The sequence below is a fragment of the Arachis stenosperma genome, chromosome 5, assembly GCF_014773155.1.
Source record: "Arachis stenosperma cultivar V10309 chromosome 5, arast.V10309.gnm1.PFL2, whole genome shotgun sequence".
NCBI lineage: Eukaryota > Viridiplantae > Streptophyta > Magnoliopsida > Fabales > Fabaceae > Arachis > Arachis stenosperma.
In genome coordinates this window covers 31,604,048-31,676,136 of record NC_080381.1, presented here as the reverse complement: position 1 = coordinate 31,676,136, position 72,089 = coordinate 31,604,048, and the positions used below count along the sequence as shown (strand labels likewise).

Here is a 72,089-nt window from a genome sequence, read left to right as displayed (position 1 = left end):
GATAAAGAATCCAAGAAAAAGGAAGATCGCTCCAGGGAGAAAATAAAAAATATCGCAACTACACCCCTCTTAGGGTATCCTTGGTAGATGTTTACAAAGAAGTCTGCCATACGGAGAAAATACCCCCAGCTCGGCCACTTAAAGGCAAAAGATGAGGGGGAAATCGGAATGAATACTGTGAATATCTCCGACTTCGAGGACATTCCACCAACGAATGCTTCGACTTGAAAAACGTCATAGAAAAATTAGTAAGAGAAGGAAAACTAGATCGGTTTCTGGCCAATCGAGATGAAGAACCGAGAAAAAGAAGAAGGGATGAGGATGTTGGACGATCTGAACGATCACCTCGCACACCGGAAAGGCACGTCCACATGATACACGGCGGATTTGCTGGAGGAGGAATCTCCAAATCATCCCGCAAGCGACACCTTAAAGAAGTATACCATGTCGAAGGAAGGAAGGAGGCGCCAGACATCCCAGCAATCACGTTTACCAAAGAAAATGCATCCGGAATCATCTCAGGACACGATGACCCCATGGTCATCACAATCATATTAGCAAATGCCAACCTCCACCATACATTAATTGACCAAGGCAGCTCTACCGACATCTTATTCAAAACTGCCTTCGACAAGCTCGGCTTAGAAGAAAAAGAGCTAAGAGCATACCCGAACAGCCTGTTCGGACTTGGGGATACCCCAGTTCAACCGTTGGGATACGTATCGCTACATACAACCTTCGAAAAGGGGAACCAATCCAGAACACTCAAGATAGACTACATCGTGGTCGACGTAAGCTCAGCCTACAATGCCTTAATAGGTCGGACAATGTTAAATCAACTCGGCGCAATAGTTTCAACTCCACATCTATGTATGAATTTTCCAACTGCGGAAGGGATAGCTACAATAAAAGCAGATCAAAAGATGGCGCGTCGCTGTTATAACGAAACTCTAAACCTCCGAGGCGAAAGAGGAGAGTTCCACACAATCGAGCTCGGTGGAGTTCAGAGGCGAGAAGAACTCCGACCACGACCCGAAGGAGAAGTAGAAAGAGTCCAAATCGGAGACACCTTGGATAAAATAACTAATATTGGCACAATCCTGAAAGGGGACACAAAGGAATCACTAATACGGTTCCTACGAGATAATGTTGATCTCTTTGCATGGAAAGCTGCCGACATGCCAAGCATTGATCCCGAACTAATGAGCCACAAATTGGCAGTCTACCCGGGATCCCGGCCGGTACAACAAAGACGAAGAAAACTCGGACCAGAACAATCTCAAGCTGTAGAAGAACAAGTACAAGCGCTACTAAAGGCAGGGTTCATAAGGGAAGTTAAATACCCACTATGGCTAGCAAACGTCGTCTGAGTGAAAAAGTCAAATGGGAAGTGGCGAATGTGCACCGACTACGCTGACCTCAACAAAGCCTGCCCAAAAGGCCCTTACCCACTCCCAAGCATCGACGCTCTAGTAGATGCTTCATCAGGATATAAGTATCTCTCATTCATGGACGCATACTCGGGGTACAACCAGATCCCAATGTATCCGCCAGATCAAGAAAAAACCTCGTTTCTCACACCTAAGGCAAATTATTGCTACATCGTGATACCTTTCGGCCTTAAAAACGCAGGAGCCACTTATCAAAGGCTAATGAATAAAGTCTTCTCAGACCACATCGGAAAAATCATGGAGGTCTACGTGGATGACATGTTGATAAAGACACAAAGCGAAGAGACATTACTAACCGACTTGATTCAAGTATTCGACACCATAAGGAAGCACGTCATGCGACTCAACCCGGCTAAATGCACCTTCGCAGTGGAAGCAGGTAAATTCTTGGGCTTTATGCTCACACAAAGAGGAATCGAGGCAAATCCAGATAAATGCCAGGCCATACTCAACATGAAGAGCCCAACCTGCGTCAAAGAGGTACAACAACTCAATGGGAGATTGGCAGCCTTGTCCAGATTCCTAGCAGGGTCAGCAATAAGATCCCTCCCTTTCTACGCCACCTTAAAGAAGGGAAAGAACTTCGAATGGACAAGGAGTGTGAACAAGCCTTCCGAGACTTCAAAGAGTTCTTGGGACGACCACCTATCCTATCTCGACCACAAGAGGGAGAACCACTCATACTATACCTCGCAGTAGGAAGTCGGGCGATAGCTTCAGCACTAATTAGAGAAGACGAAGAAGGACAACAACCCGTCTACTTCATCAGTAAAGCACTACAGGGGTCAGAGCTAAACTACCAGAAAATAGAAAAATTTGCCTACGCTCTGATACTCACATCCCGACGACTTCGCCCATACTTCGAAGCGCATACCATTAAAGTTCAGACCAACCAACCCATAAAAGGGATATTGCAGAAAACAGATCTAGCAGGAAGAATCCTACAATGGGCAATCGAGTTGTCCGAGTTTGACCTCCAATACGAGGCGCGGACAGCCATCAAATCACAACACCTGGCCAACGACTTCATCGCAGAATTCACAGACATCCCGAAAATCCCCATAGAGTGGAACATATACGTGGACGGATCCTCGAATAAAACAGGAAGCGTTGCGGGTATGATAATCGAAAGCAACCAAGGAACTCAACTTGAGCTCTCCCTTAAATTCGGATTCCCGGCCTCAAATAACCAGGCGGAATACGAAGCACTATTAGCTGGTTTGAAGCTGGCTAGGGAGGTTGGAGCTCGGAAACTCAACATCTACAGTGACTCACAAGTCATTACCTCACAAATAACAGGAAGCTACCAAGCCAAAGATCCGACCATGAAAAAATATTTGGATAAAACCAAAGAACAGCTCAGACAACTCGGAGAATATAGGATCTGCCACATACCCCGTGAGCAAAATGCCCGAGCTGATGCACTTTCAAAATTAGCCAGCACCAAACTAGGGGACAACAACAGAAGCCTCATCCAGGAGATACTGCAGAATCCGTCAATATCGGAAGAAGAAAAAGTCCTAGCCATAATAGGTCGGGATCAAGGATGGATGACCCCCATAATTAACTACCTCAAAACAGAAGCACTCCCTACAGATGAAAAGGAGGCAAAGAGGCTGAAAAGGGAGGCACAGTACTACACTATCATAAACAACATACTATACAAAAAAGGGATCTCAACACCTTTGTTAAAATGCGTACCGACTTCTAATACAAAGGAAGTCTTGGAGGAAGTGCACAGCGGCATTTGTGGTAATCATCTCGGAGCGCAAGCTCTCACCAAAAAAGTACTTCGGGCGGGATTCTATTGGCCAACTCTACAAAAGGAAGCCACAGAATTGTGAGGACATGCCCACCATGCCAGAAGCATGCCAACTTTCATATCGCCCCACCAGAAAAGCTCATCAGCGTGACCTCACCCTGGCCATTTACGAAATGGGGACTCGACCTTCTCAGACCATTTCCACAGGGATCGGGACAAGTAAAATTCCTCATAGTAGGAGTAGACTATTTCACAAAATGGATCAAGGCAGAACCCCTAGCCAACGCCACTGCTCAAAGAAGTCGAAAATTCCTATACAGGAACATTATTACGAGGTTCGGGGTACCATACTCCATCACCACAGACAACGGTACCCAATTTACAGATGCAGGCTTCAGAAAACTGGTGGCCGACTTGAACATAAAATACCAGTTCACCTCCGTCGAGCATCCCCAAGCCAATGGACAAGTCGAAGCGGCCAACAAAGTCATATTGGCCAGACTAAAGCGGAGACTACAAGAAGCAAAGGGGGCTTGGGCCGAGGAACTTCCACAGGTCCTATGGGCATATCGAACAACCCCCCATTCTACTACAAACGAATCACCATTCCGACTAGCATACGGAGTGGAGGCAATGATTCCAATAGAAGTCGAGGAAGGATCTCCCCGAGTAGTCCACTACAATGAACAAGCCAATTCTCAACTCCAAAGAGAAGAGCTCAACCTACTCCCAGAAATCTAGGAAAGAGCCCAGATCAGAGAAGAAGCACTAAAGTGACGAATGGCTTCCAGATATAATCAAAAGGAAGTGCCGAGAGATTTCGCGGAGAACGACCTCGTCTTAATCCGAAATGATATTGGAACAACTCGACCCGGAGAAAGAAAATTGGCAGCTAACTGGAAAGGACCCTACCGAGTCACAGAAGTACTTGGGAAGGGCTACTACAGACTGTCCGAACTCGAGGGACGAGAACTCCCCAGATCATGGCACGCCTGTAACCTAAGAAGGTACTATAGCTAGGAAAGGTAAAAGATCTCAAGATGCACTCTTTTTCCTGAAAAGGTTTTTTAATGAGGCATCAAGATTGAGACTTAAGGATACAAAACTCCTGCCTATATTTATATATATTTGCACTTCCTTTAAATAAAATACATCCCAAATATTCTACAAATTCCCAAGACGCATTAATCTGAAGCTTTCATCGTCCAATTATAAAGCAACAAATCGACAGAAAGTGAAGAACAAATTCACTGTACGATCTCAATAGGAATGATCGACTGACAAAGGTGAAAACGCGATTCACCTAAAGATCGATCAAACCAGGATAGAAACCACCATCTACAAATCGGCAAAGATGAACACAGAATAATGTAAGAAGTTATCGAAAGTGATCCCAAAAAGAACCTGACGAGGTCTTATGGATTGCTATATAATAACTTAAAAAGACTGGCCGACACCAAAAAATCGGACCAAGTCAACCCAAGTTATCAGCAAATCCCTGGAAAGAGGTCTGGCCAACCTTATTAAAGAGGAATTGCTATAACTTAGAAGAGATTGACCTAACGAAGTCGGTCTCCTACAAAACAAGTTGTAAAAGTAATCCCTGAAAGAGACCTAACAAAGGTCCAAGAAAGAGGATTACAAAAACAACTTAGAAGAGATCGACCTAACGAAGTCGGTCTCCTACAAAACAAGTTGCAAAAGTAATCCCTGAAAGAGACCTAACAAAGGTCCAAGAAAGAGGATTATAAAAACAACTTAGAAGAGATCGACCTAATGAAGTCGGTCTCCTACAAAACAAGTTGCAAAAGTAATCCCTGAAAGAGACCTAACAAAGGTCCAAGAAAGAGGATTACAAAAACAACTTAGAAGAGATCAACCTAACGAAGTCGGTCTCCTACAAAACAAGTTGCAAAAGTAATCCCTGAAAGAGACCTAACAAAGGTCCAAGAAAGAGGATTACAAAAACAACTTAGAAGAGATCAACCTAACGAAGTCGGTCTCCTACAAAACAAGTTGTAAAAGTAATCCCTGAAAGAGACCTAACAAAGGTCCAAGAAAGAGGATTACAAAACCAACTTAGAAGAGATCGACCTAACGAAGTCGGTCTCCTACAAAACAAGTTGTAAAAGTAATCCCTGAAAGAGACCTAACAAAGGTCCAAGAAAGAGGATTACAAAAACAACTCAGAAAAGATCGACCTAACGAAGTCGGCCTCCCACAAAGATAAGTTATAAAAGTAATCCCTTAAAAGAAACCTGACAAAAGGTCCGGGAACGAGGATTACAAAAATAACTTAAAAGGGGACCAACATAAAGAAATCGGTTACGAGGCGCTAAAAATGCAAACGAGAGCGAAGAAACCGAGAAACAAGCCGGACCCCCTACAATCAAGGCCTCAAAAGGATCCAAGCTGCAAACGACAAGCACGAAAGCAATCTAAAGAGGCCAAACAGTAAAATTTCAACAAATACCATGTCAAAGCACAGTGAAAGCATAGTATGATAACGCTTCAAGAGGCCACCAAAATCAACCTCAGAAAGCTACTTTTGTTTTTCAAAATAAAGTTGCCAGGCGGGCAACTAAAAAGTGTCAACAGTTAAACAAAGCAATAAACAAGTTCAAAAGCCCACAAACCGGGCTATTTACACAAACACCTAGAAAGAAAGATCAACTAAGATCGGGAGCCTTCCCGGCAGCATCAGCACGGGGAGAAGAAGGGCAAGTCTGAATAGGCACAGCATCTACAGTTCCATCATCCCGGTTCAAAATCTGGAAATCTGGATCGGGCGTAGCGGAAGGAGCTGAGGAAGTTGACACTTTAGTGGAAGGCACTGGGGGAGGGTCAGCATCATCATCATCTTGGTCATCAGGGACAATCTTACCATCCCTCACGACATTGTCCAGACTGATGAGAGTCAAGTCGGCATCAGGAGCGACAATCCGGAATTGCTCCATCAGGTTCTCGGAGGCGGCAGTCACGCTGCCCACAAAATGACCCTGAAGCTCACCATAATTAACCCGAGCAGTCTCCAAATCATCCCGGAGACGCATCAACTCCCTATAAGCTGAGACATAGCTATCTTTGTGCTTCAGTGCCATGTCCTCAGCCAACTTCAAAGAAGCAGCCAAGGCAATAGAGCTGGCCTTCTCACCTTCCAGCTCCTTCTCCACCTTCACCAACTTCACCTCCAACTCTTCCTTCAGACCCTTAATTCGATCAAATTCGGACTTGACCTCCTCCATGAAGGACTTAGTGGCATGAATCGGGATTGCCTGAACTGATCGAAAAATAGCCGCCCCCATATGAGCCATCTTCACGCTACTTTTGGTGATAAAATCTAGATGTTGAAGAAGAGACACGTCGTCCATAGAAAGCCCACCATAGGGGGCAATTTGTTGGTCAACAAACTCGATAGCATCAAAGTCCAGGGAATCCAGGTTAAAAGGCTCGGATGTCTTCTGCTTCTTACTAGGAGGAGCGCCGGAAGCAACGGCCAAAGTCTGCGGAGGATCGACATGACAAAACCGAGGAATAGGAATTGCTTTCCTCGGCCCAGGAGAAATCGGTATAGGAGGCTTCACGGGGGCCTGAGAAGACCCCTCTCCGACCACCTGGCCGAAATGTTCAGAGCAGCAGTCGCCTTCTTTGCCTTTTTAAAGGCCTTCATGGGGTCACTATTCTTCGACATCTCTGCAAACACAAAATCAGCCACAAAGAGTTACAAATCCGATAAGAGGAAGAAAAAGGAAACAGGTATAGAAACAAGTCAGACAAATAGTCAGGCAAATACCCAAAGCAGTCCGAACCAAGGACAGATCATTCAAAAATCTTTTTGTATCAAGATGGGGTAGTTTCCCCCAGGGATCCTCAAGAACAACTACAAAAGCACGCTCGACATCATCAAGCATCTCCCAAGTGTTGCGAGACACCCTCACATCTCTTTGCCACTCCAAAGGAAAAGAAGGCTCATCATTCTCATCAAGGAAAAAGGGGCGGGCCCCCTCGACAGCTCGAACTTTAAAGAAGTAGTTCTTGAAGTCCTTAAAGGACTCATCATACATCGCAAAAATTTTATGGCCCTGAGCGGACCGGAAAAAAAATCCAAGAAGCTTTCTTTTTTGAAGAACCGCCAGGCTTGGCGGAAACAAACAAGTAAAGGAAAAGAGTCTGGGAAGGTGTTACATCTAATTCACGACAGAGGAGTTGAAAAATTTTAATAAAACCCCAGAAATTAGGGTAAAGCTGGGACGGAGCAATATTACACGACCACAACAGGTCGGTCTCAAAAGCAGTAAAAGGAAAAGTAACATTCAACTGGCTGAAAAAGTATTCATAGGCATAGAAGAAGGGACGCTCCCTCTCAATGGAAGTCGGAAAGCAAACCCTCTCATCAGAATCAGGAGCAACAAGCTCGTAATCCCCCTCACGAGCATTGTTACCACAAATCCTATGACGCTTCCTCAGCTCTGTGCAAAATTCAGCATCCACAACGGAAACACACAACAAAACAAGGGAGTCCAGCCAATCGGACATCCCCTCGGGAACTCTGGAAGACATCTCTACAATGTTATTGTCAGAAGACATGAGGCCAACTAAATCCTACAAGTAAGAAAAGAAGATAGGGGTTACAACAAATATCTCGGATAGGGAGAAAATAACTCGGTCAATACTTCTCAGATGAGGAAACCACGAAAAGGAAAACCCCAAGACTCAAACCAAAAGTCCTGGAGCATCCTTTGGAGGCAGTAACAACGTAATATTTCCAGAAATACTCTATAGATTATATCCCAGCATTTCTCAAAAAGGATTCAAAACAACAAGTGCTTTTCATCAAAGAAAAACACAGCAAATCATTACAAGCCTACCAAGCAAAAAACATTCCCAAGCATCAAGCATGAGACCATTAAAGATGCAACCTTTTTTCAAAGATCAGACAGGAAGAAATCTCCAAAAGTGAGAAACAGATGCAGATTTTCTACTAGTATCAAAAGCAACCAAAAGCAACAGTAAAACCCCAGAAAGCCTCAACAGAAATTCCAAGAAAAACCACAAGAAGGAAGATAGGAAAAGCATATCACAGCAACAAGTAAATATAAGATCGCAAAAAGATCCAAACTTTCAAACATGCAAAACCAGAACTTCACCAAAATTAAAGACGAAGCTACGAAAAAAGCAAGAAAAGCTAGTCCCAACCAGGAAAGAGTAGCGAGCTTCAACAAAAACAAAGAGGGAAGACGAAATCTGGGAATGCCTTCTCACAAAGAATGCGAACAAGAGTAATGTCGCAGGAAGAAATGTGATGAGCGGATAATTTATACGCTTTTTGGCATTGTTTTTAGTATGTTTTTAGTATGTTTTAGTTAGTTTTTATTATATTTTTATTAGTTTTTAGTTAAAATTCACTTTTCTGAACTTTACTATGAGTTTGTGTGTTTTTCTGTGATTTCAGGTATTTTCTGGCTGAAATTGAGGGACCTGAGCAAAAATCTGATTCAGGGACTGAAAAGGACTGCAGATGCTGTTGGATTCTGACCTCCCTGCACTCGAAGTGAATTTTCTGGAGCTACAGAAGCCCAATTAGCGCGCTCTCAACGGCGTTGGAAATTAGACATCCTGGGCTTTTCAGCAATATATGATAGTCCATACTTTGCCCAAGATTTGATGGCCCAAACTGGCGTTCAAAGTCACCCTCAGAATTCCCAGCGTTAAACGCTGGAACTGGCACCAAAGTGGGAGTTAAACGCCCAAACTGGCACAAAAGCTGGCGTTTAACTCCAAGAGAAGTCTCTACACGAAAATGCTTCAATGCTCAGCCCAAGCACACACCAAGTGGGCCCGGAAGTGGATTTTTATGTCATTTACTCACCTTTGTAATTCTTAAGCTATTAGTTCCCTATAAATAGGACCTTTTGCTGTTGTATTTATCTATCTTGGTAGCTATCTTTGAGTAGTTTTATGCTATCTTAGATCATTGGGGGCTGGCCTCACGGCCATGCCTAGACCTTGTTCTTATGTATTTTCAACGGTGGAGTTTCTACACACCATAGATTAAGGTGTGGAGCTCTGCTGTACCTCGAGTATTAATGCAATTACTATTGTTCTTCTATTTAATTCAGCTTGTTCTTATTCCAAGATATCACTTGTTCTTCAACTTGATGAATGTGATGATCCGTGACACTCATCATCATTCTCACCTATGAACGTGTGCCTGACAACCACCTCCGTTCTACCTTAGATTGGGTGGATATCTCTTGGATTTCTGATACATGACGCATGGTTGCTGCTCGTCTGACAACCGAGCGCTCGCCTGACAACCGAGCCAGCCATTCCATGAGACCAGAGTCTTCGTGGTATAAGCTAGAATTGATGGCGGCATTCAAGAGAATCCGGAAGGTCTAAACCTTGTCTGTGGTATTCTGAGTAGGATTCAATGATTGAATGACTGTGACGAGCTTCAAACTCGCGATTGTGGGGCGTTAGTGACAGGCGCAAAAGAATCACTGGATTCTATTCCAACATGATCGAGAACCGACAGCTGGATAGCCGTGCCGTGACAGGGTGCATTGAACATTTCCACTGAGAGGACGGGACTGTAGCCATTGACAACGGTGATGCCCAACATACAGCTTGCCATGGAAAGGAGTAAGAAGGATTGGATGAAGACAGTAGGAAAGCAGAGAGATGAAAGGGACAAAGCATCTCCATTCGCTTATCTGAAGTTCTCACCAACAAAATACATAAGTATCTCTATCTTTTTTTTTATGTTTTATTCATATATCACCCATACCCATTTGAGTCTGCCTGACTAAGATTTACAAGGTGACCATAGCTTGCTTCATACCAACAATCTCCGTGGGATCGACCCTTACTCGCGTAAGGTTTATTACTTGGACGACCCAGTGCACTTGCTAGTTAGTTGTGCGAAGTTGTGTTTATGCCATGGTATTGAACACCAAGTTTTTGGATTCATTACCGGGGATTATTTGAGTTGTGAAAAGTAGTGATCACAATTTTGTGCACCAAGTTTTTGGCGCCGTTGCCGGGGATTGTTTCGAGTATGGACAACTGACGGTTCATCTTGTTGCTTAGATTAGGTATTTTTCAGAGTTCTTAAGAATGAATTCTAGTGTTTCAGGGTGATGATCTTATCATCACCAAAGCTGATTGATTCTCATCAATTTAGCTCTTGAATGCAATGTCCTGCTGAAGTTTGGCTATCCATGTCTAATTCCTTTAGACTGAAGCTTTAGACTAACATTGCATGATTCCTGGAATTCTCATTAAGAATTTTGATACCTTTATTTTCTCTTCCACTTAATTTTCGAAAAAAACAAAAAAAAATTACAAAATCATAAAAACCAAAAATATTTTATGTTTCTTGTTGAGTCTAGTGTCCCATTTTAAGTTTGGTGTCTTGCATGCATTGTTTATTGGATCTTGGTTATGTCTTCAAGTCAATAATACAGGGAACTGAAGATTCAGTACATGCAGCAGAGGAATTATACAGAAAAAGCTAGGCGTTCAAAACGCCCAGTGAAGAAGGAAAAAACTGGCGTTTAAACGCCAGCCAGGGTGCCTGGCTGGGCGTTTAACACCCAAAAGGGTAGAGCTTTGGGCGTTAAACGCCAGAATGTGCACCATTCTGGGCGTTTAACGCCAGGATGGCACAAGAGGGAAGATTCTGTTTTTAATTCAAATTTTTTCAGGTTTTCAAAATTTTTCAAAATCAAATCTTTTTCAAATCATATCTTTTCAATCAAATCTTTTTCAAAATCAATTTCTTTCCTTTTTCAAAGATACTTGCTAACAATTAATGATTTGATTGAACATTTCAAGTATGTTGCCTTTTCTGTTGAGAAAGGTTTAATGTTTGAATCATATCTTTTCTTGTTAGGCAAGTCATTAATTTTTAAAATCAAATCTTTTTAAATTATTTTTCAAATCATATCTTCTCAATCACATCTTTTTCAAAAACGTTTTCAATCATATCTTCTTCAAAATCTTTTTCAAAATGATTTTAAAATCTTTTACTTAATTTTCGAAAATTTCTTCCCCTCTTCTCACATCCTTCTATTTATGGAGTACCACTCCTCCTCAATGCACAATTCGAACTCTATCTCACTAAGTTCGAATTCTTCTACCTCTTCCTTCTATTTTTCTTTTCCTCTGACACCTCAAGGGATCTCTATACTGTGACATAGAGGATTCCATATTTTCTTGTTCTCTTCTCTTTCATATGAGCAGGAGCAAAGACAAAAGCATTCTTGTTGAGGCTGACCCTGAACCTGAAAGGACCTTGAAGCGAAAGCTAAGAGAAGCTAAGGCATAACTCTCTGTAGAGGACCTAACAGAAATCTTCAAAGAAGAAGAATCCATGGCAGCCGAAAATAACAACAATGCCAACAATGCAAGGAAGGTGCTGGGTGACTTTACTGCACCTACTCCCGACTTCTATGGGAGAAGCATCTCTATCCCTGCCATTGGAGCAAACAACTTTGAGCTTAAGCCTCAATTAGTTTCTCTAATGCAACAGAATTGCAAATTCCATGGACTTCCACTGGAAGATCCTCATCAGTTTTTAGCTGAATTCTTGCAAATCTGTGACACTGTCAAGACTAATGGGATTGACCCTGAGGTCTACAGACTTATGCTATTCCCTTTTGCTGTAAGAGACAGAGCTAGAATATGGTTGGACTTACAACCTAAAGACAACCTGAACTCTTGGGAAAAGCTAGTCAATGCCTTCTTGGCAAAGTTCTTTCCACCTCAAAAATTGAGTAAGCTTAGAGTGGAAGTCCAAACCTTCAGACAGAAGGAAGGAGACTCCCTCTATGAAGCATGGGAAAGATACAAACAATTGATCAGAAAATGTCCTTCTGACATGCTTTCTGAATGGAGCATCATAGGTATTTTCTATGATGGTCTGTCTGAACTGTCCAAGATGTCTTTGGATAGCTCTGCTGGAGGATCTCTTCATCTGAAGAAGATACCTACAGAAGCTCAAGAGCTCATTGAAATGGTTGCAAATAACCAATTCATGTACACTTCTGAAAGGAATTCTGTGAACAATGGGACAAATAAGAAGAAAGGAGTTCTTGAGATTGATACTCTGAATGCCATATTGGCTCAGAACAAGATATTGACTCAACAAGTCAATTTGATTTCTCAAAGTCTGTCTGGAATGCAAAATGCACCAGGCAGTACTAAGGATGCTTCATCTGAAGAAGAAGCTTATGATCCTGAGAACCCTTCAATGGAAGAGGTGAATTACATGGGAGAACCCTATGGAAACACCTATAATTCTTCATGGAGAAATCATCCAAATCTCTCATGGAAGGATCAACAGAGACCTCAACAAGGTTTCAACAATAATAAAGGTGGAAGAAACAGGTTTAGCAATAGCAAGCCTTTTCCATCATCTTCTCAGCAACTGACAGAGAATTCTAAGCAGAACCATTCTGACTTAGCAACCATGGTCTCTGATCTAATCAAAACCACTCAAAGTTTCATGACTGAAACAAGGTCCTCCATTAGAAACTTGGAGGCACAAGTGGGACAGCTGAGCAAGAAAATTACTGAACTCCCTCCTAGTACTCTTCCAAGCAATACAGAAGAAAATCCAAAAGGAGAGTGCAAGGCCATCAACATGGCCGAATTTGGAGAGGAGGAAGAGGCAGTGGACGCCACTGAGGAAGACCTCAATGGGCGTCCACTGGCCCCCAATGAGTTCCCTAATGAGGAACCATGGGAATCTGAGGCTCAAAATGAGACCATAGAGATTCCACTGGACTTACTTCTGCCATTCATGAGCTCTGATGAGTATTCTTCCTCTGAAGAGGATGAGTATGTCACTGAAGAGCAAGTTGCTAAATATCTTGGAGCAATCATGAAGCTAAATGACAAGTTATTTGGTAATAAGACTTGGGAGGATGAACCCCTTTTGCTTACCAAAGAACTAGATGACTTGTCTAAGCAGAAATTACCTCAAAAGAGACAAGATCCTGGGAAGTTTTCAATACCTTGTACCATAGGCACCATGACCTTCAAGAAGGCTCTGTGTGACTTAGGGTCAAGTGTAAACCTCATGCCTCTCTCTATAATGGAGAAGCTAGGGATCTTTGAGGTACAAGCTGCAAGAATCTCACTAGAGATGGCAGACAATTCAAGAAAACAAGCTTATGGACTTGTAGAGGATGTTTTGGTGAAGATTGAAGACCATTACATCCCTGCTGATTTCATAGTCCTAGAGACTGGGAAGTGCATGGATGAATCCATCATCCTTGGCAGACCCTTTCTAGCCACAACAAAGGCTGTGATTGATGTTGATAGAGGTGAACTAATCATTCAAATGAATGAAGAATCCTTTGTGTTTAAAGCTTAAGGATATCCCTCTGTCACCATGGAGAGGAAGCATGAAGAACTTCTCTCAAAACAGAGTCAAACAGAGCCCCCACAGTCAAACTCTAAGTTTGGTGTTGGGAGGCCACAACCAAATTCTAAGTTTGGTGTTGAACCCCCACATTCAAACTCTAAGTTTGGTGTTGGGAGGTTCCAACATTGCTCTGAGTATCTGTGAGGCTCCATGAGAGCCCTCTGTCAAGCTACTGACATTAAAGAAGCGCTTGTTGGGAGGCAACTCAATGTTATATTTTATCTATTTTTCTTTGTTATTTTATATTTTCTGTAGGTTGATGATCATGGGAAGTCACAAAATCAATTGAAAAAGCAAAAACAGAATGAAAAACAGAAAGAAAAATAGCACACCCTGGAGGAGAACTTGCTGGCGTTTAAATGCCAGTGAAGCTAGCAAATGGGCGTTTAACGCCCAGTCTGGCACCATTCTGGGCGTTTAACGCCAGAAAGGGGAACCAGACTGGCGTTAAACGCCAGAAAAGGGCAAGAAGCTGGCGTTAAACGCCAGAAATGGGCACCAGCCCGGCGTTTAACGCCAGAATTGGCAAAGGGTGCATTTTTACACGCCACTTGGTGCAGGGTTGAATTTTCCTTGACACCTCAGGATCTGTGGACCCCACAGGATCCCCACCTACCCCACCACCCTCTCTCTTCTTCACCCATTCACCAATCACCTCAACCACTCTACCCCAAAAACCCCTCACCTATCAAATTCCATCTTTCTCTTCACCACTCACATCCATCCTTCATAAAACCCCACCTACCTCACCATTCAAATTCAAACCACTTTCCCTCCCAAACCCACCCATAATGGCCGAACCCTACCCCTCTCTTCCACCCCTATATAAACCGATCTTCACTCCTTCATTTTCACACACCCTAAACACTACTTCTCCCCCTTATTGGCCGAACCACAAAGCCATCTCCCTCTCCTCCATCTCTTCTTCTTCTACTCTCTTCTTTCTTCTTTTGCTCGAGGATGGGCAAACCTTTTAAGTTTGGTGTGGTAAAAGTATTGCTTTTTGTTTTTCCATAACCATTTATGGCATCCAAGGCCGGAGAAACCTCTAGAAAGAGGAAAGGGAAGGCAAAAGCTTCCACCTCCGAGTCATGGGAGATGGAGAGATTCATCTCAAGGGTGCATCAAGACCACTTCTATGAAGTTGTGGCCTTGAAGAAAGTGATCCCCGAAGTCCCTTTCAAACTCAAAAAGAGTGAATATCCGGAGATCCGACATGAGATTAGAAGAAGAGGTTGGGAAGTTCTTACCAACCCCATTCAACAAGTCGGAATCTTAATGGTTCAAGAGTTCTATGCCAATGCATGGATCACCAAGAACCATGATCAAAGTTTGAACCCGGACCCAAAGAATTGGCTTACAATGGTTCGGGGGAAATACTTAGATTTTAGTCCGGAAAATGTAAGGTTGGCATTCAACTTGCCCATGATGTAAGGAGATGAACATCCTTACACTAGAAGGGTCAACTTTGATCAAAGGTTGGACCAAGTCCTCATAGACATCTATGAAGAGGGCGCCCAATGGAAGAGAGATTCAAGAGGGAAGCCAGTTCAACTGAGAAGGCATGACCTCAAGCCCGTGGCTAGGGGATGGTTGGAGTTTATCCAACGCTCAATCATTCCCACTAGCAAACGGTCCGAAGTTACTCTAGACCGGGCCATCATGATCCATAGCATCATGATTGGAGAAGAAGTAGAAGTTCATGAGGTTATAGCCCAAGAACTTTATAAGGTGGCGGACAAGTCCTCTACCTTGGCAAGGTTAGCTTTTCCTCATCTCATTTGTCACCTCTGTTATTCAGTTGGAGTTGACATAGAAGGAGACATCCCCATTGATGAGGACAAGCCCATCACTAAGAAAAGGATGGAGTAAACAAGAGATCCCACTCATCATGAAATCCCTGAGATGCCTCAAGGGATGCACTTTCCTCTACAAAACTATTGGGAGCAAATCAACACCTCCCTAGGAGAATTGAGTTCCAACATGGGACAACTAAGGGTGGAGCACCAAGAACATTCCATCCTCCTCCATGAAATTAGAGAAGATCAAAGAATCATGAGAGAGGAGCAACAAAGGCAAGGAAGAGATATTGAGGAGCTCAAGCACTCCATAGGATCTTCAAGAGGAAGAACAAGCCGCTATCACTAAGGTGGACCCGTTCTTTAATTTCCTTGTTCTTTATTTTTCTGTTTTTCGAAAATCATGCTTATGTTTATCTATGCTTGTGTCTTGTGATCATTAGTGTCTTAGTGTCTATGCCTTAAAGTTATGAATGTCCTATGAATCCATCACCTTTCTTAAATTAAAAATGTTCTTAATTGAAAAAGAGAAGAATTGCATGAATTTTGAATTTTATAACAGATTAATTATTTTGATGTGGTGGCAATACTTTTGTTCTCTGAATGTATGCTTAAACAGTGCATATGTCTTTTGAATTTGTTGTTCATGAATGTTAAAATTGTTGGCTCTTGAAAGAATGATGAAAAAGGAGACATGTTACTGAGGATCTGAAAAATCATAAAAATGATTCTTGAAGCAAGAAAAAGCAGTGAATACAAAAAAAAAAAGGGGAAGCGAAAAAAAACAAAAAAAAGGGGAGAAAGAGAAAAAGAAAGAAAAAGAAAGAAATAAAGTTGTGATCCAAGGCAAAAAGAGTGTGCTTAAGAACCCTGGACACCTCTAATTGGGGACTTTAGCAAAGCTGAGTCACAATCTGAAAAGGTTCACCCAATTATGTGTCTGTGGCATGTATGTATCCGGTGGTAATACTGGAAGACAGAGTGCTTTGGGCCACGACCAAGACTCATAAAGTAGCTGTGTTCAAGAATCATCATACTTAACTAGGAGAATCAATAACACTATCTGGATTCTGAGTTCCTAAAGAAGCCAATCATTCTGAATTTCAAAGGATAGAGTGAGATGCCAAAACTGTTCAGAGGCAAAAAGCTAAAAGCCCCGCTCATCTAATTAATACTGATCTTCATAGATGTTTTTGGAATTCATTGCATATTCTCTTCTTTTTATCTTATTTGATTTTCAGTTGCTTGGGGACAAGCAACAATTTAAGTTTGGTGTTGTGATGAGCGGATAATTTATACGCTTTTTGGCATTGTTTTTAGTATGTTTTTAGTATGTTTTAGTTAGTTTTTATTATATTTTTATTAGTTTTTAGTTAAAATTCACTTTTCTAGACTTTACTATGAGTTTGTGTATTTTTCTGTGATTTCAGGTATTTTCTGGCTGAAATTGAGGGACCTGAGCAAAAATCTGATTCAGAGACTGAAAAGGACTGCAGATGCTGTTGGATTCTAACCTCCCTACACTCGAAGTGGATTTTCTGGAGCTACAGAAGCCCAATTGGCGCGCTCTCAACGGCGTTGGAAAGTAGACATCCTGGGCTTTCCAGCAATATATGATAGTCCATACTTTGCCCAAGATTTGATGTCCCAAACCGGCGTTCAAAGTCACCCTCAGAATTCCCAGCGTTAAACGCCGGAACTGGCACCAAAGTGGGAGTTAAAAGCCCAAACTGGCACAAAAGCTGGCGTTTAACTCCAAGAGAAGTCTCTACATGAAAATGCTTCAATGCTCAGCCCAAACACACACCAAGTGGGCCCGGAAGTGGATTTTTATGTCATTTACTCACCTTTGTAATTCTTAAGCTATTAGTTCCCTATAAATAGGACCTTTTGCTATTGTATTTATCTATCTTGGTAGCTATCTTTGAGTAGTTTTATGCTATCTTAGATCATTGGGGGCTGGCCTCACGGCCATGCCTAGACCTTGTTCTTATGTATTTTCAACGGTGGAGTTTCTACACACCATAGATTAAGGTGTGGAGCTCTGTTGTACCTCGAGTATTAATGCAATTACTATTGTTCTTCTATTCAATTCAGCTTGTTCTTATTCCAAGATATCACTTGTTCTTCAACTTGATGAATGTGATGATCCGTGACACTCATCATTATTCTCACCTATGAACGTGTGCCTGACAACCACCTTCGTTCTACCTTAGATTGGGTGGATATCTCTTGGATTTCTGATACATGACGCATGGTTGCTGCTCGCCTGACAACTGAGCACTCGCCTGACAACCGAGCCAGCCATTCCATGAGATCAGAGTCTTCGTGGTATAAGCTAGAATTGATGGCGGCATTCAAGAGAATCCGGAAGGTCTAAACCTTGTCTGTGGTATTCTGAGTAGGATTCAATGATTGAATGACTGTGACGAGCTTCAAACTCGCGATTGTGGGGCGTTAGTGACAGACGCAAAAGAATCACTGGATTCTATTCCAACATGATCGAGAACCGACAGCTGGATAGCCGTGTCATGACAGGGTGCGTTGAACATTTCCACTGAGAGGACGGGACTGTAGCCATTGACAACGGTGATGCCCAACATACAGCTTTCCATGGAAAGGAGTAAGAAGGATTGGATGAAGACAGTAGGAAAGCAGAGAGACGGAAGGGACAAAGCATCTCCATTCGCTTATCTGAAGTTCTCACCAATGAAATACATAAGTATCTCTATCTTTATCTTTATGTTTTATTCATATATCACCCATACCCATTTGAGTCTGCCTGACTAAGATTTACAAGGTGACCATAGCTTGCTTCATACCAACAATCTTCGTGGGATCGACCCTTACTCGCGTAAGGTTTATTACTTGGACGACCCAGTGCACTTGCTGGTTAGTTGTGCGAAGTTGTGTTTATGCCATGGTATTGAACACCAAGTTTTTGGATTCATTACCGGAGATTATTTGAGTTGTGAAAAGTAGTGATCACAATTTCGTGCACCAAAATGCAGCATCCCAAGCTCCAGAAACACCAAATGACGCCGCAACGCAAGGAAAGCAGAAGTGCAAACGAAAAACAGAGAGTGGAGAGAACTGAGAAAAGAAGTTACGAAAGAGCAAAAGGAGAGAAACCATTTTCAGGTTTTTCAAAATCCAAAGTAAAGAGCCTAGGAGAAACGGGGCAATTAATGCTCAAAATTAAAAGCATTAAACCCTCGCACGTTCCCAAAAAAGCGCCGGTGTAAAAGCGCACGTCTTTTAGAGGAAACGTTCTGCATTCAAAGCTGATACAAAGGAATAGACAAAATGCTTGAGTTCGGCTTCACCAAAGAAGGACCGAAGTCAAGGACTCGGCCCCAAAAAAGAAGACCGAGCTCAAGCAGGGGCACTGTTCATACCCTAGGTTGAGCTGTCCGACCCGGGATGTTCTACAGACAAAGCGACCGACCTCTTCGGGTCAGGACAACCCAACCTCTTTTCAAAGAGCTCGGCCAAGTCACAGGAAAGCCCAAACAAAGGGCCCAAATAGAGGAACATGTCCCAAATCCAAGGGCAGCCCAAGCCCATAGAGATAAAGGCAGTTCCCTTAAAGATGACCTCACTTAAAGATAAGATAAAGATAAGATAAGATAACTAACTTATCTTATCCGTAGGAGGCCACATCTCACCATTATAAATACACTGGAGCACCCAGGTATAACTCATACTCTGATTCTACTCAATACCTGTTTAATACCCTTGCTAACTTAAGCATCGGAGTCCCTTGCAGGTACCCCCCCCCCCCACCTTCCGGGGACGAAGGATCAGCTCCATCACCAAGTCCAACAAGTCGGATACAACAGTTCCGACCCCCACAGAAGATCTCATCCGAGATCGACCTATAGTTTCAGGTAACCCTCGGAACAGTAGCTATTATTATATGCAAACTCCACTAGCGGCATATACTGATCCCAGCTCACTAGTTGGTCAAAAGCACAAGCCCTTAGCATATCTTCCAAGGTTTGGATTATTCTCTTCGATTGACCATCAGTTTGAGGGTGATACGCGGTACTCAAGCTTAACTGAGTTCCAAAAGCTCGCTAGAAAGCTCCTCAAAACCTTGAGGTGAAACAAGGATCTTTGTTGGATATAATGGTGGTAGGCACGCACGCCATGCAACCTTACAATCTCTTTAATGTACAAACGTGCTAGCTCTTCCAACATACAACTCATCTGAATAGGCAGAAAGTGAGACGACTTTGTCAATCGATCCACAATCACCTAAACAGCATCATATCCAGCTTGTGTTCTTGGTAACCCTGACACATAGTCCATCGCGATGCTCTCCTATTTCTATTGCGGAATTTCTAAGGGTTGAAGGGTTCCTGATGGTTTATGGTGTTTGATTTTGACTTTTTGACAAGTTAGGCAGCTAGATATATGCAATGCTATGTAATTCTTAATACTTCTTAGTACTTCCTGAATGAATAGAAAATCCGCTTTTATGTGCCTCTTTTAAGATATCCTGCCGCAAGGTTTCGACATCCGGCACACAGATCCTACTCTTGAATCTCCATAATCCGTCATTGTCCCATGATACTCTCCACCGCTTTCCTTGCTCAATTTTCGGCCACACCTTCTACAATTCCTTCTCGTCTTGTTGAGTTTTTTCGATCTTGGACTTAAAATCACTTGAAATTTGCAATTGGCTTAAACATAGATTTCCAGACTCCTCTCTAACCCCCAATTTCAGGCTTTCAAATGTCTTTAGCAACCCTTCCTCTCATAGCACATAACAATTTTCGGCTCAAAGCGTCCGCCACCACATTTGCTTTTCCAGGATGATAATTCAACTCGAAGTCATAGTCCTTTAATAGCTCCATCTGCCTCCTCGGACGTATATTCAGTTCTTTCTACTCAAAAAGGTACTTCAAGCTTTTGTGATCCGAGAAACTTGGAACTTGACGCCATAGAGATAATGCCTCTAAACTTTTAGAGCAAATACAACGGCAGCAAGTTCTAAATCGTGAGTCGGATAATTCATCTCGTGCGGCCTTAACTACCATGAGGCGTATGCCACGATATTATAGTGCTGCATCAACACACACCCTAGATCTTTCAATGATGCGTTACAGTATATCTCAAATGGTTCATTCAGTTCAGGCAACACTAATACAGGTGCAATGGTCAACTTCTGCTTCAATGCTTGAAAACTTTTCTCGCACTCAGAAGTTCAAACAAATGGCGCGTCCTTCCTGGTCATATTGGTAAAAAGCAAAGCGAGTTGCGAAAACCTTTTGATGAACCTTCGGTAATAACTTGCCAAACCCAGAAAACTCCTTATCTCCTTCACAGAAGTTGGTTGCCCCTAGTCCATTATTTCCTTAACTTTAGCAGGATCCACAGCAATCCCTTGTTGACTAACCACATGGCCAAGAAACTTTACCTCACTCTTCCAGAATTCACATTTAGATAACTTGGCGTACAATTTTCTCTCCTTCAGGATTTGTAGCACAGTTTGCAAGTGATCCGCATGCTCTTCATCAGTCTTAGAATAAATCAGTATGTCATCAATGAAGATGACAATAAAATTATCCAGAAATGGACGGAAATTCTGTTCATGTAGTCCATATGGCTAAAAATATTAAGTGCTGCAGAATTTTAGTTTTGCACACCGAACTTCCGACACGCATAACTTTCTTATTTTAAAATATTTTCATCTGTTATTCGAATGGCATAAACTTCACGGACCAAATTTTGATATGAGATAAGTTTGAAAAAGATTGGGGGTCCAGAAGCCGAGTTATGGCCGCCGAAGTTTGGCCAAAAATCAGATTTTCACAAAATCTTCTAAACCTCTATTTTTCACAAAACATAATTCATTAACCACATTCACACAACAATACCCTGCCACCAAAACATACCAAGACAATGCCAGCACAACTTCACACTCTACCACCACCAATCATACCTCATTTTTGAATACATATCATTCCAATATTTTCAATCATACCAACACAATCATTAACATTCATATATCCACATTCATATCATAAAATAATTGAATCTATCATGCCTTATCAATTCAACATATATTGTTAACTAAACTATTAATCAGGTACCAAAAGTCATAATTCAACTTATCCTAGGTCATCTAGCCTAAGTTTTCACAAGACATTATATATTAAATATGAGAAACCAAAATCATACCTTGGCTAATTTCCTTGTATAACCCAAAGGCAACCCAATTAAGCAAGCTCCCAAGCTCCACTATCAAAAGTCAGCCTCCAAAGTTTCCAATTAAGTTTCTATCTCCTCAATTAGGCTCCAAAACACATATATACAAATCTAACACATATTATCACATATGTATACCAAAAATTCAATACCCAACATGCATAATCAAGGAATTGACTAGGGTTTAAAGATTTTCACCTTACCCAAGCACCAATAAAGCAAGATTAAGCATTTTCCTCAAGCTAGTCAGATCCTATAACATCGAAGAACCAAAATTTCAACAACCAATTTATCCAATTTTTGAAAATTTAGGGAAGGTGAGGCTGAGAATAAAAATGAAGGTTCCTTACCAAATTATACACTGGGCTTTGTAGCGCTTGTCACAGCGGACATGTGGCCGCAAACGGTGCGACGATCAGAGTTCGGAGCAAGAAGTTAATGAAGATCAAAGCCAAAGGTTTGGGAATCTTTCTTCTCTTCCCTTGTATGTTTCAGCGTGAAACAACAATTGAGGAGGAAGAATGAGCTGAGCTCATATGATTAAGTGGAGTTGGGTTAGGCTTGGGCCCAATACGTGCCCGGTTTGTCCGTTTCGGCCCGTTTGGTCCAATCTTGGGCCAAATTTTTTAAAATTAGTGTCAAAGTTCTTGTTTTAATTAGCTTTATCTCATAAAACTATAAAAATTCATATTTCTAATTTCTTTTATTAAAAATTAATTTATTGACTAATTATTCGTTAATTTTACAGGATTTACAAGCATTATATTTTGTTACTTTTATTGATGGTTATTCTTGAAAAAGAGTAGAATTTTGTTTTGAAATCTAAATACCAGGTGTTCGGTGCCTTTAAGTACTTTTTATGCAAGTGTTGAAAGAGAAATATGAAGAAAGTTAAAATGTGTTCGAAGAGATAACGATGGTGAATATATGAGTCTATTTGAAGAGTATTGCCACGAAAATGTGATCAAGTTTGAGAAGACAGTCCTAAGACTACTCAAACATAATAGAGTTGTAAAGATAATGAATTATACTATCAATGATAGAGTCAGGTGGATGCTCTCTCACGTGAAGTTAACCAAATACTTTTAGGGTAAATCATTGAGGATCATCAACCTTTCTCTTTCCAATTTCACTAAATTGTGATGTTCTAACAAAATTTGGAGAGAAAATATCTCTTATAATTAGTTGAGAGTGTTCTGCTACAAAGTTTTTGTTCACATTCTAAGAAATGTTAGGTTCAAACTTGATGGAAAGTTAAAGTAGTGTATCTATGGGTTATGGTTATTATGAAAACTTTGGTTATAGGTTATGGGATCCTGTGAGTAAAAAAATAATTAGAAGTCGATATATGATTTTTCTTAAAGACCAAACTATTGAAGACTTTAAGAAGACAGATAAGCCAACAACAACGACTAGATATTTTTTTGATGATGAACGTAGCCCTTCTACTAGACCTCATATTGATGGAAGAAATGTACAAATTGATAATAATGATGATGATTTGCATGATGAACTTATACCTATCTCAACTTGAGGTGCTAGATATAGAAGATGCGTCAGATGTAAAAGTTCTATCAGAACTACCAGTTGAGCCTCAATTAAGAGGATTTACTAGAGAGGGTAATCCTTCTCAAGGATACTCTACTCATGAGTATGTGATAAACATTAAAATTGAGGAGTCAGAGAACTCCCAGAAAGCTTTATCTAATAAGCACAAGGAAAATTAGTTGAAGGCTATACAAGAAAAAATAAAATCATTGTATGAAAATTATACATTTAAATTGGTGAAGCTATCAAGGTGTAAGAGAGTTTTAAGAATAAATGGGTGTTCAAATTGAAAATAGTTAAAAATATTTTATGGCCAAGGTATGAAGCTCAGTTTCTTGTGAAAGACTTTAAGTATAAGAAATGTATTGATTTTAAAGAGATTTTTTCTCTAGTGAAAATGTCCTCTATTTTAGTTATGTTTGGATTATTAGGTAGCTTGAATTTAGAGGTTGATCAGGTTGATGTGAACATTACATTTTTTCATGGTGACATAGACAAGTAAATCCACATTGAATAGCTAGAGGATTTTAAAGTTAAAGAAAATAAGCAGCTTATATGCAAATTGAAGAAAATCTTATATAGGCTGAAACAAGCTCCGAAACAATAGTACACAAAATTTGATTCTTTTATGGAATATCATGGGTATAGTAAGACATCTTTTGATCATTATGTGTATGTTAAGAAATTCTCTAATAGTGACTTTAAAATTCTCTTACTTTATTATTCCGAGGGTTACCTGAAACTGTAGGTCGATCTCGGACGAGATCTGCGGTGGTGGCTGGAGCTGTTGCGTCCGACTTGTTGGACTTGGTGGTGCTACTGATCCTTTGTCACCGGAGGGTGATGGTACCTGCAAGAGATTCCGATGCTTAAGTTAGCACGTGCTTTAGGCAGGATTTTGTGTAGAATCAGAGTATGAGTTATACTTGGATGCTCCATCGTATTTATAGTAGTGGAGAGTGACCTTTCTTTGAGATAAGTTAGTTATCTTATCTTATCTTTGGGCGAGGTCACCTATCTTTTAGGTTAGCCGCCTTTAAAGTGGGCTGCGTCCTTTTGTTTGGGCCTACTTGGGCCTCTATGGCGATTTGGCCGACCTCTTCTTAAAGAGGTCGGTAACGAGCCAACCTTTAAAAGAGGTCGGTCATTTTTCCGTCGTCCAGCCAGGATATACAGCTCAACCCAGGGTATGAACAGTATCCTTGCTTGGGGGATCCTTCTTCTATCTCCACTAGAATTATTGCCTCCATTCCGTAAGCAAGTCAGAAGGGTGATTCTCCGGCAGTGGAGTATGGTATTGTTCGATATGCCCATAGGACTTGCGGGAGCTCTTCAGCCCAGGCTCCCTTTGCATCCCGTAGTCTCTGCTTTTACCCAGCCAGTATGACTTTGGCAGTTTCTGCCTATCCGTTGGCTTGTGGGTATTCTACAGATATGAATTGGTGCTTTATTTTCAGGTCGGCTACCAAGTTCCTGAAACCTGTATTGGTAAACTAAGTGCCATTATCTGTGGTGATAGAGTAAGGAATTCCAAACCTTGTGATAATGTTTCTATATAAGAATTTTCGACTTCTTTGGGTGGTGGCAGTAGTTAGTGGCTCTGCTTCAATCCACTTTATGCCTACAATGAGGAACTTGACTTGCCCTGAACCCTGGGGGAAGGGTCCGAGGAGGTCGAGTCTCCACTTTGCGAATGGCCAGGGTGATGTAACATATGAGCTCTTCAAGTGGTGCCACATGGAAATTGGCGTGTTTCTGACATGGTGGGCACTTTTTTACGAACTTTGTTGCCTCATTTTGTAAGATCAGCCAATAGAAACCAGCTCGGAGTACCTTTTTAGAAAGTGCTCGTGCCCCCAGGTGGTTACCACACATACCACTGTGTACTTCTTTCAGAACTTCCCTAGTATCAGAAGTTGGCACACATTTTAGGAGGAGTGTTGAGATCCCTTTCCGATATAGGATGTTTCCCACTATGGTGTAGTATTGTGCTTCTCGTACTAGTCTTTTTGCCTCTTTTTTATCTGCGGGTATTGTTTCAAACACTAGGTAGTTAATTATGGGAGACTTCCATCCTTAATCCTGACCTGATATGGTTAGGACCTTTTCTTCTTCCGAAATTGATGGGCCTTGCAGTGTTTCTTGGATTATGCTTCTATTATTGCCCCCTGGTTTGGTACTGGCTAGTTTTGAAAGTGTATCAGCTCGGGTTTTTTGTTCCCGAGGTATATGTCAGACCTCATATTTGCCAAATTGTCTGAACTTTTCTCTGGTTTTGTTCAGATATTTTTTCATGGTGGGATCTTTAGATTTTGAGATGACTACTTGTGAATCGCTGAAAATGGTGAGCTTTTGAGCTTGTACCTCCCTAGCCAGCTTCAAACCAGCCAGTAGGGCCTCGTATTCAGCTTGGTTATTTGAGGCGGGAAACTCGAACTTTAGTGATAGCTCGATTTGGGTTTCCTGATCACTCTCTATAATGACACCTGCGCCACTCCCGGTTTTGTTCGAGGAGCCATCCACGCAAAGGCTCCACTCTATAGGGGCGCCCGGGGTGTCGGTGTACTCTGCGATAAAATCGGCCATATTTTGAGACTTGATAGCTGTCCGAGCTTGATATTTAAGGTCGAATTCGGATAACTGAACTGCCCATTGTAAGATTCTTCCCACTAAGTCTGTTTTCTGTAAGATACCTTTTATGGGTTGGTTTTCTTTCTTCTAGGATTCTTTATCCTTATCCCGAGGTGGGTAGGAAAATCCAGTTTTTGAGGTTTCTCCTAGTCGAGAGTTCTCCTCCACATTAATATACTTTTCTGCCCGTTCTTGTACCTTGTTTAGATATGTTGGGTGCTTCTTAGATATTGAGTGGCTAAAAGGTCCTTCTCGCAGGCCATTGATGAGACCCATGATGGCTGCTTCTGTTGGTAGACTTTGTATATCCAGACATGCCTTATTAAATCTTTCCATGTAGTTGCGGAGGCTTTTCCAATCTCCTTGCTTAATCCCTAACAGGCTAGGAACATGCTTGGCTTTGTCTTTCTGGATGGAGAATCTAGCTAGGAACTTCTTGGCGAGGTCATTGAAGCTTGCTATAGACCTTGGTGGCAAACTGTCGAACCATTTTATTGCCGTCTTGGTCAGAGTAGTTGGGAAAGCTTTGCATCGGTTGGCGTTTGAGGCATCCGTAAGATACATCCGACTTCTGAAATTACTGAGGTGATGGCTTGGATTGGACGTACTGTCGTATGGGATCATATCAAGGGCTTTGAAGTTTTTTAGGACTTTAGCTTTCATGATCTCTTTAGTAAATGGATCTTGGTCCCGGTGGGAGTTATCTTCGTGACTGGATTAAGTGGTCTTAGTTTTGAGATAAGCTCAAAGCTTTAGAAGCTTGTCCTCCTGCTCTCGACGTCCTCGTTTCTCTTCGAAGGTCTCGCTTGGCCTCCCACTGCTAGTCGGCTTCTTGTTCAAGCTATTTAAGGTGATTATGTTGTTCACGGATAGCTTCCAAAATTTTCGTGTTTGGGGGTTGCTTATCCTTCCCGTTTTGAGGTGTGTCTTTGGAGGTGTCGTCCGTGTTTTTGTTTGGCATTCTGTCCACCAAACCAGAGTTGTGATCATTGTTATGGTTGTCTGCCATGGTGATGGGATGACTTCCAGGTTCCCCGGCAACGACGCCAATGTTTCGAGGGTTACCTGAAACTGTGGGTCGATCTCGGACGAGATCTACGGTGGTGGCCAGAGCTGTTGTGTCTGACTTGTTAAACTTGGCGGTGCTGCTGATCTTTCGTCACCGGAGGGTGGTGGTACCTGTAAGAGACTTCGATGCTTAAGTTAGCACGTGCTTTAGGCAGAATTTTGTGTAGAATCAGAGTATGAGTTATACCTGGGTGCTTCAGTGTATTTATAGTAGTGGGGAGTGACCTTTCTTTGAGATACGTTAGTTATCTTATCTTATCTTTGGGCGAGGTCACCTATCTTTTAGGCCAGCCGCCTTTAGAGTGGGCTGCGTCCTTTTGTTTGGGCCTACTTGAGCCTCTATGGCGATTTGGTTAAAGAGGTCGGTAACAAGCCAACCTTTAAAAGAGGTCGGTCGTTTTGCCGTCGTCTAGCCAGGATAATACAGCTCAGCCCAGGGTATGAACATTTGTGTTAATGACATGTTGATTGTTGGTCATGACATTAAGAGGAATGAAAGTCTCAAGAAAAACTTGAATAAATCATTTGCTATAAAGGTTTTGGATCTTGCAAAAAAAAAATCTTAGTATGAGTATCACTCGTGACAGGAATAATAAAAAACTATGGTTATCATAACAGAAGTACATTGAGAAGGTTTTAGAGAGGTTTAGAATGAGTAATTTCAAACTTGTTAGTACCCTACTTACTAGTCATTTCAAGCTGAGCTTACAACAATGCCTTACGAGTAAGAAAGAAAGAGAAGAAATGAAGAAAATTTCATATGTATCTACAGTTGGCAGTTGGCAGTTTGATGTATGCTATGATTTGTCCCAGGCCAGATATTACTCATGTTGTTAGAGTGGTAGTTATTTTCTCTATAACCTTGGCAAAAAGCATTGGAAAAGTAGTGAAGTGGATTCTTAGATACCTCAATAGTACTTCCAGATTTTGTTTATGATTTCGAAGTGGCCAACTTATATTGGATGGTTACATAGATGCAGATATGGATGATGATCCTAATTCTAGGAAGTTTACTTTTGTTATACGATGACTTTTGCAGGAAAAGTTATGTCATGACAATCTTAACTTCAAAAATGTATTGTCTTGCCTACTATAGAGGCAGAATACATTGTTGTTGTTGAAGGTTCTAAGAAACTCTTGTGGATGAAGAAATTTCTACCAGAATTAAGTATTAATTAAGAAAATTTTGTTATTTTGTGACAGCCATAGTGATTATCCATCGCAGCAAGAACCTAATGTTTCATCAAGATCAAAGCAGATGGAGGTGAGGTGCCATTGGATACGTCAAGCTCTTGAGATGAAGTCACATGCACTTGAGAAAATCCATATTAATGATAATGATTCAAATATGATGACTAAGAGTTTAACTATAGTGAAGTTTGATTCTTGCAAAAAAAAATGCAGACTTTGTGTCTAACGTCACATGAGTCAACGAGGTAGAAATTTATTGGCGGGTCCCAATTTAAGTGTGGTCCACAAGTTAAAAATAAGAAAAGAAATAGATATGAGTGACATAAAAAAAAAAGAGGAAAGATAAAAAAAGAGACAGAAAGTTAGAAGAGGAAATCAACCACATAAAATAAGAAAAAAAAAAAAAGAAAAAAAGGTAGTACATTTGCACACATTGAATTAGTAAATTTGTTTCATTTTTTATGAAATTTTAATACGTTGTACCTAGTGTAGAATAAAACATTAGGATATAACTTATTAATAAAACTATAATTATGTACTACTAAATAAGCTGATCACATTTTCTTAAAATATATTCGATTCTCCCACATATGCTTACTCGCGTGTTGGACTTTCTTTTGAAAATACTTTGATTATTCATCTTTTGCATCATTGAATGTTCATTCAATTATCGACGATATGACAAATAAACAAGTACAACATAAAGATTAATATAAAGGAAAAGAAGTATCCACCAATAAATATATCCATTCCTGTTTTTTGTTCATTTAATCGAATATCTTGAGTTCAGATTTTATTTTTTGAAAAAATAAGATCTAAATGAAAAAAAATTGAGTATGATAAAAAAAAATTCCAATATAAATAAATACTAAAATCTTAAATTTTAATATGCGCGTCATTTAATTTCAGAGACTAAAATAAGTTACTAATACAAAGTGAGAGACTAATTTGGTGCATCTAAAATAATGACATAGTGGATGAGATATGGATGAATACTGTTGTAATACGTAGCACAAACCAACACGTGGCCAATAGAATTGTGACACGTGGCATAACTGTTCATGTTAGCATGTTAGCATGTTCCATGTCACTGGTGAATACATCATCATACCATTACACATGGCTAAATCATGAAGTGACACGTGTCACTAACAGTCTATATCATCAAGCCATGTTATCACGCCGTTAATGGAAAATAAGTCAGAGACTAATGTGTTACACTTTTGTCAATCTCAGAGACGTAATTGGTGCAATTAGAATCTTAGAAATGATTTTGGTGAATGACACTAATCTTAAAGACCATTTTAGAGTTTTTTTTTTTTGAAGGAAATATATATATATATATTACGAAGGGAGGCCCATAATATCAAGGTGGACCAAATTACAAATAACTATAGGGATTTCTTCTAGCCACAGAAAATTTGGCTTACTAAGAGCTAAATTAGCTAGTGTGTGCGCTACTATATTTCCATTTCTTTTAACATGGGTAAAGTTGTAAAACCTAAAACTATTCAAAAGGGCTTTACAGTTTGCTATGATAGTGCCAAAAGAACCTGCAAAAGATTGTGTAGGCTTTCAAAGCTTGTATTACTTCAACATTATCCCCTTCTACTTCTACCTCCAAAAAATACCCTTGTGCCGCCAAGCTCAAGCCCATAAAAATAGCCCATGCTTCTGCCTCTCTAACTGAAAATGATGCAGCAACCTCCAGCGTGGCAGCAAGCACAACCACCCCTTCCCAGTCTCTAATTACAACACCAACTCCTCCTCTCCTATCATTTATAATGGCAGCATTTACATTAACTTTGTATCTTCCTTGCTCTGGAGCCCTCCAATTGTTCGCACTTTGGCTTTCTGGGTGAGTTCTTTGCAACAAGGGGACATGCAGGTCGGCCTTGGTTGCTTCTGTGTAGGCTTGGTGCGCTTTCTCCAGCAGCGCCTCTGGCCGAGAGTGTTTTTTATCAAAGATTATCTTGTTCCTATCGAGCCAAATTGCATGAAGACAACAAAGGAAGAGCCCACCGCTTTCATCCCCAAAAAGATTGAGCATCGATTGAACCCATTGTTGCAGAGAGGTGTTGGTTGCTGTTTCCGTTCTGAGCGTAAATGGGGAGATAAACCAGAAACGCCTCGCCCAGGTGCAGTCCCTGAATAGGTGAGAATCTGTCTCTTCCTTCTCCCAGCACCTTGGGCACACTGTAGTTCCTCTGATGCCTCTCTTCTGTAAATTTGGCTTTGTAGGTAGTGACCGGTTCATCAGTCTCCAGGCAAAGTTTTGGGCTCTCAAGGGGATTCTCATTTTCCAAAATTTTTTCCAAAAATGTTGCTCTGCTTGGATTGGGATGTTGGTACGAACTGCGGTCTGGTTATGGCTTCTTATGAGGTGGTAAGCTCTCTTTACCTCAAAATCTTCTTTTTTATTGTACTTCTAATAGTAGCTATCTTCCTTTGCATGAATGTCTAATGGTAGTTCTAAGATTTGCTCTGCTTCGAAAGGTAGAAAGGTATTGTTGATTATCTCTTGGTTCCATGTTCTGTCTTCTTGATTGATTAGGCTATCCACTGTGGTTTCCTTATCAAAGTCTATTCTTGTACTCCACACTTTGAACCCGTTTTGGTTAGGAAGCCACGAATCTCCCCAAATCTTTGTATTTTTTCCTGAGCTAATTTTCCACAATCCACCCAGCTCTAGCACCCACTTTGTTTCCCATATGCTTCTCCATGTGTAACTAGGATTATATCCCATGTCTGAATCAGTGAATTTTTTCCTAGCATAATATTTTGCTTTAAGCATTCTGGCTGTGAGTGATTCTGGATTCTTGATTAAGCGCCATCCTTGTTTAGCCAAAAGTGCTTGGTTAAAAGTCTCGAAACTTCGGAAACCCAACCCTCCATCCTCTTTTGACTTGCACATCTTGTCCCAAGCTACCCAGTGTATCTTTCTCTCCCCTTCCTTGCTCCCCCAGTAAAAATTGCTAATAATCCTCTCTATATGGCAGCAAAGACTTTTAGGGATTTGGAAACACCCCATAATGTACGATGGAATAGATTGTGCCACTGACTTGATTAAGACCTCTTTTCCCACTTTGGATAGCGACTTCTCTTTCCAACCTTTTAACTTCTTCTAGGTTCTCTCTTGGACAAACTCAAAAATTTTTTTCTTGGATCTTCCAACCAAAGTTGGGATTCCCAAATATTTTGAGTGATTTTCCACCGTCTTTATGTTCAACCAATCTTGGATAAGGATCTGTCTGGTAGGAGGTACGTTTCGGCTAAAGGAAATCTCTGACTTGTCCAAATTGATCCTCTGTCCAGAAGCTAACTGGTAGTTTTTAAGAATCTCCATCACCGATAGGATAGTTTGGTCTGATGATCTCAAGAATAAGATGCTGTCATCGGAAAAGAAAAGGTGTGTAATTACAGGAGCTGTCTTTGCTATCTTAATCCCTTTGATTGCTTTCCTTTCTTGAGCTCTTCTCAGAAGACTGGAGAAAACTTCAGCACACAAAATAAAAAGGTATGGAGAAAGTGGATCCCCTTGCCTAATTCCTCTCCCGGGCTTAAATTCCTTTGTTGGGCAGCCATTTAGAATGATTGAGAATGATAATGAGCTGATACATTTCCAGATAAGGTCGATCCATTTTTGCGGGAATCCCATAGATCTCAGTACCTCCATTAGAAAAGCCCATTCGACCCTATCGTATGCTTTCTCCATATCCAATTTCATAGCCTTTGTTTCCATCTTTCTTCTTTTTCATAAAATGGAAAATTTCGAACGCCGCTAGCCCATTATCCGTTATAAGTCTTCCAGGAATAAAAGCGCTTGAAAATCACCCACTATGTCCGGCAGGATCAACTTCATTCTATTTACAATGGCTTTGGTAACTATCTTGAACATCACATTACAAAGTGATATTGGCCTGTAGTTCTTTGTATGAGTGGGGTTTCTAGTTTTTGGTATTAGGAATATGTAGGTTTTGTTCATTTCTGAGGGATCACCATTGTTGTTGAGAACATTGAGAGCCCATTCGGTTACATCCTCTACTACTATGTCCCACATTCGCTGGTAAAAAAGAGCTGGCATGCCATCGGGCCCTGGAGCCTTTGTCGGATGCATTTAGCTAAGAGCATATTTGACTTCTTCTCTTGTGAACTCTTCTTGTAAGATATTCAATCTCTCTTGTGTTATTCTGCCTTTAACCACTTCTGTGACTTCCTCCATATTTTTAATTCTATCACCAGCAAACATATTTTCAAAAAAATTAGTAATCACCTCTTCTACTTTTCCTTCCTTCTCATGGACTATCCCCGCTTCATCGGTGATCTTTAGAATCTTGTTCCTACTCCTTCTTTGTGTAGCTTTTTGATGAAAGAACTTAGTATTTCGGTCTCCTGCTTTTAGCCATGTAGCTCTTGATCTTTGTGCCCACCAAATCTCCTCTTGTTTGAGGAGTTCGTCAAGTTCTCCTTGCAAAACTTTGGCTTTAGCTATGTTCTCCTCTGTTTGTAGGCTTGCCTGCACTTTTTCAAGTTTTTTTTTGTTTTTCTTTTATTGCCTTAGGAATCTGTCTGAAATGCACTTGTCCCCACTCTTTCAGAATGCTGCTACAATTTTGGAGTTTCCTTGTAATCCCCATATTGCCCGGTATCCATGTCTTCTTAACTATCTCCTCACACTCCTCTTTTTCCAGCCAAACCTCCTCAAATTTGAACCTGTGTGATCTGTTGTTCTTTCTTTCTGTTTCTCCCATCATGTCTATGAAGATCGGACTGTGATCTGATCTATACCTTTGAAGGTGTTGTACCACAGCTCTAGGGAACGCTTCTTTCCAGCTTATGTTTGCCACGGCTCTATCCAATCTCTCTTGAACATTTTGCTCCCCTCCTTGGTTGTTGGACCATGTGAAGGCATGGCCTACAAAGCCTAGATCCAATAATTCACTGGTTTGAAGCGCCTCTTTAAATCCTCTTATTTGTGAGAAAGTCACCGGCAGCCCTCCTTGTTTGTCCTTCTTCTCCAAAACTTGATTGAAATCTCCAAAAACCAACCATGGCCTATTCCTTGATTGTCTGAGTGATTTAAGAATCTCCCAAGACTTATTTTTGTTTGCCCCTTCCGGATATCCATAAAAGCATGTGGCCCTCCATGAGTTGCTGTCCCCTTCTTTACTAATCACCATATCAATGTGATTTTCTGACATTGAAGAAATTTCCACTATAAGATCGTTTCCCCACAAGACCGCCAAGCCTCCAGCTCTACTTCTCCCTTCACCTCTGCAATCTACGCCAATAATGTTGTCTAGTCCTCCTCTTCTTCTCAATCTACTAATCTCATCTGTTTTCTTCCTTGTTTTCATTAAGAAAACCAGTTTGGGATCTTTTTGTCTCAAGAGCTTGTTGAGAGCTCTAACTGCCCATGGGTTCCCAAGCCCACGGCAGTTCCAGCTTACCAGTCTCATTGTTCTCGACAGGGTTGCTTTGCAACCACTGCCGTTGGTGAGTTTGTTTGGTGCTTCTTGCTTATGTTTCCATATTCTGTTTCAGTTGTTGTGTCTCCTTGATACTTCTTTTTCCCCTCCATAACTCCCTTCCCTTCCTCTTCTTGTTTGTTGCTTTCTATCTCCCTTGCTCTTCTTTTCCATTTTTTTGCCCTTCTTTTTTTTTTCCTCCATTTCAGTTTCTTCCTTTTTACCCTTGATCTCTAGCCCAGTGTATTTGGTTGACTTGACTTCACTTTTTGTATTATTGTCATTTGGTTTGGCTGATGTATCTTTATTTTGAATCTTTCCCTCTTTGGCTACTTCTTTGCTTGCTGGCCTTTTTTCTGTCTCTTGTTCTGTCCATATAGTAGCTATTAGGATGCTATTTCTCTTCCCTTCTTTGACAACATGTTATTTATCGAGCATTGTTAATTTTTCTAGCTTTTCTAGTAACTTTTTTTGGCTTTGTTTGGTGGATTCCTTTTGGTTCTGGCTTGGTCTTGCCCCTTCTTCCTCCTTTTGCTTTTTGTTTGCTTCTACTTCCACTTTAACTCCTGTTATTTCTGCTCTTATCCATGCTCCGAGTTCTCTGGATGTCTGTAGTCTTCCTTCCTCCTTCTCTTCTGCTCTTTCACAGTTGTTTTCATCGTGACCTAATAAGCCACAGAAATAGCAAAGAGTTGGGAGTTTTTCATATTTGAAGTCTACCCATGTGATTCTGTCTGCAGTGTTGTCAATGTTCACTCCCTTTTTGATTGGCTGGTTCACATTGATCCTCACCTTGGCTTTGATGAATATTCCCTGACCGTTGTTTCCTTCAAAAAGGTTGCATTCTAGCACTTCACTTGCTACTGCTGCTAACTTCCATCCCAGCTTCGTTGTTTTGCAATGTTCTGGCAGGTTCCAAATCTGGACATACACTTCAGCTTTTGTAAAGTCCATCTCTGTAGGATTGGTGTTCCTTTCCCATTGTTCCATTATGAGCCATGAGTTTCTGAAGATCCATGGGCTTCTTTTTAAGACTCTCTTCATATCTATTTCCTTCTTGAAAAAGAACTGGTATAGTTTGTTTTGAATCTCCTTCATTTGAAAACCTTCAGGCTTTTTCCAGATGTTGAGCATTGCATTTTGAACCCAGTTTGGGTTGATGATTTTCTACTGGAGAGGTATAACTTGTTTTTATTATTGTCTACTTTAGCTTGATGTCCATGTGAAATTGAATTTGCAAATTTATTGAGTTTACTGTTTTTGATTTTTGCTCTCTGCTGTTTACTTTTTAAATGACCCTTTCTTCTGATTGCTCATTTTTGTAAAGAGAATCTATTATCCTCTGCTGTCTAATTTTCTCTTTAATTCCAAAACAAAAAAAATCATTGAGAAGCCTTGTTGGTTTTTTTTTGTATCCAAGTAACTACTTTTACTCTCACACTTGAGTCCAATGAGCAAAGTAAGAAAAGGTATGCAGCAACAATCTAAACACACAGAAAGACTTCATTTCTGAAATGCAGTCTAATTTTCTTCTTTCATAAGGATAGGTGAATTGAATAGCTATACTTTTGATAAAAATAAATGAATTCAGCTTTCTATTGCAAAATGGCTCGCGAACTTTTCTTTGATAAATTGGTAACTATCACTTGCTGTGTATGAAATCCATTTTTGCATGTTTCAGGAAATCTAACTGCATCAGACTTCTTTCTTAGTTTAATATTGTAATATTTGTGTTTGGATTAGCTTTAGTTCTTTCTAAACTATTTATTAAAAATGCATAATAAAGTGTAATTAAGATATGAAAAAGGAGTTTTGATTAGTGGTTTTAATTTTTCCCTGCTCAATTTAACGAGTGATTGAGTTCACTAAGAAATTAGTTGCTGTATTTAAGCCTTTGGCAAACTTTCTGTTTATTATATGTATTGCATGCATCGACCAAATGGAAAGAAAAATTAAGAATAAGAGTTTAAGCTTAACTTGGAGTTGTTTTTCATAAAAATCAACAATAAATGACATAAAAACTTGCTTATGCTAGGCCTTAGTTTCTTCCACTTCACTGTTTACTTAATAGTTAAAGAAAATGTTACAATAGTGTAGTACCCACATACACAAAAAATATAAGTTGCTGCATTAACAGCTTTCTTTCATTTTGAAGCCTTTGGCAAACTTGCTGTTTTTTATATCTATTGCACGCACACATCAACCAAATCAAAATAAAAATTAAGAGCACAGGCTTAGCTGAGGTTGTTCTTACTTCATAAAGTACAACAACAGATGAGGTCAAAAAAGTATAGTGTTGTGAGGAGCATAAATCTTACAAAAGTAAAATCACCTATGGATTCTTGACTTCAGACAGGTGGTGAGGTTGAAATAGGTGAGGTTTGGAAGAGAAGAAAAAGCAAAGGCATCAAGAGTACCATTGAGGTAGAAATCAGAGAGGTTTATTTGTGTGATTGTTGTGTTTGTTTTGTCACAATGAATGGCTTCCCAACTGCAAAGTTTGTCAAAGTTGTTGAGTGACCATGATTTGAGTGAAGAAGGAAGAGGAAGGGATAGAGTATTTTTCCATTTAACAAGTTCTTGTGTTTCTGTTATTGGGGATGATGTGACTGAGGTATTTAATATAAGTAGAGATACAAGAAATACCAGAAAGACAATAAAATGTGTTTTATGGAAGGTTGTCATGTCTAACAACTAAGTAAAATGCAAAGCTTTCTCATGGTGTTAAGGATGGTTCCTTCTTATATATAGTTGGCGTTTGAAATTTGTTAGTGCCGGTCAAAGTCAAATGTTTCTTGAAAGAGATCTGTATATGAATAACATGGACTTTGTAATAAATTAAACTACTAAAATTGATTGAAAGAAAGTGAGTTCCTGTTTTTTGTAGATAATGAGAAAATTATTTATGGCATAGATATTCATGGTGAGAAAATCTGTTTGCATCTGTATTCTCTGATTTTGAGATTTTAGATAAAAAGAAAATTAAACAAGTTTGGCTCTAAAACAGAGATATTTTGTATTGTTAAATTATTTGATTCTTTATATAACTTTATTTCTCCTAATGTATATGTACTGTGTAAATTATATATATGTTTTTTGTCATGAGACAATTAACAAGGAGGACCTCTTATTTGTTGTGGTGGCATAATAACTTTCATAGATTAAAATAAATAATTAAGCATGTTCTGAAAATACACTAAATTATGCTGTAAAAGAATATAAAAAATTTGTGTTTAGTACTGTGCTATACTATGTTGTTAACTGATCTTATTTTAACTGTTAATGCACTCCAGCTCAAGATGAAAAATGGAGATGAGATCTTAGCTGTTAAACATGTGGATGAAGGTGGTGTTGCAGCACTTAGCTTTTAGCACTTAGCTTTGCAAGTCAATTGTTGAATGCTTAAGTTAATTACTCAATGTGCTTATATTGGCATTCGTGAGTTAGGATTCTGAAATTGTGTATGCTTATTATTATTTGCTATTTTATTCTTCATACCTCAAAATCTCTCTTCGTTTTCCATTCCTTTCTTCTCCACTCAGCAAACAGTATTTTATTTTATTTTTTTACAAAAGTACCAATATTTTCACTTATTGAATAATTTAAAATCTTTGTATGTTTAATTAATTACTGTAATAATTCTCACCCACACTACTAATTTATTTTCATGTGAAACAGGTTTTAGATTTTCTTCAATTCTTACTGCTAGCTACTTTACTTTGAAAGCATCAAGTTTTAGTATTTGCTGGGAAAGAAAAAAAAATTATCATTTAAAAGAGGTAATTATAATTTTCTTATATTTTCTTTTAGAATATTATTTAAGTAAGTTTTTAATATCGTTTTTAACCATGCTATATGTTCATGTCCTGGGTCGAGTTGTACGACCCGGGCTAACTGAAGACAAGTCAACCGACTTGTTCAGATCAGGATTATCCGACCTCTTCATAAAAGAGGTCGGCCAAACCGCTACAGAGGCCCAAGAAGGCCCAAATAAAGGAACACAACCCGAATCTAAAGGCAGTCCAAGCCTAGAAAGATAAAGGGTGGTTCCCTTAAAGATAAGATTACTCTACTCAAAGATAAGATAAGATAACTATCTTATCTCCAGAAAGGTCACTCCACACCATAAATACGCTGGAGCACCCAGGTATAACTCATACTTTGATTCTACTAAAAACCTGATTAATACCCTTGCTAACTTAAGCATCGGAGTCCCTTGCAGGTACCACCACCCTCCGGTGACGAAGGATCAGCACCACCACCAAGTCCAACAAGTCAGACACGGCGGCTCCGGCAACCACCGTCAAGTTGGACAGACAGTGCCGACCAGTACAGAAGATCTCATCCGAGATCGACCTACAGTTTCAGGTAACCCTCGAAACATTGGCGCCGTTGCCAGGGAACCTGGAAGTCATCCCATCATCATGGCGAACAATCTTGACAATGACCACGACTCTGATCTAGAGAACAGGATGCCGCACAAGAACGCGGATGCCACACCAAAGGATACTCCTCAACAAAACAAGGATAAGAGTCCACCAAACACAGAAATCCTAGAGGCACTTCATGCTCAACAAGAACGCCTCAAACAACTGGAAAAAGAGGCCGAGCATCAACGAGAAACCAAGAAGGACCTCAGAAGGAAAACTAGGCGACGTAAAGAGTTAGAAGGCAAACTATTGCAGCTTGAAGTGGATCTAAAAGCAAAGACTACTCGATCCAATCATGAGGATAATCCCCACAAGGATCAAGACCCTTTCACCAAAGAAATTATGAAAGTCAAAGTCCCAAAGGACTTCAAAGCTCCCAACATGACCCCATACGACGGCACATCAGACCCAAGTCATCATCTCAGTAACTTCAGAAGCAGAATGTATCTCACCGATGCCTCGGATGCAATCCGGTGCAAAGCCTTCCCAACTACCTTAACCAAAATGACAATTAAGTGGTTCGGCAGCCTGCCCCCGAGGTCCATCTCAAGCTTTGATGACTTAGCGGGAAAGTTCCTTGCTAGATTCTCCATCCAGAAGGACAAAGCCAAGCACGTCCCAAGCTTGTTAGGGATCAAGCAAGGAGATCGGGAAAGTTTTCGCACCTACATGGAAAGGTTCAATAAAGCATGTCTGGACATACAAAGTCTGCCAACCGAAGCAGCCATTATGGGTCTCATCAATGGCCTACGAGAGGGGCCTTTTAGTCATTCCATATCAAAGAAACATCCCACATCTCTGAATGAAGTACAAGAACGAGCAGAAAAGTACATCAACATGGAGGAAAACTCTCCACTAGGAGAAACCTCGAAATTTGGATCCTTTTACTCCTCCCGAGATAAGAATAAAGAGTTCAAGAAAAAGAAGATCAACATGGAGAGAAGATTAAGAAATACCACAATTACACCCCTCTCCGGGTGTCTCTCGTGGAAGTATACCGAGAAGTATGTCACACTGAAAAGATCCCACCACCTCGCCCACTTAAAAGCAAAAAGGGAGGAGGAAATCGAACGGAATACTGCGAATACCATCGAATCTATGGACATCCCACTAACGAGTGCTTCGACTTAAAGAATGTCATAGAGAAATTGGTAAGAGAAGGAAGACTAGATCGGTACCAAGCCAATAAGACAGATGAGCCCAGAAAAAGAAGAAGAGACGAAGAGGGCGGGCGAACAGAACGATTACCTCGTACTCCGGAGTGGCATGTTCACATGATACATGGAGGATTTGCGGGAGGAGGAATCTCCAAGTCATCTCAAAAAAGAAACCTCAAAGAAGTGTACCACGTCGAAGGAAGAGAAGAAGCACCTAACCTCCCTACTATTACTTTCACTAAAGAGGACGCAGCTGGCGTCATCTCGGGACATGACGATACCATGGTCATCACTATCATATTGGCCGACGCTAACCTTCACCGCACACTGGTGGACCAGGGAAGATCGGCTGACATCTTGTTCAAAACCGCCTTCGACAAACTCGGCTTGGAAGAAAAAGAGCTCAGAGCATAATCTCGCTACACATAACCTTTGGAAAAGGAAACCGGTCAAGAGCACTCAACATAGACTACATCGTGGTTGACGTGAGCTCAGCCTACAATGCCTTAATAGGTCGGACAACACTAAATTAGCTCGGGGCAGTAGTCTCGACTCAACATCTATGCATGAAGTTCCCAACTACAGAAGGGATCGCTACGATAAAAGAGACCAGAAAATAGCACGTCGTTGTTACAACGAAAAGTTTAAACCTTAGAGGCAAAGGAGAAGAAATCCACACCATTGAACTCGGGGGAATTCGAGGTCGGGAAGAACTCCGTCCACAACCTGAAGGCGAGATAGAAAAAGTCCAGATCGGAGAGGTCCCAAATAAAATGACCAATATTGGCGCAATCCTAAAGGGAGAAGTAAAAAAGTCCCTCATACAGTTCTTAAAGGATAATGACGACCTCTTCGCATGGAAGGCCGCAAACATGTTGGGCATAAATCCCAAGCTAATGTGCCACAAGCTGGCAGTATATCCAGGATCTCGGCTAGTACAGCAGAGGTGTAGAAAGCTTAGACCAGAAAGATCCCAAGCTGTGGAAGAACAAGTACAAGCTCTATTAGAGGCAGGATTCATTAGAGAAGTCAAGTACCCACTATGGCTAGCCAATGTCGTCTTGGTGAAAAAGTCAAATGGGAAGTGGCGGATGTGCACTGATTACACCGACCTCAATAAGGCTTGCCCAAAAGATCATTATCCACTCTCAAGCATTGAAACTCTAGTGGACGCCTCCTCCGGATACAAGTACCTCTCATTTATGGACGCTTATTCAGGATACAATCAAATCCCGATGTACCGACCTGATCAAGAAAAAACCTCATTCGTAACACCCAAAGCAAACTACTGCTACGTCGTCATGCCATTTGGACTCAAAAACGCAGAAGCCACCTACCAAAGGTTGATGAACAAAGTCTTCGCGGATCACATTGGAAAACTAATGGAGGTATACGTGGATGATATGTTAGTAAAAACACAAAGCGAGGAATCATTACTGTCTGACCTCGCCCAAGTGTTCAATACCATAAGAAAGCATGGCATGCGACTTAACCCTGCAAAATGCACCTTTGCAGTAGAAGCTGGCAAATTCTTGGGATTCATGCTCACACAAAGAGGAATCGAAGCAAACCCGGATAAGTGCCAGGCCATACTCGACATGAAAAGCCCGACTTGTGTCAAAGAAGTGCAATAACTCAACGGGCGACTGGCAGCCTTTTCCATATTTCTAGCCGGATCAGCCATAAGATCTCTCCCCTTCTACGTTCCGCTATGAAAGGGAAAGAAGTTCGAGTGGACATCAGAGTGCGAGCTAGCTTTCCAGGATTTCAAAAAATTTCTGGGACAACCACCTATTCTTACCCAACCTCGGGAAGGAGAAGCACTCATATTATACCTAGCAGTAGGAAGCCGGGCAGTAGCTTCGGCACTAGTCAGAGAGGACGAAAGTGGACAGCAACCTATATACTTCATCAACAAAGCGCTACAAGGGTCCGAACTGAACTATCAAAAGATAGAGAAGTTTGCCTACGCTCTCATATTAACCTCTCGACGACTTTGTCCATACTTTTAGGCTCACACCATTAAGGTTCGGACCAACCAGCCCATAAAAGGCATTCTGTAGACGACAGATTTAGGGGGGAGAATCCTACAATGGGCAGTCGAGTTGTCCGAATTCGACCTCCAATATGAAGCTCGGACAGCGATCAAATCACAGTATCTGGCTGACTTCATTACAGAGTATACTGACACCCCGTAAATCCCTACAAAGTGGAATCTTTACGTGGACGGCTCTTCAAATAAAACTGAGAGCGGAACGAGCGTGATAATAGAAAGTAATTAGGGAACCCAAATAGAACTCTCACTAAAGTTCGAGTTCACTGTTTCCAATAACCAGGCGGAGTATGAGGCACTATTGGCTGGTTTGAAGCTGGCTAAAGAAGTCGGAGCCCAAAAACTTGTCATTTTTAGCGACTCACAGGTTGTCACCTCGCAAATAGCAGAGATCTACTAAGCCAAAGATCCTGCTATGAAAGAGTACCTATACAAAACCAGGGAACAACTCGGGCAATTCCAGGAATATGAGATCCAACATATACCTTGGGAACAGAATGCTCAAGCTGATGCACTCTCAAAATTGGCCAGCACCAAACCAAGGGGCAATAATAGGAGCCTCATCCAGGAAGTACTGCAGAACCCGTCAATCTCAGAAGAAGAAAAAATCTTAGCCATATCAGGCTAAGATCAAGGATGGATGACTCAAATAATCAACTACCTCAAATCAGAGATACTCCCTACAGATAAGAATGAGGCAAAGAGGTTAAAGCGGGAGGCACAGTATTACACCATCATAAATGACATTCTATATAAGAGAGGAATTTCGACACCTCTACTAAAATGTGTACCGACCTCTAACACAAAAGAGGTATTGGAAGGGATACACAGTGGCACCTGTGGGAACCATCTCGGAGCACGAGCCCTTGCCAAAAAAGTACTCCGAGCCGGATTCTTTTGGCTGACTTTGCAAAAAAAAAAAGCCACTGAGTACGTTAAGATGTGTCCACCATCCCAGAAACATGCCAACTTCCATGTCGCCCCACCAAAGGAACTCATCAGCGTGACATCACCTTGGCCATTTGCAAAGTGGGGACTCAACCTTCTCGGACCCTTCCCCTAAGGGTCAGGACAGGTTAAGTTCCTCATTATAGGGGTAGATTATTTCACAAAATGGATAGAGGCAGAGCCTCTAGCCAATGCCACTGCCCAAAGAAGTCAAAAATTCCTATATAGGAACATTATCACGAGGTTTGGGGTTTCTTACTCCACCACCACAGACAATGGCACCCAATTCACAGATGCAGGCTTTAGAAAGCTGGTAGCCGACCTAAAGATAAAGCATCAATTCACATCTGTAGAATACCCACAGGCTAACGGACAAGCAGAAGCTGCCAATAAAGTCATACTAATCGGGTTTAAATGGAGGCTGCAGGACGCAAAGGAAGCCTGGGCCGAAGAGCTCCCACAAGTTCTATGGGCATATCGGACAACTCCACACTCCACCACAAAGGAATCACCCTTCCGATTGGCTTATGGAATGGAAGCAATGATACCGGTAGAAGTGGAAAAAGGATCTCCCAGAACGATTGGTGCGCGAAATTGTGAACAATACTTTTTCACAACTCTCATAATCCCCGGTCATGAACTCCAAAAACGTGGTAGCTCAATACCATGGCATTACACAACTTCGCACAACTAACCAGCAAGTGCACTGGGTCGTCCAAGTAATACCTTACGTGAGTAAGGGTCGATCCCACGGAGATTGTTAGTATTGAAGCAAGCTATGGTCATCTTGTAAATCTTAGTCAGGCAAACTCAAATGTATATGATGATGAATGAAAATAACATAAAAGATAAAGATAGTGGTACTTATGTAATTCATTGGTAGGAACTTCAGATAAGCGCATGAAGATGTCTTCCCTTCCGTCTCTCTGCTTTCCTACTGCCTTCATCCAATCCTTCTTACTCCTTTCCATGGCAAGCTCGTGTAGGGTTTCACTGTTGTCAGCAGCTACCTCCCATCCTCTCAGTGAAAATACGTCCCTGATGCTCTGTCACAGCATAGGCTAATCATCTGTCGGTTCTCATTCAGGCCGGAATAATATCCATTGATACTTTTGCGTCTGTCACTAACGCCCTAGCCTGCTAGGAGTTTGAAGCACGTCACAGTCATTCAATCATTGAATCCTACTCAGAATACCACAGACAAGGTTAGACCTTCCGGATTCTCTTGAATGCCGCCATCAGTTCTTGCCTATACCACGAAGACTCTGATCTCACGGAATGGTTGGCTCGTTTGTCAGGCGAGCACTCGGTTGTCAGGCGATCAACCATGCATCGTGCAATCAGAAATCCAAGAGATATTCACTAAGCCTCAGATGCTTGTAGAACAAGAGTGGTTGTCAGTCACTTTGTTCATGAGTGAGAATGGTGATGGGCGTCAATCATCACCTTCATCATGTTGAAGAACAAGTGATATCTTGGACAAAGAACAAGCGGAATTGAATAGAAGAACAATAGTAATTGCATTAATACTCGAGGTACAGCAGAGCTCCACACCTTAATCTATGGTGTGTAGAAACTCCACCGTTGAAAATACATAAGCATAAGGTCTAGGCATGGCCGAATGGCCAGCCTCCCAATGATCTAAGATAGCATAAAACGAAGATAGCTACCAAGATGTCAAATACAATAGTACAAGGTCCTACTTATAGAAAACTAGTAGCCTAAGGTGTACAGAAATGAGTAAATGACATAAAAATCCACTTCCGGGCCCACTTGGTGTGTGCTTGGGCTGAGCAATGAAGGAATTTCGTGTAGAGATCTTTTCTGGAGTTAAACGCCAGCTCTCATGCCAGTTTGGGCGTTTAACTCCAAATTTTATGCCAGTTCCGGCGTTTAACGCTGGAATTTCTGTAGGTGACTTTGAGCGCCGGTTTGGGCCATCAAATCTTGGGCAAAGTATGGACTATTATATATTGCTGGAAAGCCCAGGATGTCTACTTTCCAACGCCGTTGAGAGCGCGCCAATTGGGCTTCTGTAGCTCCAGAAAATCCACTTCGAGTGCAGGGAGGTCAGAATCCAACAGCATCTGCAGTCCTTTTTGGTCTCTGAATCAGATTTTTGCTCAGGTCCCTCAATTTCAGCCAGAAAATACCTGAAATCACAGAAAAACACACAAACTCATAGTAAAGTCCAGAAAAGTGAATTTTAACTAAAAACTAATAAAAATATACTAAAAACTAACTAGATCATACCAAAAACATACTAAAAACAATGCCAAAAAGTGTACAAATTATCCGCTCATCACAACACCAAACTTAAATTGTTGCTTGTCCCCAAGCAACTGAAGATCAAATAAGATAAAAAGAAGAGAATATGCAATGAACTCCAAAAACATCTATGAAGATCAGTATTAATTAGATGAGCGGGGCTTTTAGCTTTTTGCCTCTGAATAGTTTTGGCATCTCACTTTATCCTTTGAAATTCAGAATGATTGGCTTCTTTAGGAACTTAGAATCCAGATAGTGTTATTGATTCTCCTAGTTAAGTATGATGATTCTTGAACACAGCTACTTATTGAGTCTTGGCCGTGGCCCAAAGCACTCTGTCTTCCAGTATTACCACCGGATACATACATGCCACAGACACATAATTGGGTGAACCTTTTCAGATTGTGACTCAGCTTTGCTAAAGTCCCCAATTAGAGGTGTCCAGGGTTCTTAAGCACACTCTTATTGCCTTGGATCACAACTTTATTTCTTTCTTCTTTTTCTTTTCTTTTTCTTTTCTATATTTTTTTCGGTTTTTTTTTTCGTTTGCTTCCTTCCCCCTTTTTTTTGTATTCACTGCTTTTTCTTGCTTCAAGAATCATTTTTATGATTTTTCAGATCCTCAGTAACATGTCTCCTTTTTCATCATTCTTTCAAGAGCCAACATTCATGAACCACAAATTCAAAAGACATATGCACTGTTTAAGCATACATTCAGAGAACAGAAGTAATGCCACCACATCAAAATAATTAAACTATTATAAAATTCAGAATTCATGCAATTCTTTCCTTTTCAATTAAGCACGTTTTTATTCAAGAAAGGTGATGGATTCATAGGACATTCATAACTTTAAGGCATAGACACTAAGACACTAATGATCATAAGACACAACCATAGACAAACATAAGCACTAAAATTTGAAAAACAGAAGAATAAAGAACAAGGAAATCAAAGAACGGGTCCACCTTAATGATGGCGGCTCTTTCTTGCTCTTGAAGATCCTATGGAGTGCTTGAGTTCCTCAATGTCTCTTCCTTGTCTTTGTTGCTCCTCCCTCATGATTCTTTGGTCTTCTCTAATTTCATGAAGGATGATGGAGTGTTCTTGATGCTCCACCCTTAGTTGTCCCATGTTGGAACTCAACTCTCCTAGGGAGGTGTTTACTTGCTCCCAATAGTCTTGTGGAGGAAAGTGCATCCCTTGAGGTATCTCAGGGATCTCATGATGAGAGGGGTCTCTTGTTTGCTCCATCCTTTTCTTGGTGATGGGCTTGTCCTCATCAATGGGGGTGTCTCCCTCTATGTCAACTCCAACTGAATAACAGAGGTGACAAATGAGGTGAGGAAAGGCTAACCTTGCCAAGGTAGAAGACTTATCCGCCACCTTGTAGAGTTCTTGGGCTATGACCTCATGAACTTCCACTTCTTCTCCAATCATGATGCTATGGATCATGATAGCCCGGTCTATGGTAACTTCGGACCGGTTGCTAGTGGGAATGATTGAGCGTTGTATGAACTCTAACCATCCTCTAGCCATGGGCTTGAGGTCATGCCTTCTCAATTGAACCGGCTTGCCTCTTGAATCTCTCTTCCATTGTGCGCCCTCTTCACATATGATTGTGAGGACTTGGTCCAACCTTTGATCAAAGTTGACCCTTCTTGTATAAGGATGCTCATCTCCTTGCATCATAGGCAAGTTGAACGCCACCCTCACACTTTTCGGACTAAAATCCAAGTATTTCCCCCGAACCATAGTAAGATAATTCTTTGGATTCGGATTCACACTTTGGTCATGGTTCTTGGTGATCCATGCATTGGCATAGAACTCTTGAACCATCAAGATTCCGACTTGTTGAATGGGGTTGGTAAGTACTTCCCAACCTCTTCTTCGGATCTCATGGCGGATCTCCAGATATTCACCCTTTTTGAGTGAAAAGGGGACCTCGGGGATCACCTTCTTCAAGGCCACAACTTCATAGAAGTGGACTTGATGCACCCTTGAGAGGAATCTATCTATCTCCCATGACTCGGAGGTGGAAGCTTTTACCTTCCCTTTCCTCTTTCTAGAGGTTTCTCCGGCCTTAGATGCCATAAATGGTTATGGAAAAACGAAAAAGCAACGCTTTTACCACACCAAACTTAAAATGTTTGCTCGTCCTCGAGCAAAAGAAGAAAGAAGAGAGTAGAAGAAGAAGAAATGAAGAAGAGGGAGATGGTGGTGTGTTCGGCCAAAGAGGGAGAGAAGTGGTGTTTAGGTAGTGTGAAAATGAAGGGTTGAAGGAGGGTATATATAGGAGAGAGGGGGGGTAATGGTTCGGCCATTATGGGTGGGTTTGGGAGGGAAAGTGGTTTGAATTTGAAGGGTGAGGTTGGTGGGGATTTATGAAGGATGGATGTGAGTGGTGAAGAGAAAGATGGGATTTGATAGGTAAAGGGTTTTTGGGGAAGAGGTATTGAGGTGATTGGTGAATGGGGGAAGAAGAGAGAGAGAGTGATAGTGGGGTCCTGTGGGGTCCACAGATCCTGTGGTGTCAAGGAAAAGTCATCCCTGCACCAAATGGCATCAAAATTCACGTTTTGAGCCATTTCTGGCGTTAAACGCCGGGCTGGTGCCCATTCCTGGCGTTTAACGCCAGGTTCTAGCCCTTTTCTTGCGTTTAACGCCAATCTGGTGCCCCTTTCTGGCGTTAAACGCCCAGAATGGTGCCAGACTGGGCGTTAAACGCCCAACTGCTAGGCTTACTGGCGTTTAAGCGCCAGCAGCATCTTCCTCCAGGGTGTGCTGTTTTTCTTCCTGTTTTTCATTCTGTTTTTGCTTTTTTCATTGTTTTTGTGACTTCTTATGATCATCAACCTACAAAAAAGATAAAATAACAAAAGAAAATAGTTAATTATAAAACGTTGGGTTGCCTCCCAACAAGCGCTTCTTTAATGTCATTAGCTTGACAGAGGACTCTCATGGAGCCTCAGAAATACTCAGAACCGTGTTGGAACCTCCCAACACCAAACTTAGAGTTTGAATGTGGGGGTTCAACACCAAACTTAGAGTTTGGTTGTGGCCTCCCAACACCAAACTTAGAGTTTGACTGTGGGGGCTCTGCTTGGCTCTGTTTTGAGAGAAGCTCTTCATGCTTCCTCTCCATGATGATAGAGGGATGTCCTTGGGCCTTAAACACCAAGGATTCTTCATTCACTTGAATGATCAACTCTCCTCTATCAACATTAATCACAGCCTTTGCTGTGGCTAGGAAGGGTCTGCCAAGGATGATGGATTCATCCATGCACTCCCCAGTCTCTAGGACTACGAAATCAGTAGGGATGTGATGGTCTTCAACTTTTACCAGAACATCCTCTACAAGTCCATAGGCTTGTTTTCTTGAGTTGTCTGCCATCTCTAGTGAGATTTTTGCAGCTTGCACCTAAAAGATTCCTAATTTCTCCATTACAGAGAGGGGCATGAGGTTTACACTTGACCCTAAGTCACACAAGGCCTTCTTGAAGGTCATGGTGCCTATGGTGCAAGGTATAGAAAACTTCCCAGGATCCTGCCTCTTTTGAGGCAGTTTCTGCCTAGACAAGTCATCCAGTTCTTTGGTGAGCAAGGGAGATTCATCTTCCCAAGTCTCATTTCCAAATAACTTGTCATTTAGCTTCATGATTGCTCCAAGGTATTTAGCAACTTGCTCTTCAGTGACATACTCATCCTCTTCAGAGGAGGAATACTCATCAGAGCTCATGAAAGGCAGAAGTAAGTCAAATGGAATCTCTATGGTCTCATTTTGAGCCTCAGATTCCCAGGGTTCCTCATTGGGGAACTCAGAGGAGGTTGGTGCACGCCCATTGAGGTCTTCCTCAGTGGCGTCCACCTCCTCTCTTTCCTCTCCACATTCGGCCATGGTTATGGCTTTGCACTCTCCTTTTGGATTTTCTTCTGTATTACTTGGGAGAGTACTAGGGGGAGTTCAGTAACTTTCTTGCTCAGCTGACCCACTTGTCCTTCCAAATTTCTGATGGAGGACCTTGTTTCATTCATGAAACTTTGAGTGGTTTTGATTAGATCAGAGACCATTGTTGCTAAGTCAGAGGTGTTCTGCTTAGAACTCTCTGTCTGTTGCTGAGAAGATGATGGAAAAGGCTTGTTATTGCTAAACCTGTTTCTTCCACCATTATTGTTATTGAAACCTTGTTGAGGTCTTTCTTGATTCTTCCATGAGAAATTTGGGTGATTTCTCCATGAAGAATTGTAGGTGTTTCCATTGGGTTCTCCTAGGTAATTCACCTCTTCCATTGAAGGATTCTCAGGATCATAAGCTTCTTCCTCAGATGAAGCTTCCTTAGTACTGCCAGGTGCATTTTGCATTCCAGATAGGCTTTGAGAAATCAAATTGACTTGTTGAGTCAATATCTTGTTCTGAGCCAGTATGGCGTTCAGAGTGTCAATCTCAAGAACTCCTTTCTTCTGACTAGTCCCATTGTTCACAGGATTCCTTTCAGAAGTGTACATGAATTGGTTATTTGCAACCATTTCAATTAGTTCCTGAGCCTTTGTAGGCGTCTTCTTCAGATGAAGAGATCCTCCAGCAGAGCTATCCAAAGACATCTTGGATAGTTCAGAGAGACCATCATAGAAAATACCTATGATGCTCCATTCAGAAAGCATGTCTGAGGGACATCTTTTGATTAATTGTTTGTATCTTTCCCAAGCTTCATAGAGGGATTCTCCATCCTTCTGTCTGAAGGTTTGGACTTCCACTCTAAGCTTACTCCATCTTTGAGGTGGAAAGAACTTTGCCAAGAAGGCATTGACTAGCTTTTCCCAAGAGTCCAGGCTTTCTTTAGGTTGAGAATCCAACCATATTCTAGCTCTATCTCTTACAACAAAAGGGAATAGCATCAGTCTATAGACCTCAGGGTCAACCCCATTAGTCTTGACTGTGTCACAGATTTGCAAGAATTCAGCTAAGAACTGATGAGGATCTTCCATTGGAAGTCCATGGAACTTGCAATTCTGTTGCATTAGAGAAACTAATTGAGGCTTAAGCTCAAAGTTGTTTGCTCCAATGGCAGGGATAGAGATGCTTCTCCCATAGAAATTAGGAGTAGGTGCAGTGAAGTCACCCAGCACCTTCCTTGCATTGTTGGCATTGTTGTTGTTTTCGGCTGCCATGTGTTCTTCTTCCTTGAAGAATTCAGTCAGGTCCTCTAAAGAGAGTTGTGCCTTGGCTTCTCTTAGTTTTCACTTCAAGGTCCTTTCAGGTTCAGGGTCAGCTTCAACAAGAATGCCTTTGTCTTTGTTCCTGCTCATAAGAAAGAGAAGAGAAAAAGAAAAATGTGGAATCCTCTATGTCACAGTATAGAGATTCCTTGAGGTGTCAGAGGAAAAGAAAAATAGAAGAAAAGAAGTAGAAGAATTCGAACTTGATTAGATAGAGTTCGAATTGTGCATTAAGAAGGAGTAGTACTCCATAAATAGAAGGATGTGGGAAGAGGGAAGAGGATTTTCGAAAATTCAATTAAAAAGATTTTAAAAACATTTTGAAAAATTGATTGATTTTCGAAAATAAAAAGTAAGAAAGAAATCAAGTGATTTTTGAAAAAGGAGTTGAAATTAGAAATCAAAAAGATTTGATTTAAAACTATTTTGAAAAAGATGAGGTTAAGAAGATATGATTAGTTTTAAAAAAAATGTGATTGAGAAGATATGATTTGAAAATAATTTTAAAAGATATGTTTTGAAAACAAATTTAAAAGATTTGATTTTGAAAATTTAGTGACTTGCCTAACAAGAAAAGATATGAATCAAACATAAAACCCTCCTTAGCAGAAAAGGCAAAAAATGTTCAATCAAATCATTAATTGTTAGTAAGTATCTTTGAAAAAGGAAAGAAATTGATTTTGAAAACATTTGATTGAAAAGATATGATTTGAAAAAGATTTGATTTTGAAAAACTTTGAAAACTTGAAAAAAAATTGATTTTGAAAACAAAATCTTCCCCCTAGCACCATCCTGGCGTTAAACGCCCAGAATGGTATACATTCTGGCGTTTAACGCCCAAAATGCTACCTCTTTGGGCGTTAAACGCCCAACCAGGTACCCTGACTGGCGTTTAAACGCCAGTCTGTCTTCTTCACTGGGCATTTTTGAATGCTCAGCTTTTTCTGTATAATTCCTCTGCAGTATGTTCTGAATCTTCAATTCTTTGTATCATTGACTTGAAAAGACACAAATTAAAAATATTTTTGGCTTTTTAATAATCAAAATGCAACAAGAATCAAATAACAATGCATGCAAGACTCCAAACTTAGCAGTTTGTATACTACTGACACTATATGAGACACATAAACACTCAAGCCAAAAGAATTCAAAGATCAGAGTAAGAAATCATCAAGAATTACTTGAAGATCTTTAAGACACATGAATGAATGCATGCAATTGACACCAAACTTAAAATGAGACACTAGACTCAAGCAAGAAACATCAAATATTTTTGGTTTTTATGATTTTGTAAATTTTTTTATGTTTTTCGAAAATTAAGTGGAAAAAGGTATCAAAATTCTTAATGAGAATTCCAGGAATCAGTGCAATGCTAGTCTAAGACTCCGGTCCAGGAATTAGACATGGCTTCACAGCCAGCCAAGCTTTCAAAGAAAGCTTCGGTCCAAAACACTAGACATGACCAAAGGTCAGCCAAGCCTTAGCAGATCACTGCTCCAAAAGCAACATTGATGAAAATCAACAAGCTCTTGTGGTGATAAGTTGAAACCTCGGTCCAATGAGATTAGACATGGCTTCTCAGCCAGCCAGATTTCAACAAATCATCATGAAACTCTAGAATTCATCTTCAAGAATTTCGAAAAAAATAAATACCTAATCTAAGCAACAAGATGAACCGTCAGTTGTCCAAACTAGAACAATCCCAGGCATTGTTACCAAAAGCTTGCTCAAAACTTGAACAATCCCCGGCAACGGCGCCAAAAACTTGGTGCGCGAAATTGTGAACAATACTTTTTCACAACTCTCATAATCCCCGGTCATGAACTCCAAAAACGTGGTAGCTCAATACCATGGCATTACACAACTTCGCACAACTAACCAGCAAGTGCACTGGGTCGTCCAAGTAATACCTTACGTGAGTAAGGGTCGATCCCACGGAGATTGTTAGTATTGAAGCAAGCTATGGTCATCTTGTAAATCTTAGTCAGGCAAACTCAAATGTATATGATGATGAATGAAAATAACATAAAAGATAAAGATAGTGGTACTTATGTAATTCATTGGTAGGAACTTCAGATAAGCGCATGAAGATGCCTTCCCTTCCGTCTCTCTGCTTTCCTACTGCCTTCATCCAATCCTTCTTACTCCTTTCCATGGCAAGCTCGTGTAGGGTTTCACTGTTGTCAGTAGCTACCTCCCATCCTCTCAGTGAAAATACGTCCCTGATGCTCTGTCACAGCATAGGCTAATCATCTGTCGGTTCTCGTTCAGGCCGGAATAATATCCATTGATACTTTTGCGTCTGTCACTAACGCCCTAGCCTGCTAGGAGTTTGAAGCACGTCACAGTCATTCAATCATTGAATCCTACTCAGAATACCACAGACAAGGTTAGACCTTCCGGATTCTCTTGAATGCCGCCATCAGTTCTTGCCTATACCACGAAGACTCTGATCTCACGGAATGGTTGGCTCGTTTGTCAGGCGAGCACTCGGTTGTCAGGCGATCAACCATGCATCGTGCAATCAGAAATCCAAGAGATATTCACTAAGCCTCAGATGCTTGTAGAACAAGAGTGGTTGTCAGTCACTTTGTTCATGAGTGAGAATGGTGATGGGCGTCAATCATCACCTTCATCATGTTGAAGAACAAGTGATATCTTGGACAAAGAACAAGCGGAATTGAATAGAAGAACAATAGTAATTGCATTAATACTCGAGGTACAGCAGAGCTCCACACCTTAATCTATGGTGTGTAGAAACTCCACCGTTGAAAATACATAAGCATAAGGTCTAGGCATGGCCGAATGGCCAGCCTCCCAATGATCTAAGATAGCATAAAACGAAGATAGCTACCAAGATGTCAAATACAATAGTACAAGGTCCTACTTATAGAAAACTAGTAGCCTAAGGTGTACAGAAATGAGTAAATGACATAAAAATCCACTTCCGGGCCCACTTGGTGTGTGCTTGGGCTGAGCAATGAAGGAATTTCGTGTAGAGATCTTTTCTGGAGTTAAACGCCAGCTCTCATGCCAGTTTGGGCGTTTAACTCCAAATTTTATGCCAGTTCCGGCGTTTAACGCTGGAATTTCTGTAGGTGACTTTGAGCGCCGGTTTGGGCCATCAAATCTTGGGCAAAGTATGGACTATTATATATTGCTGGAAAGCCCAGGATGTCTACTTTCCAACGCCGTTGAGAGCGCGCCAATTGGGCTTCTGTAGCTCCAGAAAATCTACTTCGAGTGCAGGGAGGTCAGAATCCAACAGCATCTGCAGTCCTTTTTGGTCTCTGAATCAGATTTTTGCTCAGGTCCCTCAATTTCAGCCAGAAAATACCTGAAATCACAGAAAAACACACAAACTCATAGTAAAGTCCAGAAAAGTGAATTTTAACTAAAAACTAATAAAAATATACTAAAAACTAACTAGATCATACCAAAAACATACTAAAAACAATGCCAAAAAGTGTACAAATTATCCGCTCATCACAACACCAAACTTAAATTGTTGCTTGTCCCCAAGCAACTGAAGATCAAATAAGATAAAAAGAAGAGAATATGCAATGAACTCCAAAAACATCTATGAAGATCAGTATTAATTAGATGAGCGGGGCTTTTAGCTTTTTGCCTCTGAACAGTTTTGGCATCTCACTTTATCCTTTGAAATTCAGAATGATTGGCTTCTTTAGGAACTCAGAATCCAGATAGTGTTATTGATTCTCCTAGTTAAGTATGATGATTCTTGAACACAGCTACTTATTGAGTCTTGGCCGTGGCCCAAAGCACTCTGTCTTCCAGTATTACCACCGGATACATACATGCCACAGACACATAATTGGGTGAACCTTTTCAGATTGTGACTCAGCTTTGCTAAAGTCCCCAATTAGAGGTGTCCAGGGTTCTTAAGCACACTTTTATTGCCTTGGATCACAACTTTATTTCTTTCTTCTTTTTCTTTTCTTTTTCTTTTCTATATTTTTTTTCGGTTTTTTTTTTTCGTTTGCTTCCTTCCCCCTTTTTTTTTGTATTCACTGCTTTTTCTTGCTTCAAGAATCATTTTTATGATTTTTCAGATCCTCAGTAACATGTCTCCTTTTTCATCATTCTTTCAAGAGCCAACATTCATGAACCACAAATTCAAAAGACATATGCACTGTTTAAGCATACATTCAGAGAACAGAAGTAATGCCACCACATCAAAATAATTAAACTATTATAAAATTCAGAATTCATGCAATTCTTTCCTTTTCAATTAAGCACGTTTTTATTCAAGAAAGGTGATGGATTCATAGGACATTCATAACTTTAAGGCATAGACACTAAGACACTAATGATCATAAGACACAACCATAGACAAACATAAGCACTAAAATTCGAAAAACAGAAGAATAAAGAACAAGGAAATCAAAGAACGGGTCCACCTTAATGATGGCGGCTCTTTCTTGCTCTTGAAGATCCTATGGAGTACTTGAGCTCCTCAATGTCTCTTCCTTGTCTTTGTTGCTCCTCCCTCATGATTCTTTGGTCTTCTCTAATTTCATGAAGGATGATGGAGTGTTCTTGATGCTCCACCCTTAGTTGTCCCATGTTGGAACTCAACTCTCCTAGAGACCTGACAAGGTCCAAATAAAACGGATTACTAGAAATAACTTCGAAGGGACTGATACGACGAAGTCGGCCCAGAAAGCTACAAAATTTATACAAAGTAATCCATAAAAAAGAGACTGGACAAGGTCCAAATAAAATGGATTACTCAAAATAACTTGGGGCAGACCGACATGAAGAAGTCAGCCCAAGGTGACCAAAAGCGACAGAGTTATAAAAAGTAAACCCAAGGGATTACTAGAAATAACTCAAGAAAAGATCAACTAAGAGAATCAACCAACAGTAGGCGCGCGTCAAAAGGGAGACAACTCGACCCGAAAAGACCACGACCTTGCCAAAATCAATTTACAAAGTATTCTATCAAAGAATATTCAAACAAAGAACTAGCCTTAAAAAGGACACTTCAACTAAGGCAGGAAATAAACAAAGCACAAAGGCAATCAAAAGAGGTCGGACAATAAGACTTCAGACACTCTGAATATTCCCGGAAAGTGCTAAAGAAAGCTACAAGCAAGTATATCACAAAGAAACAAAGCCATTACCATAAAACAGACTCAAGAGGCCGCTTGAAGCCGACCCCAAGAGCAAGAGAAACTATTTTTGTTTTTCAAAATAAGGTTGCTAAAAAAGCAACTAGAGTATCCAAAGTCAAGATCACAAACTTACAAAATAAAGAGTTCAAAAGCCCACATGACCGGGCTATACACAAATACATCAGAAAAATTATAGAGGATCCAAAGACTTCCCAGTAGCAGCATCTCGGGGAGAAGGAGGGCGAGTCTGAAGGGGTACTGCATCTACCGTCCCATCATCCCGGTTCAGAATCTGGACGTCAGGATCAGACTCTGACTGGCCGACTTTAACTGCCGGAGTTGAGGAAGGCGGGATAACAGAGGCCTTGGTAGAGGAAACTGGAGGAGAGATGACATCATCATCATCATCAGGATTATCAGGGACAATATTACCATCTTTTACAATGTTATCCAAGCTAAAAAGGGTAAGGTCGAGCTCGGGCGCAAGAAATCGAACCTGATCCTTCAAATTCTCATAAGCAGCATTCACACTGCCTACAAGATGACCCTGGAGCTCGGCATAGTCAGCTCGGACAGACTCCAAACTCTCCCTAAGATCCACCATCTCCCCATAAGTTGTGACATAGCTGTCCTTATGCTTCAGTGTCATATCCTCAGCTAATTTCAGAGAAGCCGCCAGGGCAGTAGCCCGAGTCTTCTCACCCTCCAACTCTTTTTCCAATTTAGCCATTTTCACCTCGAGCTCCTCCTTTAAACCCTTGATCCGGTCAAACTCCAATTTGGCCTCCTCTATAAAAGCCTTTGTTGCATGAATGGAAAGATCCTGAGCAGTTCGGTAGAGAGCCGCCCCCATATGTGCCATCTTAATGCTACTCCGGGTAATGAAGTCCAAGTGACGAAGAAGGGAAACATCATCAGTAGGCATGACACCATAGAGAGTAATTTGTTGATCAACAAACCCGACGCATCAAAGTCGGAGGCATCCAGATTGAAGGGCTCAACAGTCTTCTGTCTTTTTGGAGGAGGAACGGCAGTAGGAGAAGAGGTGGCAGCAGAAGCTTGGGAAGGATCAATCACACAAACCCGAGGGGTAGGAATCATCCTCCTCGGTCCAGGAGAGCTCAATACCAGCTGTTTTGACAGAACATGAGAGGATCCCTCCCCAGCCGCCTTGGCCGAGATGTTCTGGGCAACTGTAGCCTTTCTCACCTTTTTAAAGGCTTTCATGAAATCATTGGTCTTAGCCATCTCTGAAAAAACAAAATCAACTAAAGAAGCAAGTTATAAATTGGAAAGAAATGAAGCAAAGTAAAACAAAGCAAAAACAAGTCGGTCAATACCCAACGCAGTCCGGACAAGGGAGAGGTCTCCCAAAAATTTTTTGGTATCAAGATGGGGAGGTTCCCCCCAAATATCTTCCAAAACACTCACAAAAGCCTGTCGACCTCGTCAAGCATCTTCCACGAGTATCGAGACACCACAACATCCTTTTGCCAACACAAGGGGAAGGCAGGCTCATCATTCGCTTCTAAGAAAAATGGTCGAGCTCCTTCAACAGCTCGGACCTTAAAAAAGTAATTCTTAAAGTCCCTAAAGGACTCGTCATACATAGCAAACACTTTATGTCCTTGGGCAGATCAAAAGGAAACCCAAGAAGCTTTATTTTTTGAAGAAATCCCGGGCTTGGTCAAAACAAAGAGATAAAGAAAGAGAGTCTGAGAAGGCTTGACGTCCAACTCTTGGCAAAGCAGCTGAAAGATCTTGATAAAACCCCAGGAGTTCGGATGGAGCTGGGATGGAGCCACATTACACGACCACAACAAATCGGTCTCAAAGGAAGTGAAAGGAAAAGTAATGTTTAACTGGCTGAAAAAATAGTCATAAGCATAGAAGAAGGGACGTTCCCCCTAGGACAGAGCAGGAAAGCAAACCCTTTCATCAGAGTCAGACGCTACCAATTCATAGTTCTTTTCCTGATCTCTATTACTACATATTTGGTGACGTTTTCTGAGCTCCGCACAGAACTCAGAATCAACTACAGAAACACACATCAGGACGAGGGAGTCCAGCCAGTCGGACATACCCTCAGGGACCTTGGAAGATGTCTCGACAATATTTTTGCGAGAAGACTTGGTCAACTAGTCCTACAGCAAAAAGAAAAAGAGAGAGGGATTACTAAATAAACATCTCGGACAAAGCAGATATGACTCGACCTAAGGCACACAGGGCAGCGGCAATAGCAAAAGGAAACCCCAGGACACAACCCAATGTCCAGGAGCATCCTTTGGGGGCAGCAACAGAACAAGGACTCAAGCTGTCTTAGCAAGAAAAATAACCTTCTTTTTCACACAAATAACACTTCGAGAAAAAAATCATCAATAGTAGCTGTCTTTCAACAAAACTACTAGTAAAGGAAACTGTCAACATCAAAACAGACAAAAATCATCAAAAGGCAGTCCTTTTCAAAAATCAAGCAGCTCATAAGCCACAAAAAGTCCCTTCAAAGGCAATGATAACATGCAAAAACCCTAAAAGCATAAAATAGGGAATACACCAAGGAGCATATATAAGTCGAAAGAACCCAAGAAAGCATGCGTTACAGCAACAATGAACAACGACGATACGAAAAGGTTCAAGCTTTCCAACAAAATCACAACTTTGCCAAAAAATAGAACAATACAAGCACGAAGAAGAACGATGAAAGAAGTAAAAGAAAGAGACAAAAAGATAAACCAACCTGCAAGGAGGAGGAGACAACGAACGCTTAGAAAGGGAAGCAACAACGAGACCGTGCCAAGACGATCACCTTCCAAAAACGAAGCACCAACAATAATCTTCGAGAGCAAGGAGAAGTGCGAAAATGTGAAGGGAAGATCGATGTGAAAAGTCGCACGCGAACCAAATAACGCAAGAACAGAAGGATGAAAAGATGAAGTTTCAGGAAGCAAGAGAGAAAACTGAAAACAAAGTCTTTTTCGCAAATTGAAAATGGAAAGAGGGAAACAACAAAAGAGGAGTTAATGAGCTTTAAAAACCCTCACACGTTCCCAAAGTAAGAAACGCACATATCAAAACAAAAGGGGGTGAAGGAAAACGCTTCGCATTCAAGAAGACTTGGCCAACAAAAAATGCTCGAGCTCGGCTTCTCCGAAAAGGATCAAAGTCTAAAGGACTCGACCTTGAAAAAGACCGAGCTCAAGCAGGGGCACTGTTCATATCCTGGGTCGAGCTGTATAACCCGGGCTAACTGAAGACAAGTCAACCGACCTGTTCAGACCAGGATTATTCGACCTCTTCATAAAAGAGGTCGGCCAAACCGCTACAAAGGCCCAAGAAGACCCAAACAGAGGAACACGACCCAAATCAAAAGGCAGCCCAAGCCTAGAAAGATAAAGGGTGGTTCCCTTAAAGATAAGATTACTCTACTCAAAGATAAGATAAGATAACTATCTTATCTCTAGAAAGGTCACTCCACACCATTATAAATACGCTGGAGCACCCAGGAATAACTCATACTCTGATTCTACTAAAAACCTGCTTAATACCCTTGCTAACTTGAGCATCGGAGTCCCTTGCAGGTACCACCACCTCCGGTGACGAAGGATCAACACCGCCACCAAGTCCAACAAGTCGGACACGGTGGCTCCGGCCACCACCATCAAGTCGAACACACAGCGCCGACCAGTACAGAAGATCTCATCCGAGATCGACCTACAGTTTCAGGTAATCCTCGGAACACTATATATGATTTATTGAATTCTGTGATACCCTTGGTTATTGAATGCTATATATGCTATATATGCTATATATCCTCCCGAGACACATCGACAGCTACAAATTTCTCCCGAGACAAGTCAGCAGCAGCTGCAAATTCCTCCCGAGACAAGTCGGCAGCTTCAAATTCTTCTGAGCCATCATCAGTTGCTCCAACTATATATGAGCATCCATCCGAACTTAAATGTAAACATGGACGTGAATCTAAAAATTATTGGACTATTGATACCATAGGTATGTATAGATGTTTTATTAGTATTTTTAGATGTATAGATGTTATATATGAATTAGTTTGAAAGGATTGAAAATAGAAATTGAATTATGTGATACCCTTAGCTAGTTATTGGCAGGCTGGTTTCTTAAAATTATTATAAGCAGTTTATATTATATGATGAAGAAAAGAAGGTTGCTGCCCACTTTATATATGTTGCCTTATCTACTTATGTTGCTGTCCAACATACAATGTGAATTTTATTTATTTTATTCTTTAGTCGCTCATTTACTCATTTATTTATACTCATTTGTCTATTTTAGATGAACACAAAGATAGTACATGCCTTCATTTATTAGCAAAAGATGTGCATAATTTGCGAGAAGGTTTGCACATAGTTATCAATTTTGATAAACATCATGCAGCAATAGGAGAAGCAGCTGGACTATTTACAGGAGTTTGTGGTCAATTGGCCACTGATTGTGTAGCATTTTCAATCAGTTTTGAAAAGTGATCAAACATTCTAGCAAGCTTTTTTGAAAATCAATAGAATATTTTTTCCTAGTAAAAAGATTACTCAAACTCTAAAGCTTATTTCTTTGCCATTATTTAATTATATTTGCTAGTTAATATATATTCTTTGTTATAATATTTAAGGCTCGATTTTGCTTCAAATTGAGTGAAAACTTAGCCAAACGATTTTTGCTCCAATCGCTTGGCAAAAAATGAAGGGAACATAGGATAAAACTTTGGAATGATTTTTATGATCTGAGATTGAGTAAAACCAAGATCATAAATAATACACCAGAAGATATTGCTCCTGATCAATGGGCTTTATTCGTAAAATATCATTTGAAGCCTGAAACTCAAGTAAGTACTTACTCTCCTAGTTAAATGTTGTCCTTTTTTACAGCCTTTGGAATATATATAATTGAATATAAACTAGTCAATGTTGTTGAAGAGTGATTTTGATTTCTGGGTGTCTCTAGAGTTGCTAGAGGTTCTGATCTTTATTTTTACAATTGAACTATTGGGGGCAGTCTTAAATAGTGGTACAGTCTCTGTTTATTTTAGTCCTAAATTGTTGTGGTTAGTGCACATTTTTACCCTATTTAAGTCAGTTTTGAAAGATGATGGTTCTTGCGGTTAACATGCAGAAGTGAGTATTGCTATAAATTTACATAATTTAGTATTTTTATGGAGTCATCTTTTATGCAAATGTAATCATGAACTGTAAGCTCGTACAGATAATTCTTCTGTAAATGCTATTCTTTTCATTTGATGCATCCAATAGCTGGTCTAAACTTGTCTATATTCTATGCTAGTTGCCCTCTGCAATTGAAGAGTGGGTGTTATCATAGTTGTTCGTGTGTATTCACTTTGGTTTCCCATTATTAACTAAACAAACTAATGTAATAATATCTAGTCTATAAATTATACTTTTAATATCTAATCAAAGTAATTTATTACATTCGATCTTTAAAAAATGTGAATCGACCCTACTATTTAATTGTGTCCAAATTTAACTTACAGAAACTTTGTAAGATGAATCAAGAAATTCGGCAAAAATAAATAATTCCTCATACTTCATGTGCTAAATCAATTACAAGAAGAAGGGCTGAATTGGTAATCAATTAATGCATGCATATCTAATCTATCTCAAATATAATACATGCATCATCTCTTAATTTTTTGTATATCTAATCTATCTCAAATAATAATTAGATGAATGATATATACATGATTGAGGCTGCTATTTTTTTATCGAGTCTTTCTACTTTCCTTAAATTTTAGACGGAAGAGACGGGAATAGAAGTTAGTAGGGTTCAAATGTGAGACATCATTCACAAGAAAATATATGGAAGTTATGTTAATGAAAAGGCTAAAGAAATAGCGGTAAGACTAAAGTGCAATAAGTAATTTGTTTGTATTTCTTTTTCTTTCTTTTTTATAAGAAAATACTATTTTTTATTCTTTCTCTTTCTTTTTATATATGTAGGAGAAGATTGAAGTACATAGTAGCCAACAACCGATGGAATCAACTGTTAATTCTCATCTTGATGCTCTTGGAGTAGTTTTTGGGAAAGAGCACCTTGGTCGTGTTCGAGGTTTAGGTATGCAAGCTGTTCCAACAGTTGCTTTCAAGAACAACACTACAAGGATTGGTCAAATAAATTAGGTTCTTCAAATGATGCTGGCACATCATCTAATTGTAGTCCAGATGTGCAAGAAGAATTGGATACCGTTAAAGCGCAATTGCAAGCGCTAGTCTCCTATATTGCTTCTAAGGAAGGAGGTAAAATTCTAATACAATTGGCTGGAGTGTTCCATACTCAACAAGTTTCACAGGTACAAATACAATTATCCTCTTTTTTTTCCTTTGCTTTATTCTCCTTGCAGTTGTAATGCTTGGAAACAATGTTGATACAAAAAGTATTACAACAATGATAGGTATAACTTCAATTTAAAACCATGATTTCTGCACTAGCTTGTGCTCAGTAACAAAAAAATTCTCAGCAATATTGATGTTTGTGGGGCATGAAAATATAGGGAGCGGTTTGCACGCATGGATGATGAGTTAGTTTGCTTATTTAATTGTTGATTAATGAATAAGAGGGTTATCTCACAGTGATGAAGCATATGAATTTTTTTCAGAGATCAGAATTAATTAGCATATGATTTTTTTAATTTAATGTGTATGATGAGTATTTGAAATCTTTCTCATATTTAATTTGCTCCTATATGTGAATTTTTTTATATGAATTCAAATTCATAAATATCCACTTATTATTAATATATGCCTTTTCTTGTATTTCTTGTGCTCATAATAATTATATTTTTGTTATAGGGATTGGATCAGGAGAGTGAGATTCTATCACCAAAAGAGTTAGGAAGTAGGTCTTTTGGAGCAAGCAACAAGGAAGCATGACCTTACTTGATATGTTTAGACGTATATTAAAGAGTATATTAAGGATTATATGTTAAGACGTATTATTAAAAAATGTTATTTTGATACTTAGTTTTTGGATTATGACATTTCAATTATGACTTGGATTATGACTTTTGGATCATGTATAAATTAAAAATCATATTATGATGTTTGATTTATGGCTATGCCTTTTGGTTATTACGAGATTTTTAAGTGAGTTTCGAAAATATCACTTTAAATTGGTGGTTTCAATCTTATTTTAAAAAGCATAAAATTGTCATCATAATTAGGTACAAACGGCGATTAGAAATCCTTATTTTAAATGAAAACGATGCCATTATACGCTGGTAAAAATGGCGGTTAGAAACTGCCATTTTAAACCCAAAAGATGCCATGATAACCTGGTAAAAATGGAGGTTATAATGGTAAAAACGGCGGTTAAAAATCGCCATTTTAAACAGAAACGATGCCACAATATCTTGGTAAAAATGGCGGTTATAGCCACCATTTTAAACAATTCAAAAACCACCATTTTTATACGGAAATAATAGCGGTTACAAACCGCCATTTTAACCCTAAAAAAATTACCGTAATAACCAGAATGGCGCCCAGAATAACGGTATTTCTTGGAGGCTCCATTTTTGATAATAATGGCGGTTCTAACCGCCGTAATTACCAAAAATAACCGCCGTTTTAACCCTATTTTTTTGTAGTGCTAATACTAATACTAATAGAATAATCACTCTTAATGGTCATAATTATGATTTGTGGAAGTCAAAGATAAAATATTTATTTTATATCAAGAATTTTCATCAATCAATTTTTGGTACTGAGGAGTTTAATGATAAATCTAATGATGATGGGACTTCATTGCATAGACAAATTTATGGATATATTAGGCATTGACTTGGTAATAATGTGTTGAACTATATTATTAGAGAGACACATGCTCGGACCCTTTAGATTAAGTTTGAATAGTTGTATATTCGAAAAATTGAGAATAATAAGATGTTTTTTATTAAGCAATTGTTGGCCTTGAAATATACAAATGGGACATCAACGACAGATCACTTGAATAACTTTTAAAGAATAATGAATCAATTATTTTTCATGGATATCAAGTTTGATGAATAGGTTCAAGGATTGTTACTTCTTGGCTCTTTACTAGATTCAAAATACATCGGTTACATATTCAGATGTTCTGATTTCTAAGTTTAGGGAGAGAAACAAAAACTAATATCCTAAAAGTAGATATCAAAGTAGAAGCATGTATTGAGGAAGGTATGAAAATATTGAGTGTCATTATTGTGGTAAAAAAAGGCATGTGAAAATATTTTATTGGTAGCTAAAGAAGAAAAAAAGTCAAGGTAAGTAAAGACAAGAGTACAAATAAAGGTGATGGTGGTCTTGAAAATAAAATCAATGTAATTCATGATCATTTTTTTCTAGTTGAGGAGTTTAAATCTATTAACCTTGTTAATAATAACACTTGTTGGGTGATTGACAGTGGTGCTTCTATTCATGTTACATCTAGGAAGAATTTGTTTACATCTTATACTTCTAGTGATTTTGATAATATGAAAATGACTCATCAAGATATTGTAAAATGTGCCGATGTTGGACGGGTTTGTCTAGAAATCTCCAACAGTACCAGATTGATTTTGAAGCGTGTGAAACATATTCCAGATATTCGGTTGAACTTACTTTATATTGGTAAGTTGTGTGATTAACACTTAGAAAACTCATTCTTTCGTGATAGTTAGAAGTTCATCAAGTGTTTTATGGTTGTTGTTAGAGGTACACGACACTCTACTCTTTATTCAACTCAAGCAAAGATTGTAAAAAATGTTGTCAATGCTATTGAATTTTTTAATGGAACTGACTTATGGCATAAGAGATTATGTCATATGAGTGAGAAAGACATAAATATGTTATTCAAAAAGAATCTTTTATCTAACTGTAAGATTGATTTACAAAAATACTACCATTACTTTGCTCGGAAACAAAACATAATTTTTTTCAAGAGTCATCCACCTTTAAAGAAGTTAGAGATAATTGACCTGGTGCATTCTGATGTATGTGGTCTGATGAAGACAAGAACAATTGGAGGGTCTATCTATTTTGTAATTTTTATTGATAATCTTTTAAGAAAATTATGGATTTACACTTTGAAAACCAAAGATGAAGTTTTGGATGTGTTCAATCAATTTTAAACTTCTGTTAAAAGAGAAAGTGGGAAGAAGTTGAAATGCATTTATACTGATAATGGTGGTGAGTACTCATGTCCATTTAATGCTTATTGTAAAGAGCATGGCATAAGACATCAGAAGACTCCTCTAAAGATTCTTCAATTGAATGGCTTGGCTAAAAGGATGAATAGAATAGTGGTTGAAAGAGTTGGGTGCTCTATTATCACAATCTGGATTGACAAAATTTTTTAGGGGTGAAGCTTTGAGCACCTGTGTTCTCTTACAATTTAAAATACCAGAAATGGTGTGGTTAGGTAAAGATGTTTCTTACGATCACTCTTGTTCATGTTTTGAACTGAATACCATGTGTTCTCTTGCAATTTGAAGTGTTAGAAAAGGAGTGGTTAGGTAAAGATATTTCTTAAGAGTCTTTGGATGTAAAATCTTTGTTCATATTCCTAAAGATGATAGATCCAAGTTTTATGTGAAGACTAGGCGGTATATTTTTATTGACTATGGTATGGATGAGTTTGGTTACAAATTCTATGATCCTGTTAACAAGAAGGTGATTCGAAGTAGAGATGTTGTCTTTGTTGAAGAACAAACATTGAAGGATATTGATAATGTAGAGAAGCCAATAGTTCAGCTTAGTGATATTTTTTTTACTTGGATATTACTCCTTCTATGCCTATGGCAAAAAATAGTAGAGATAAAGTTCACAATAATGAACATGATACAAGTGCAAGTGAAGATAGAATAGTTGATCCAAGAGATAATGAAGTTGGTGATGATGATTACGATAAACAACCAGTTTTAGAAATTCCAGCAAATGCACTCAATAGGTCTACAAGAGAAAGGAAGCATTCGTCAAGGTATTTTCTATATGAGTTTATCTTGTTGACTGATGGAGAAGAACCTAAATGCTATGGAGAGGTTGTTGAAGATTGAAGCTATGCAAGAAGAAATGAAATTCTTACTTGAGAATGATACCTATGAGTTGGTAAAGCTACCTAAGGGTATGAGAGTTTTGCAAAACAAATGAGCATTCAAAATAAAAAATGATTAACACAATTCTAAGCTTTGTTATGAATCTAGATTGATTGTTAAAGGTTTTAGCGAGAGAAAACGTATTGTGCTTGGATTAACAGCTTTTCTTGATCTAGAAATTGAACAAATAAATGTGAAGAAAACTTTTCTTCACGATGATTTAAACAAAGAAGTCTAAAATTCGTGCCGTCTAATTTTTGCTTACGAGTTGATTAAACATATACTTATTTTTCTAGTTCACCATAGATAATTAGAGGTATAGGATTTTTTTTTCAGAATTCGGTCATCTTTGACAAAACATTAAATGAATAGAATTAGTTGAATATTATGGTACACCTTACAGTTAAAAATACACCACACACTTCACAATCTAATGATAGGTACTTAATAGTGATCTAATGGTTAGGTTAATTAGTAATTATATATGATGCATTCTAGCTATATCATTTTTTTTTTATCTTTTTAGTTGAAAGTCTAAGCCGATTTTAGACAGACCTGATCTAAATATTTCACCTTATCTATTTTTAAAGAGTTGACTACCAATTATATTCTAATATCAAAGTTGTTTATCTCTAAAAGTGCAACACTAGATTTGATTTCTCGCTGAGGTAATTAAGGAACCATATATTATATGTGTGAGCGGGTTAGTGTGTGTTATAACAAAAAAAATACTAATTTGGTATTTGACAGACTCAGACATTGACAAAAAGTTCTTAAAAAATTGTTATCAACAAAAACATCTTCTAAAATGATTTGAAAATGCGATAAAACTAACCAATTTATTATGCATTACTAATTTTACAATCAAAATATGCTATATGTCACTCCCTTATTGCAGTTGAAATTAAGTCTTTCCTTCTAAAATTAAAACGTTACCTCCTTTCTTTTCCTTTCTCTATCTCTCTCATTTTTTCACCCATTCTATCTCTCTTTTATATCATTATTAGTGACTAATTATAAATTTGACAATCAAAATGTGCAACATAATATTCTCTAATTACAATTAAAATTAAATTAAAAAACTAAAATTTAAATATTAAAATTAAAATTGAAATATAGCTAACAACCAAAGTGTGTCCGATGACATTTTCATTAAAATTGAGATGAAATATTTTCTTCTAAAATTAATAACTCCATTCATCTAACCTCTTATCTACCTCTCCCCTTCTCTATTTTTCTCCATCCTTCTCACTTTAAATATAACTTATAATTTATATTTTGCATTACTAATTTGACAAATTAAATATGTCACGGGATATTTTTTATTACAATTAAAATAAAACATTTTTTCTAAAAATAACAAACTTATTCTCTCATTCTTCATCTTTTTCTTTCTCTCTCTCATTCTTTCTCTCTCTATTTTTCTGTTCTGCACAAAATAAAATTAATACATAATTAAAAATCAAATAAATTCATAAAATTATAAAAATATATTAAATTAATAATTAAATATAATTAAAAAATATCCCATAATATTATTAACGTAAAAAATATTATTATATATATATATTTTTTTATTTAGTTTTAAATTTTTATTGTTTATCTTTTTAATTTATATTTTTAATTTTCTTTTTTAAATGTAAAAGTATGCACATTAAATTCTTTCAAGTTATAGATAATGAATGTTAAAATTAATTAATAACTAGTAAAAAATTAATCTCTTTTACATATAAATAATAACTAAAAAATTTATTATTTAATTTTTTTATCTACGAAAACCTAGTCTTTTTAACTAATGGAGACTTTTGTCTCCAACGACTTTTTTATAAAAATAATTTGATTCAATAAATATTTTTGTCAAAGTCTATAATGTCATCACAAAGCCAACGTAATTTTAAAAAATTTATATTACAATAATGTTTTTAAGGAAAAAAATACTAGTAAAGATTATATTTTTTTATAAGTGATAAAATAAATTCGTATTAGCAAACGACTTATTCATTTGATTCAAATTTTTGAGACAATATTTGAATAAATATTTAGAAGATGTGCAAAAAAAATTCAGAACGAAATTTGATCTTTAGATTATTCTTTTTATTTTTATAAAAAAGAATTGGTCATTTTTTTTAAATTCACTTAAAATAAAATTACCAAATTTTAAGGATAAATTTTTTTAAAAATATATATTTAATATCTCATATTTTATCGTATTTTTAAATTTTTTGGTCGTATTTGTTATTAGCATCTTTTAAAGTTATCTTTAAATCTTTCAAATACTATTTTAGTAATTTACTCATTTTTAAAATTCGAACTCTACTAAATTAATTCCATAAAAATCAATTAATATTGGATCCACTTAACAAATAATTAGTATATATAATTTTAAAATTATAAAATAAATTAGTAAAATTTTACGATTAAAAGTTATATTTAATAAATCTTCTGTAACAGTTATACCGAATAAATTATAATGAAAAAATAATATTATATAATAAAAATATAAATTAAAATATAAAAAATAACATTTCATTAATAATTTTACTAAATATATATATATATATATATATATATATATATATATATATATATATATATATATATATTAGTTCTTAACCATCACTTATTTAAATATGGTTCAAATCTAACCTCAAAACGACACCAAGTAAATAAAATAAATTCAAATTAAATAAAACATACTTAAAATCCAGATCAATTTAGAGTTAAACTGGATCCTCTGTACCCATAGTTTAACCTTTTGACTCGGAATCCATCTCCCGTCTCTATCAAATTATTTCAACTAAAATATTTTAACATATTTTAATAAAAATATAATTTTCTGGTTATATTAAGTTAAAAGTAAAAGAATTTTTCGAAGTGAAAACTCCATCCTCCTCAAAAGTCAGACTTAATTCCAACAATCTATTTTCTTTTTGTGACTAAAAAGTAAGAAAAACAATCAAACAGAAAAGAAAAGACAAAGTCCTAAAGGACTAAGAAGGCGCAGGGTAGTCCTGCTGGATACTCCTCTTAAACTCCTTCCAAAGCACTAGAAACTCTACATGCTGAAAATGAAATCTCATTGCTATTTTTGTCATGGTATCTGCCACTGTGTTTGCATCCCTCAAAATCAAACTAATATCCACGCGTCACTTCCAAGTTATGATCTCTCTGACTTTAAACACCAAAGGATCTATACGAGCAATATTATCATGAAAATTAGTGACAAGATTAAAAGTCTCCATACAATCTGTTTTGTAAATCACGTCTCTTTACCCCAAGTCCTAGGCTAAAAGAAAACCTCTCCAAATAGCATACAACTCTTCTTGAAGAATATTACTATTCTCAATTGTTTCCAAATAGCCTCATTGCCAATTTTCATTCCAGTCTCTGCTAAAACAGGAAAAACTCATCCGATCACCAGAACCTGAATAACTAGTATCACAATTGATCTTAAAGGTGTCCATCGAAGGAGAACCCAAGAGCAACTAATCAAAGAAGGAATAGATACGCATTGCACTTCAAAAACATTTCGAAACTCTTTCTCCAAGTCTAAAGCCATACTAGCCACTTTAAATAGAGGCCAAGGCTCATGGGATTAAAAATCTCATTATTCCTGGTTCTCCAAATCCACCAAAGAGACCAGCAAAGAATCAAAAAGGATGCTCTTTGCTATGGGACAAGAACCAATTCTTCAAAGCTAGAGGATGATAGAAAATTTCAAGCAGCTGTCAAAAAAGTTGAGCTTTCAAGCAATCCCGCATACAATGAGAAACTATTTCCTGACAAGTCAAGTAATTGGGGTAACTATCTGAAGGCGACATGCCTCTCCTAAAACGAAAAATAGTAGTAGGTAGTGCCTCCCGCAGGCAAAGATAAGCCAAGAATTTGATCTATTTTAGAACAAGTTGACACCAAAGCCAATTCCCACTTTCCTCCCAGCCAAACATCTTCTTGCTGAGTCAAAAGTAGCCAGTGTAAGCTTCATAAACCTTAGCTGGCCCCCCGATCTAAGTCCAGCCTACCATTGAACCTGCTTGAATATTCAGGTTGTAGGAGAGAATACTGTCTTGTAAAAACTGGTGAAGAGGAGAATATACATTCTTAAGGTGCCACTTTCCCACCGACCAAAGATCTAACATCTGGAGATCTAAATCAGAAATGTGAACATAATCCATCTCATTACAAAGTGGCCCCTCTTTTCTCCACTTAGAAACCCAAAATTTTTTATCTAAATCTCCAATGCACCAATCAAAACCATCCTTCAAAATATCCCAAGCTTTACACAAACTCCTCTAAACATATGATTCGTTATTCCTAGAACGGCTGAAATTGTCACTCAAAGAAAATTGATATTTATCTGGCAACAACTGAACCCACAGCATGTGGGGATGATGAAAGAATTGTCAAATTAGCTTCCTAAGAAGAGCTATATTAGCACAACATAGATTTCTAATTTCCAGACCACCAAACTTCTTTGGAGTGACCAATACCTTCCAACTAAAAAGATTTAGCCCCCGACCATTAGCTTGACCTATCCAGAGAAAATTTATTATCATAGATGCTATAGAATTTGTTATCCCTTTGGGAAAGGGTGAGACTTGCATGTGGTAAGTAGGAATAGCAGCCACTACCGAATTGATCAAATAGAACCTTCTTGCCCGGTTGAGTAGTTTCCCTTTCCAACTGGCTAGCCTTTCCCGGATCTTATTCAGAACCTCATAGAAAGATGCTCGAGTCACCCTAGAATGACTAAGAGTAATCCTGAGATATTTGCCCAAATCCTGGACAATTCTGATGGAGGACACCCCAATAAAGATTTCTTTTCTTGTTACGAAAATATTATGGGAACACAACGCTTTAGATTTCTCCCCATTAATCTTCATTCTAGAAGCTTTATAGAAACTCTCCAATGTTGTCATCATATTTTGAACTTTCCATTTCTCCGCTTTACAGAAGAAAAGTAAATCGTCGGCGAACATTAGGTGGAAAAATCCCAAGCCCCCTCTAGAGATAGCAACCAGCTTCCACTGCCCCATATCAACGTGATGGTTAATCAAGCAGGATAGTCTCTCCATGCACAATATAAACATATATGGTGACAAAGGATCTCCTTGCCAAAGACCCTGGCTCGAAGTAAAATTGTCCGATCTATTACCATTCCAAAGAATAGACAAAGAGTATGAAATGACACAGCTCATAATTAGGGAAACCGAATTTCCCGAGGGTCTAATTTAGAAACCTCTAATCAACTATATCATAAGCTTTCTCCAAATCAATCTTAAACGCCAGAGTTCCTTTCTTCGAATGAGTCTTTTTCATGAAATGAAGAACCTCTTGCACTATATTAATGTTATCCAGTGCTCCCCTTCCTAGAATAAACCCCCTTGGAGAGGGCCAATAATATCTATGATATGAAGGCGGAGTCTATTGACCAGGACTTTAGTAATGACCTTGTAGACCACATTACAGAGATTGATCGGTCAAAACTCCTTCATCGATACTGCTGAATCCACCTTGGAAATTAGAACCAGAAGAGTCTCCATCATCCTTGGATCAATAGCACCCCTAGAGAAAGCTTCCCTAGCCATATTCCAAATATCAAAGCTAACAATCTCCCAGTATTCTTTAAAAAAATAAGCTTGAAATCCATCCAAACTCGGAGCCTTAAAGGAATTCATACTAAAATTAGATGCCTTAACTTCCTCCATAGTAACAGTCACAGTAAGATTACAACAGGCTTCTTCATTCAAAGAAGGAAGTGGAACTTCATCCAGACACCCCAAATCAACCTCCTCTGTTTGACAGAATAAACTCTTGTAGAAAGATTCAGCTTCTAGGCTAAAGACATCCAGGTTCGTCTCCCATACACCATCCTTGAGAAAGAGACCATGAATCTTGTTTATCTTCTATCGCACAAGAGTCTGAACATGGAAGAAGCTGGTATTTCTATCCCCGAATTTCACCCATTGTTCTTTGAATTTTTGAAACCAAAGAAGCTCCTCTTGCACTAGAGTGTTATTATAATCCTCAACCAATTGTAGCTCCTTTTGACGCATGAAAGAGTCTTCTCTCTCTTCCAAATTCTTCTGAATATTGTTGATATGACGCTCCAGTTCATTTTTTTCTTTCAAAGATGTTATCAAATACTGTAGAATTAAATTCAAGAGAATTCTTCTGCACCTTCGAAAGCTTGCCTTGCACTTCTCTAAAGCTAGACTACCAGGACTGCTTCACAATATCTTTGTAACCAAGATGAGTAGCTCAAGCCGCCAAAAAACGAAAGGATCTATTTCTTTATGGCTACGGGTGCCCTTTACAACTTACCATAAATACCACTACACCTCCAAACCACATTTTCAAACTGAACTTCGATTGTGATACACTGACCGCAAGCATTAACCAAGTTACAGCCAGTACCTTGCAATAAAGAAAGGAACCATATATCACCCTTATGTCCTGCTGCCTCCACTATACCAATAGGATAGTATCCAAGTCTTTTCTTGAACAGTTTCAAATGTTGAAAGAAAGAATGAATCTCAACCACAAGGTCTAAACTTTTTAACAAGTTCTTTATAATTCACCCGGGCTAACTTATTAAAAGTATCCCTAATTTTTCAAACGAATATATTTAAACTATCCATTTAAAAAAAGAAAATAGAACAAGTGAATATCAAATTGATGTAATTAGCTTTCACTACCAACCTCAAAAGAAGACTTGTCCCCCAGAATGGAACAACTCTGACCTCCATGCGCTGCTCCCTTTTGTTTTGTTGATGAGGAAATATTTTTCCGAGCCACAGCCGCAGAGCCAAGCGGCATTGCAGCTCCATCTGGACCTCTTTGCACCCATGCCTTCTAAAGCGTTGTTAAAACGCGGACTTCCCGAGCCCCATTCTTAGCGGCAACCAGTGGCGGTGTAACCCCCTTTTCGATGGAATCCCGACTGGACCCTCATGCATCGGTGCTTCCCCCATCGCGCCTGCACTGGGCAAATTCTGCAAGGAGGCCGGATGTGGACGTTTCCTGATGGAAGGTCTTCGCGGCGCTGGCGTATGGAGCAAAGGTGGTGTCACATTCTGTCGGGCACGCTGATGTGTTCCATTCTGCCCAACCCAAATTCTCAATTCCCTGGATTCGCGGGTTGCCTGATCGTTGGGCCTTGGATGGCTATCTAAACTACTAGTGGAAGGATTGGTTCCGTGGGCCTTGAGTGAAGGCTTG

The 72,089-nt window shown here is 39.3% G+C and overlaps 2 protein-coding genes and 2 non-coding genes across 4 annotated transcripts; 1 reads left to right on the top strand and 3 right to left on the bottom strand.

Moving 5' to 3' along the window:
• Positions 1–11,995: 11,995 nt before the first annotated feature.
• On the bottom strand, positions 11,996–12,103 carry LOC130983914 (small nucleolar RNA R71). Its single transcript, XR_009087882.1, has one exon. It is a non-coding gene; the product is annotated as a small nucleolar RNA R71 (small nucleolar RNA).
• Positions 12,104–29,623: 17,520 nt separating this feature from the next.
• LOC130980657 (uncharacterized) lies at positions 29,624–30,400 on the bottom strand. Its single transcript, XM_057904317.1, has one exon. It carries the CDS (start codon positions 30,398–30,400, stop codon positions 29,624–29,626), a length of 777 nt encoding a protein of 258 aa, XP_057760300.1.
• A 2,227-nt stretch (positions 30,401–32,627) lies between these two features.
• Positions 32,628–33,560, bottom strand: LOC130980656 (uncharacterized). The gene has a single exon (XM_057904316.1). It carries the CDS (start codon positions 33,558–33,560, stop codon positions 32,628–32,630), a length of 933 nt encoding a protein of 310 aa, XP_057760299.1.
• Positions 33,561–49,079: 15,519 nt separating this feature from the next.
• On the top strand, positions 49,080–49,187 carry LOC130983554 (small nucleolar RNA R71). The gene has a single exon (XR_009087539.1). It is a non-coding gene; the product is annotated as a small nucleolar RNA R71 (small nucleolar RNA).
• Positions 49,188–72,089: the final 22,902 nt, after the last annotated feature.

Excerpts from the sequence above, each read along its gene's own strand:
- LOC130980657 (XM_057904317.1), bottom strand. The coding sequence starts at position 30,400 with ATGAGAATCCCCTTGAGAGCCCAAAACTTTGCCTGGAGACTGATGAAC.
- LOC130980656 (XM_057904316.1), bottom strand. The coding sequence starts at position 33,560 with ATGAGACTGGTAAGCTGGAACTGCCGTGGGCTTGGGAACCCATGGGCA.